We start from the raw sequence: 72,089 nt of genomic DNA on the forward strand, positions 1-72,089 counted from the left end.
TGGCCTTTGATGAAATAATGGGTAACCTTGCAAATGGAAAACGCTGGCGATTAAAAGCATAGTATGTCTCAAACACTGGAAGAGGAAGATCTACCACAGAGGTGGTCAACTGCCAGTCCTCAAGGGCCATCAACAGGGCAGGTTTTCAGGATATCCCTGCTTCAGTACAGGTGGCTCAATCAGTAGCGCAGTCGAAGACTAAGGCTCCTTAGGTGTCTGCCATCAAAAGAGACTCAGAAGTCCTCCTATGACAAGGTATCTAAGGACCAATATTGTCTCAATCCCATTCATTTCCTATTAGACTTAAGGGCCATATTTACTAAGCAGTGCTACTCCATTAGACGCCTTTCTACACAGGCACAGCTTTGTAAATATAGCCCTAGTGCAGGGGTGCATAAACTTCCTGCGCTGCGCCCCCCTGCCTGCTCTCCCCCTCTGTCGCGCCCCCCCCCTGCAGCGTCAAATGACGCCACAGGGTCATGTGACGTCACGCCACGTGACCCACAGAGTCATTTGACGCCACGTTGCCATGGAGACGAGTGGACACGGAAGCCGGGTAAGTGAGCCGCAAACCACCAAAAAAGTCTCGCGCCCCCCAGTTTGCGCACTGCTGCCCTAGTGAATAGGCTGTACAGTGTCTTCCAGTAATGGCCCTTCGTGCTATGAACAGCAAAGGATGATTGGGCAGAAGAAGAACCCTTTTACAGATCAAATTAGTTGTCAAGTCAGTGGGATTGCCTGGGAAGCTGGGAACATGTATACTGTACGTATTAAAATATATATATATCTTTCATGTACCCGAGGTAATAAAGAATGTAAGCTCCCTGGGTCAGAAATGCATGGTCCTTACATTGTGCTGCTAACAGGGCAGCGTACTCTAGGAAGGATGTCTGAGAATTGACTAATATTGTAGCAAGAAATACTTATTGATAGATAATATCATTCACATGTAAGTAGTACTGCAGGGGATGAGCGTCAATGTGAGCGCGTGGACCTGCAATGCATTTATCATCGTACAACAGGGGTGGCCACCTCCAGTCCTCAAAGGCCACCAACAGGCCAGGTTTTCAGGATATCCCTGCTTCAGCACAAGTGGCTCAATCAGTCGTTAAATAAGGGCTTGGAAAGGTTTAGAATGCATTGCCCATTGCTTTGGAAGATCCGCTAACATTGGTTAAATTAAAGTCTAGAAACAAAACTCACATTGTGTGTGTGTGTGTGTGTGTGTCTGTGTGTGTGTATTAGTGTCAGTGTGTGTGTGTATGTGTGTGTGTCACTGTGTGTGTGTCACGGTGTGTGTGTGTGTGTGTGTCACTGTGTGTGTGTGTGTGTATTAGTGTCAGTATGTGTCACTGTGTGTGTGTGTGTGTCACTGTGTGTGTGTGTGTCACTGTGTGTGTGTATTAGTGTCAGTGTGTGTCACTGTGTGTGTGTGTGTCACTGTGTGTGTGTGTGTCACTGTGTGTGTCACTATGTGTGTGTGTCACTGTGTGTGTGTGCGTGTGTGTATTAGTGTCAGTGTGTGTCACTGTGTGTGTGTGTCACTGTGTGTGTGTGTGTCACTGTGTGTGTGTGTCACTGTGTGTGTGTGTGTCACTGTGTGTGTGTGTGTGTATTAGTGTCAGTGTGTGTCACTGTGTGTGTGTGTGTCACTGTGTGTGTGTGTGTGTGTCACTGTGTGTGTGTGTGTGTCACTGTGTGTGTCACTGTGTGTGTTGCAGTGTACACACTCAAACCACCCTTGAGATCCTGTTTTCACGGAATGGGACATTTGGCCGCGGCCAAATCACTGCCGGCGTTCGGCCGCAGACGGACCTTCCCCCGCTGGAAACCCGGCCGCCGGCCGCTTCTAAGGTGAGTTTTATTCCGGTTTAGGATAGGGGGTTAATTGAAGGGTTTTAGTGGTTAGGGTAGGGGTTTAAGGGCAAGGGCTTACGGTAGGGTTTTTTAGGGTAAGGGCTTAGAGTAGAAGGTCTTACGGTAAGTGCTTAGTGTAGGGGTTTTTAGGAGAAGGGCTTAGGGTACGGGGTTTTAGGAGAAGGGCTTAGTGTAGGGGTTTTTAGGAGAAGGGCTTAGGGTAGGGGTTTTTAGGAGAAGGGCTTAGGGTAGGGGGTTTTAGGAGAAGGGCTTAGGGTAGGGGGTTTTAGGAGAAGGGCTTAGTGTAGGGGTTTTAGGAGAAGGGCTTAGGGTACGGGGTTTTAGGAGAAGGGCTTAGGGTACGGGGTTTTAGGAGAAGTTCTTAGGGTACGGGGTTTTAGGGCAAGGGCTTACGGTAGGGTTTTTTAGGGTAAGGGCTTAGAGTAGAAGGTCTTACAATAAGTGCTTAGTGTAGGGATTTTTAGGAGAAGGGTTTAGGGTACGGGGTTTTAGGAGAAGGGCTAAGTGTAGGGGTTTTTAGGAGAAGGGCTTAGGGTAGGGGTTTTTAGGAGAAGGGCTTAGGGTAGGGGGTTTTAGGAGAAGGGCTTAGGGTAGGGGTTTTTAGGAGAAGGGCTTAGGGTAGGGGGTTTTAGGAGAAGGGCTTAGGGTAGGGGGTTTTAGGAGAAGGGCTTAGGGTAGGAGGTTTTAGGAGAAGGGCTTAGGGTACGGGGTTTTAGGAGAAGGGCTTAGGGTACGGGGTTTTAGGAGAAGGGCTTAGGGTACGGGGTTTTAGGGCAAGGACTTAGAGTAAGGGCTTAGTAAGGGCTTAGAGTAGAAGGTCTTACAATAAGTGCTTAGTGTAGGGGTTTTTAGGAGAAGGGCTTAGGGTAGGGTGTTTTAGGAGAAGGGCTTAGGGTAGGGGTTTTTAGGAGAAGGGCTTAGGGTAGGGGTTTTTAGGAGAAGGGCTTAGGGTAGGGGTTTTTAGGAGAAGGGCTTAGGGTAGGGGTTTTAGGAGAAGGGCTTAAGGTAGGGGTTTTAAGAGAAGGGCTTAGGGTACAGGGTTTTAGGGTATGGGCTTAGGGTACAGGGTTTTAGGAAAAGGGCTTAGGGTAGGGGTTTTAGGATAAGGGCTTACGGTAGGGGTTTTTTAGGAAAAGGGCTTAGGTTAGGGGTTTTTAGGAGAAGGGCTTAGGGTAGGGGGTTTTAGGGTAGGGGTTTTTAGGGTATGGGGTTTTTAGGGTTAGGGCTTAGGGTAGGGGGTTTAGGGTAGGGGGTTTAGGGTTAGGGCTTAGGGTAGGGGGTTTAGGGCTTAGGGTAGGGGGTTTAGGGCTTAGGGTAGGGGGTTTAGGGTTAGGGCTTAGGGTAGAGGGTTTAAGGGTAGGGGGTTTAGGCACGTACCTTAGCAGTGAAGTGGCCGGCTGCGGCAAGTTCCAGCTCTGGGATGAGACGTGGCAAAGTGCCGGCTATCATTTGGTGGCGGTGAAATGGCCACAGCCAATTGTCTTCGGTCGCTGTTTTCATGGACGGCAATTTAAAGCCAAAGGTATCACTGCTAGAACAGCAATGTTTTCTCGTGAATCAGCATAAATCACACAGCCCCGCACTCATCTAATGAGCAGCGGTGAGAAAAACATCAAGTGCATTCTCTGTCCATCTCCCTCTGTCCATCTCCCTCTGTCATCCAGGCAGACATTATAATAGAAGCAGAATGATTCAATGACTGGAGATTTTATTCAAGACCAATTCAAACTATAATTTACAAAAAAAAAAAACTGAAAGGACAGAAAAATTATCTAATCAAAACAATGTAAGACTGTGATTCATACCGCACGGACAAAAAAAAAAGGCAGATTATAGCCTCATTAATGTTCAAACTAGAAAAGAAAATCACAGGCTTTAATTCAGGGTAGGTTTGTACCAGGGCAAATCTCCTGACCACCTTTTAGAAGAGGAGTGTTCTCGTGTGCATTTCCTAGGACAGGGGTGGGATAACTCCAGACGTCAAGGGCCACCAACAGGTCAGGTTTTCTGGATAACCCGGCTTCAGCACAGGTAGCACAGGTGGCTCAATCAGTGGCTCAGTCGAAGAACTGAGCCACTGATTGAGCCACCTGTGCGGAAGCAGGGACTGATTGCGCCTCCTGTGCTGAAGCAGGGATTGATTGAGCCACCTGTGCTGAAGCAGGGGTATCCTGAAAACCTGACCTGTTGGTGGCTTTTGAGGACTGGAGTTGGCCACCCATGTCCTAGGGCTAATGGAAGAATCAGTGTGAACAATAATGCACAATGGACACTTTATTACGATCTCCCGGGAGCATTTCTGAGTCAAATAAAGCAGTGATTCAGATGGGGGCATCGCATTGCTGGTAAGTATACTGCAGGCTGGATCTGCGTTGACCTTCTTATGCCCTTGAGAAAGTAACCTACACTTCTTCTTGTCCGGCATAAATCTATACAAACGATTCATTTGCTCACTACAAAGCGTAGAAGGCATAGCAAAAACATAAGTTAAAGACCCCTCCCATAGCAAGGGGGGGGTTAACAAAGCGCCTATTTATCATTGAGAGGTATTATCTTCAAGGATCTTTATCTTGGAGTAAAGAGTGTAAATTGTTACTTGTAGTATTTATTGCCCGACATAAGAAATTGCACTTTAAATGATGTTGATTTCAGTTTGGACTTCCAAGATCAGGAGATAAAAGTGGGAGAAAATATTTGTCTGTGCGAACTGTTTTCATTAAGCGTTTTATATATACGGGTGTTACAGCTTTGCTACTTTTTTACGTTTTATATTCTTGGGGGTGCAGTACCCCGTAGGATCCAACTGAACAGATGAAAGTGATACGCTTAATCCAGGGGTTCTCAACTCCAGTCCCCAAAACACCCCCAATAGGTCAGGTTTTAAGGATAAATCTGCTTCAGCACAGGTGGCTCAATCAGACTGAGCCACTGATTGAGCCAAGGGATATCTTAAAAACCGAACCTGTTGGAGGGGATGGAGGGGACTTGAGAACTCCTGGCTTAATCAATTCACTGCCCGCGCAGCGCATTAAAAAGCCCAACTGGCCGGGCGGTGAAGGGGTTAAAACGAGGCAAGGGATGTCTTTACGAAATCAGACATATTTGAAAATGATTTTGAGTGTTTTTTTTCTCTCTCCCTAGAAATGTTTGTAAACACTGTGAAAACTCTCCTTTGTCTGCTCGGGGAGTAGACATGAAGACAGCTTAAGTGTGGAGCATTCAAAGGGACAATCAGTCTGTTTTCTGGTGTGGCACTTGATGTAACATACTTACGACTGGATAATGTTAGTGGATAAAGTGCCACGTTTCTTAGAGCGGCAATTTCACATAGCAGGCAAAAAAAGGGGTTGATTTAGCATCTTATCGATGTAATGAGCATTCTGCAAAACATTTAATCACCCTGAAACGTACGTATTTGCTTATATGCTACTTGCGTAAAAAAATCAGCATTTCTATCTTCTTGGGTGCATTCAATCTAATCCTATCTAGCTATTATTGTTCTCCTCTGTATCTCTTGAAACCCCTTATGCTGCCATCATCATTAGCCAAATAAAATACCAAAAGGGGACAGGCTATTTTCCGGCAACAGATTCCTTTGCTTTCATAAATCTGGTGCTATTAAAGTATTTGCACCCGTTTTGCAGTGGGGATACTTTGATAAACAATGTCGTCCAGGAAAAAAATTGCAATTAGAGGTGAAAGGCACTGTGGTCTCCAGTAGTCTCCCCTCCAGCATTTCAAAAGGTCACAAACAACAGATATAGGAGAACCAACACTCAATCAAAAAAGCAAAGCATATATACTTCCATGAATATTTTGAGCTTATTCAGGCTGACAGCCTTCTAAGAAAAAATACCGCCAACGCGTTTCTGGGCTGTAAAGTTAGTCCCAAAACGCGTTGCCAGGGCATTTTTTCTGACAAAGCTGTCAGCCTGAATAAACTATTCTTTTTTGGGGTGCTCCTTCCCATAGCATTGTAGCATAGGGCTCCCCTGTCTTTTGTTGTATAACTCTTTTACTTGCTCTGTGAAAGAATAAATTCAACAGGTTTAGCAATACTGTGCTAGAAATGCATGGATGAAGAGAAGATTAATAAGTAGAGTGTGCAATATTTTCACCCGATCATGAGAAATTGGCCTGTTTTTTTTAATCAAACAATTTAGCAAAAATGTTTTTGTTTCCCCAAAATGACTCATAACTGAGCAATCCAGGCCCTAAAATAGGACTTTTTAGGGAGTGAGATAATGTAAATATACAGATAAGTTTATTTCACAGGCATCTCTCCACTTATCGGTGACACTATTGGAAGGTATGCAAGTCAATAGGTACTCAATTAAATAAGACTCTCCCACCCACCCATCTTTCTCCCAACTCCTACCAAGCCCTATAACCAGGGCCAGCTTGATGGCAGAGTGCTGGGGGAGAGCGCGGCACCTCTGTAAGTGCCTCTTACCTTCTCTCCGGAGCTGTAAGCTTCTCCTCCTGCTCCCCCATCTCTGGCATCTTCTCCTTGTGACGACGCGTCGCCACGGCGACGTGACATCCAATGACATCACGACGCAGCTGGTGGAGATGCCGGAGATGAGGAGCAGGGAGGAGATGCCGGAGAAGGTAAGAGGTCCCCATGCTCTCCCCCGGCACTGAGTGCGGCCCAACACCCAGCCGGCTGTGCCTATATCAGTTTGGATTTCTGAGTCTGGCAAAATTCCACCAATTCCTGCAGCGTGTCAGGCTGAATGTGCACATTTTTTACCCCTGTGCTACTTGGCAAAACATTTTGCAAAAATGTCAAAAGAAACAATTGCGGAAACCGTTGTCAACACATTTGGGACCGTGTTGCACATCTCTAGTAATGGAACACAAATGGGGTTATTTTATTTTGTGTTTAGAGATCTTTTTTTTTGTCTATTTTTTTTTTTTTAAGTGTTTAAATGGTTACATTTTTAATTCTCTATTTTAACTAAATTAATCAGATCCGTGTCTGCTTTACTGTCAGAATTAGGTTAAAATGTTGAATGGATTCAGCACTGGTGATTATAAATTTATCTCCCCGCTGACTTCAGCGCCCCCGGGGTAAACGAGAAGAGGGCTTATGCATCTAAAAATATTTCATTTTTCGATGGCTTGACGAAAACTGGTGTAGGTGCGCTTGGCATTTGGCTTAGGAGGTCAGGTCATTTATTTTCTTCAAGTCATGCTGTTTGGCAGCTTTTCCTTTTTATCTTGCCATACATCTTTGCCAAAACTTGAATTTACTTCCGTCAGATTAACTGTCTCTAACAACAAACTGGCATTTCTTCTAAGGAGTCTGACTGGAAGGATAAGCTTGAATGACACCCTCCCTAAATTGCTGGAACTTCTTCTCGGTAGCTTGGCAGTTCAGAACAGCTAAGTTTGCACAGATGGCATCACATACTCAGTCATCGGTCTTTAATATGTTTAATTAGACAATAAACCAGCTTCAATTTTGCTTCTTAATTTGGGATTTATCATTGGCAGATTAGCTGTAAATCTGACTTAAAGGGAATTGTTTACAAATGTTAAAGTGGGATGAATGCTGAAAATATTCTTGCTGTGGCTGGCGGTTTTGCTGAAGGTTTTTCCGTCATGTTTTGTAAAGCTTTTTGGGGGTCACAGTCTCACAGCTGATAAATAAAATACTGACGTATCGCAGTGAAAAACCCGATTGCTTTCAAAGGGATTTTTTTTTTACCTTGATCAATTTGGTGCAGATTTTTAACTCAGTTTAGCAAATACTGTAGCTTAGTTTGTCCTTTTCTGTTTTATGTACAGAGATTGTAGCCCTGGCAAGTTTAACACATTAAGGCAAATCTTGCAGTGTTGTGAGACACCCTGAGATACAGTACTAACCCACCACTTTACATCATAACCTCACCTCTGACATCACAGACCCTCCCATGTAATAAAAAATAAATATTATTTCATAAAGCACTTTTCTCCCAAAGGACTTCACAATTACAGTATAGTAATAGAAATTAAGCACAGGAATTTTTACAGACACAGTACCTGCCCAGATGAGCTTACAATCTATGTTTTTGGTGCCTGAGGCACAGGGACTTGCCCAAGGTCACAAGGAGCCGACACCAGGAACTGAGCCAGGTTCCAATGATTCAAACTTGGTGTAATTGTTTACAAAGTCAGTGTGTTTACTCACTGAGCCACATCCTCTCTCTATATATCATAACACCACCCTTAACATCATATACTCTTCCCACATAACCTAAGACCCTGTCCTTAACGTTACAGGCCTGGTCCGATGTCACCGACCCCGCACTCGGCAGCCCCTCCCCTCCCTCTATAGTCACGGACACACTGTCCAACATGAAAATAGGTACAGTACACTTTATTTTCTATGTCAATTGCGTGATTGAGGAGCTTCCAAGCAACTGACCCCTTCTAAGCAGGCTCCGTAACACAAGTAATTTACTATATGCAAACATCATATTACCAATTGTGTATTTGTACATTTTTTATGTATATATATATATATATATATATATATATATATATATATTTATAATCAAAAAATAAATAGATGATACCGTTCTGTGGCTAACGAAATGCTTTTATTTGTGCCAGCTTTCGAGATACACTGATCTCTTCTGCCGGCGATGTTACAATGAATGAAGCAAGCAAAAGGTATACTTAAAAACAGTGTCTCTTGGAAAGTGACTTTCTTCCCACCTGTCACTTGAAAACCCCTTACATACCTTCGCTACATTGATGACATCCTCCTGACTTGGACCTCTGGCGAACAGGACCTCCTACAGTTCTATGACAACTTCAATACGTTCCACCCGACCATCAACCTCAAACTCACCCATTCCCCGGATGAAGTACATTTCCTAGACACCACCATTACTATAAAGAACAACCAACTACAGACTTCTGTATACCGCAAACCTACAGACAGAGCCAGCTATTTTAGGGACAACAGCTTCCACCCGACACACACCAAACATGCAACCATCTACAGTCAAGCCATACGATACAACCGGATATGCTCCGACACAGCAGACAGAGACCAGCAGATTAAAGCCTTGAGATCAGATTTTATAAACCGTGGATATAACCACAGAATTGTAGACCAGCAAATTCACAAAGCCACCAGAATACCAAGAAGTGATCTCCTTGAATACAAACAGAAGGAGACAAGCCACAGGGTACCTTTGGTGGTCACATATAACCCACACCTAGGAGCCCTACGCAAGATCACCAGAAAACTACAACCCATCCTCCAGGAAGATACAAGACTGCAACAGGTCTTCCCTGAAGCACCCTTATTATCATACAGACAACCCCATAATCTCAAGAATATTATGGTGAGGAGTAAAGTATTCAGCAGTACAACTAAATGCGGGACGAAACCATGCCAGGACCCAAGATGCAAAACCTGCGCAATGCTCTACACAGAGGACACAATACAAATACCACACAGGAATCGGGAATACAAAATCAGAGGAAGATTCACCTGTTCCTCCAGCAATGTCATGTACCTCATCATGTGAATGAAATGCCCAGGGGGCTGCTACTACATAGGTGAGACAGGGCAAGGGCTAAACAAGAGAATGAACCTGCATCGCCACAGCATCACGCGCGGAACAAGAGACAGTCCTGTCGGCGAACATTTATCTGACTCTGGCCATAAGATGAACGATCTGAGGGTTGCCATACTCAAAGGTAATCTTAAAACACCGAAAGAGAGATGGTTGCATGAATACAAATTTATGCAACTGTTCGGGACACTTAGCGGTGGCCTAAACAGAGATCGAAATTTTATGAGTCATTACTGACACAAGTGAACTCTCTTCCCATGAGCGCTAAAGGCCATGTCTGTACATACTGTGCTATATGTATGCACACACAGCTGTCTCTTACACATACTAATACTCCTTGTTTTTCCATCCCTATACACCAATAGGGACCATATAGTATCCACACACACTTTTAGTTGTGCTACAATCTCTCACATTTCTACACCTACCCACACCATTTATATCCACTCCCACTCCACACACACATTTTGTAAAGCACTGAATGTACTGTGTGCTCTCCATTCATTTATATTCACACAGATACACACACACACTCTTACATCACTTGCTTTCAGGAACCTCTAGCCATAAAACACATCCACACCGGGGGAAGGAACAGCACAGATAACATTCCAAGAGACACTGTTTTTAAGTATACCTTTTGCTTGCTTCATTCATTGTGTCACTGAAATAGTATCAATGGCGCTAAACACAATCTGCAAATGGCAGCAGATTCAAAAGTGCTGTGGGTCACAGAACTGCACGGCTGGGCTGGCAATGGAAAACGGCAGCTGACGGCAACGGGGGGATAACGGGGACCACCCAACGCGTTTCGGAAGCAACTGCTTCCTTCCTCAGGGGTTAAACCCTGAAACCCAGTTGCTTCCGAAACGCGTTGGGTGGTCCCCGTTATCCCCCCGTTGCCGTCAGCTGCCGTTTTCCATTGCCAGCCCAGCCGTGCAGTTCTGTGGGCGCCACGGGGGGGGGGGGGCGAGCCGCGAGTCACAGGGAATGGGGGGGGCGAGTCACAGGGAACGGGGGGGCGAGCCGCAAATCACAGGGAACAGGGGGGCGAGCCGCGAGTCACAGGGAACGGGGGGGGGAGTCACAGGGAGGGGGGGCGAGTCACGGGGGGGCACCAGCCGAACCAGCAGGGGGATGGACGCACGGAGGGGAGCGGGGGACATGCACATACATAAATTATGACAATACATATGCCCACTGCTCTCTACCCCCCCCACTCCCCTTTCCCCCCCACTCCCCTTTCCCCCCCACTCCCCTTTCCCCCCCCACTCCCTTTCCCCCCCCACTCCCCTTTCCCCCCCCACTCCCCTTTCCCCCCCACTCCCCTTTCTCCTTTCCCCCCCGCTCCCCTTTCCCCCCCCGCTCCCCTTTCCCCCCCCGCTCCCCTTTCTCCCCCCCGCTCCCCTTTCTCCCCCCCGCTCCCTTTTCTCCCCCCCACTCCCCTTTCTCCCCCCCGCTCCCCTTTCTCCCCCCCTGCTCCCCTTTCTCCCCCCCCACTCCCCTTTCTCCCCCCCGCTCCCCTTTCTCCGCTCCCCTTTCTCCCCCCCGCTCCCCTTTCTCCCCCCCCGCTCCCCTTTCTCCCCCCCCCCGCTCCCCTTTCTCCCCCCCGCTCCCCTTTCTCCCCCCCGCTCACCTTTCTCCCCCCCCGCTCCCCTTTCTCCCCCCCGCTCCCCTTTCTCCCCCCGCTCCCCTTTCTCCCCCCCGCTCCCCTTTCTCCCCCCTCGCTCCCCTTTCTCCCCCGCTCCCCTTTCTCCTCCCCCCTCCCCTTTCTCCCCCCCCACTCCCCTTTCTCCCCCCCACTCCCCTTTCTCCCCCCCCCGCTCCCCTTTCTGCCCCCCCGCTCCCCTTTCTCCCCCCGCTCCCATTTCTCCCCCCCCCGCTCCCATTTCTCCCCCCCGCTCCCCTTTCTCCCCCCCCACTCCCCTTTCTCCCCCCCACACCCCTTTCTCCCCCCCACACCCCTTTCTCCCCCCCGCACCCCTTTCTCCACCCGCACCCCTTTCTCCCCCCCCCCACGCTCCCCTTTCTCCCCCCCCGCTCCCCTTTCTCCCCCCCCGCTCCCCTTTCTCCCCTCCCCACTCCTCCCTTCTCCGATCCCCCCTCCTCCCCTCCCCCCTCCTCTCTTCTCCCCTCCTCCTCCTCCCCTTTCCTTCCCCGTCCCCTTTCCCTCCCCCTCCTCCCCTTTCCCTTCCCCTCCTCCCCTTTCCCTCCCCCCTACTCCCCTTTCCCTCCCCCCTCCTCCCCTTTCCCTCCCCCCTCCTCCCCTTTCCCTCCTCCTAAAACATTCGATCTGCAATTGACAACATCACTGCCAAATTAAAAACAAGTCCAAAGGAAAATAAAAACATCATCAGAGAATTCAGCAAGCACCTATCCAAAGCATTAAAGAGTAAATTGCTATAAAACTTACAATTAAACAATGTGTACATGAAGCAAATAATATTTCCATCATGTACACAATTGCAATCAATGGTCCAAAACAAATACACGATTGAAAGTAAACATTCTATATAAACAAAGCAAGTCGACAATAATACATTACCAACACACAATTAATGCCATCCGAAAAACATTACAAGCAAATCTAAACAAAAAACACTATTCAAGATTGCTATGCAAACACAAAACCATTGCAAAAACAAATTTATTTCTAACTAACACGATCGTACACAATCTAAATGCACCAAATAAGCCACATTAAACCATTAAGGCAGGGTCCCAACATATACCCATGCAATCATCATCATGTTAAATGAGAAAAGTAAATCTACATAACATTTCACACACACAATAGTAAGCAAACAGGGAATAGAGTTGTATAATTCATGACCAAATGCAATAAACATTTGAAAAACAACCCGTTAATAAACATGTATGTATATAGCTCCAGAGGGATATATATACATACATGGCCATGAATGGAACATTAAAAAAAATCATCTGACTTTTGAGAAAAAACACAAACAAAAAAACCCCCCATTTCGCCGCTCAGCACCAGCTTCTTGCCAACTTTTGTTGGCAGAGCGATTTGGAGAAAATCTCTCCATTTTATAGCCCCGATCAGCGCCGAGATGCTGATCGGGGCTACTAGAATACGGCGGATTTTAAAACTGGAGAAATATTGCTTCTCGCCACCCATCTGGCGAGTTTTTTTTAAAGAATCCAAAAATCGGCGGATTTTAATCATATGGCCAGTTTCTCGCCATTTCAGGATTTGCTATGGGCATATCTGGCAAATACATGGCGAGATAGAGCTTCTCGCAGCTCTCTGCGTAGGCCCCACAGTGTTTAAATAAAACTCACCACACTTGGTTTTTTAAGTAGCAGGTCTTTTCATGTACCTGTGCAGGACAGGTCTATAGAGACCATTCTCCCTCCAGCAGAGGTAAATGAGAATTTTCACAGGTAGTGTTAGGACCTGTATACTGGTCATGCCGTGACGTGGCTGCAGGCTTATAATGCTTTGGCCAAAGGGTTTAACTAAATAACCCTTACTCATGAGAATACTAACATTGAAGTATTTAACTATGTATTTTGTCACATTGGATGTAGCATTGGGTATTTTTGTCTCTTGTTGTATACATTTGGCCACGCTCAGCCTTTTGATACAAATATATATGTAGCGCATTTTCCCCCACCCCCCCGAGAGATATGGCTGCAAGTGTGTATATGCTGATTTACCTGCGGCTCACAGGAGGCCTGAGCCTCCGTTGCTGGGAGCCTGGGGTGTACCTGAATCGTCTCCTGGTAGCGCCTCCACCTATACGGGATCCTACTGTGCGGGATAACCCCGTTACTGGACCCCATGCAATAAAACACACACCGGTAAATGTAACAGTTTACTGCATGCATAGATCAACAATAGTACCAGTCTCACCCACTAGACCACACATGGCCCTCCCCTCCAACACACTGTCCACATCTGATACACAGTCCCCAAACTACTTAGGTGCCCTTGGGCACCCAAACACCCTGGTGTCCACAAAGAGCAACCCAATGTGTGAGACAGCGCTGCCACCCACTAATGTGTATACCGTTGGTGCACATGATGAGGTGAGGTACCTGCCGGGTGATCCCACATCCGGTAACGCCACAGCAGAAGACAGGATCCACTGATCCGTCGACGGTTGTGGTCAGCGACGAGTCTGCCTCCGCCTTGGGTGGTATCCAGTTGGAGGGTCCCACACTGAAGAGAGTCTCTGATAGTAGCAGATGTTCTAGTCCTAGACCACGGTAGACCAGGATGCAGCCGCGTCCTGGCTGTGTCCCTCACACTGGTACTACAGGTCAGTGTCCCTAACTCATGGGCCTGTCCCTGCAGCAACCACAAGTGAGGTGAGTCGGGGCCTAGCTGGGGCCTAAGGGGTCCCTAGCATAGTGCAGGGGCCCCTGACACCCCGCATATGCACAACCTACCCTTCTGGTGTCCCAGAAGTGACGTCACATCCTTTTGAACTAATGTGACCTATCACATGGTACAGCAACCAATGGGATTGTCTTCAATCCCATAGGCTGTAATACCATGTGATATAGCCATGTGGTTTTAAGGATCTGATGTACCTCCCTTGGAAATTAAGTCACAGCCTTAAAAAAAAAAGAGACAGGAACATGATATAGCGTCCAATCCGATTGGAGCTGTACCATCAGACCATAAAATGGGAAGTCACAGGCCATATATAAGGTCATTTTACCTCATGAAGCCGATGAGACAACATCCGTTGTGGATTTACCATGAGGCTTTGGATTGACAGATAAAGAAAGAAGATAGAAGATTAAAGAAAAGCTAAAAATAATTACAGATGAAGATAGAAGACGGTGATAGAAGATAGAAGAAGGAAGACTTTTTTTAACTGATGCTGGTCTTCAAGGTGGATAGCGTTAGATTACGGGTGATGACGAGAGTTTGCAGATACGCCGGGGTGCGGAGGGTGAAGACTTCTAAAGGTAAGTAAAATATTGAATGTATGAAATTGTTCTTTTTTCAGGTTTTTTATTGTATTTATTTTTATGTATTTGCTTGCCCATTGACTGATAATGTATTAATCTGTGCCCCTTTAAGGTACAGATAAATACAGTGACAGCCAATGCATTTTTTGGAAAATGCTTGTTTTCTATTGAACTTATTGCTTTGATAAATATATTGCAGTTTTTTTCTCCAATTTTGCCCTAGTTTTGCAGCCAGAAGACTGTTAAATAGGCCTTATACTGTACACAGTACCATTATCATGTGGGTGGGGAAATTGGGCCTGAGAATTGGATTATGGTATGCGGTCTTTGAGACTCATTATGGTATACTAAGTATACTAAGACTGCTGTGGTGACAAAGGGGTTCACCAGTACAGGTATGAGGAGGATGGGGAAAAGGAGATAGTGGGGCCGACTGGACTGTTCACCTCAAGAGCAGGGTCATATGCCACTAACAAGATTAGACAGTTGATTTCGTAGAAAATAGTAGGTGAAAAAGCAGAAATTGTTTCACTTGGCACAATATTTGATCATATTCCTTATATTGGCATTATATTAGTTTAGCTGTATAACAATTGCGTAATTATATCAGGTGGTTTAGATATATGCAAGATGTTTAGTGTTTTTAGGGTTAGACCAGGGGTGCACACACTTTTGCTTCTGAGCCCCCCTGCCTCTTGTTCCCCGGTTCTCGCCCCCCCACCCCCTTCGCCCAGTGCGGCATCAAATGAAACACGGGGTTATGTGATGTCATGTAACATTTGGCCATTTGACGCCGCATTGCTATGGCAACGCGTGTGTGAGTTCATGACGCATGACCCCGCGGCATCATTTGAGGCTGTGTTGCCTGGGAGAAGCTTCCTGACGCTGGCTGCAGCAAGCTAAGTTGAGGTTCCAGAGACCTCACACGATCCACTGGCATTTAATTTTAATGCCTTGGGAAAGAGCGCGGGGCCTCTGCAAACACCCGCACAACCCCAGAAAAATCTTGCGCCCCCCAGTTTGCGCATCCCTGCGTTAGAAAAAGCCTGTGAGATATTATCATTTTGGTCTGCTTGCAATTGCCCATAATAAAGAAATGATTACTTATTTTATTCTACTCATTTTTGGACAATCAGTTTTTCATTCTTACTACCACAATCACTACTACTAATAAAAATAATCTATGCCTTTCTGTATCTGTCTGTGAATGTTTGTCCTTATTCGCCTGCACCTGTTTATGGGCATGGGTAGCTGGGTTGGGCATGGATAGCTGGTTGGGCATGGGTAGCTGGGTTGGGTGTGGATTGCTGGGTTGGCCATGGGTAGCTGAGTTGGTCATGTATAGCTGGGTTGGGTGTGCGTTGCTGGGTTGGGCGTGGGTAGCTGGGTTGGGCGTAGGTAGCTGGTTTTGATGTACGTTGCTGGGTTGGGCATGGGTTGCTGGGTTGGGCGTGGGTAGCTGGGTTGGGCGTAGGTAGCTGGTTTTGATGTACGTTGCTGGGTTGGGCATGGGTTGATGGGTTGGGCTTGGGTAGCTGGGTGGGGGGTAGGTTGCTGAGTTGGATGTAGGTAGCTAACTGGGCTCCTCCCCACTCCATTGTGATGTCATCTGGCTACACGGCTAAGTCTTGGATGATGAAACTGCTGCAGCAGTGAAACAAACAATAGTCCATAACTACCCCCCCATCCATTACTACCTCCAAGACCCATATCTGCTTCTCTCCCCCCAGGGACCCTTTCTTCTTTTTGTGTATGCAATAATATACCTTTTGTTGACTTATCTGATGTGTTATGTCTTCTTTTCCTTTCCTTTGGATCTGGGTGAAGTATATTTTCGACTCTTACCTTATTATCTGCCTATTTTGGAATAAAATATGGTGTGCAGTCTCAAATATATATATAAAAACATACAAAAGATACCACAATCACACCGTATAATTGAAGGTACCCAAAAACCAGCCGTAAAACTGCAATGTATAGCTGCTGGTGGTGCTCCAGGGACAAGAGATTATGGGACCAGAGGAGAAAAAGAATCCCTCCACTCGGGTTACTGGAAAATGAAAACACCATTTATTGAGAACAAAACAAAATGGTAAAAAAAACATGAACCCTAAAGAACCTCAATCACAAACTAAATAGGCTGTAAGGACTAAAGTGTCAAGTGTGACGTTACAAAACATGCAGATGACACAAAAGAAAATGCTTCTGTATCATGTAGAACCGGGGGGCGAGATAATTTTTTTTGGATTGCGAGGTGATTACTGAGGTCCCGGGCTCTTCCCCAAAGCATTTAAATGAAATGCCGGGGAGTGCGCGAGGCCTCTGTAACTCACTTACCTGCTCTCCGACGGCTTCGGGCGCCGGGTCGCCATGGCAACATGGCGTCAAGTGACGCAGTGGGATCACGTGGCATTACATCATATGACCCTGCAGCATCATTTGACACCGGGCACGAGCACAGGGGCTGAGCAGGTAGTGGGGCGCAGGGCCAAAAGTTTGCGCACATCCCTGATCTAGAACATTGTATATAAACAGGTCTGTAAGACACATAGATGGAACAAAAGCCTCAAGCTGCAGGTAGAAGAAGTCAATGTCTAGAGTACTAATAATACTAATAAAAGTACTAATAATCTCTCAGCTAATAACGTACATCATGCAGGTAAGTGCCACACACAAAAAGGATAGAGAGCAACAGATGTACATCACATAGGAATCTCTAAATAGTATCGTGACAACGCTAAAATAGCTTCGTTCCAAAATATATGGAGTGAGCCGACCATAAGCAAAGCTGATATCATGAAAAGGGTCTCCAGAGTTTTCTGGATTGTATGGTGTGTGTATATGATGCATGTATAGTGTGTGCGTGTATGTATATAATGCATGCATGGTATGTGTGGGGCTGCAAGCTGCATGTATAATGCGTGTAATAGCGACACATGTAGTCTGCATGCGTGTGTGATATGTGTGCCTGATTTGGATACATGTGTACATGATGTATGTATCTGGTACAGTATGCGTGTGTATTGTGCATGTGGATGGTGTATGGAGCTAGCGTAATGTGTGGTGTGGGCAGGGCCAGCTGGGAATCATTGGGTAGGGATTTTGCGGGGCCTTTTACTTTGTCTGGCGCGGCATCTGCTCTTCTAACGACGTGGCATCAGGGCTTTACATTGTCATGGCAATGCAGCGTCATGTTGGCATGACAACGTGATGCCATGTGACATTGTGGCGCCATAACAACAAGATGCCACAGGAGGAGATGCCACCCGACCTGGTAAGAGGCGCTTACAGAGGCCTCCCGCTCTCCCCCGGGAATCAGTTTAATTGCTGTGGGGAAGAGCGCAGGGCCTATGTAACTGCCGGGCTCGTGCAGGGGCACCGATGGAACCGCCATAAAGTTGGCCCTAGTTGTGGGCATACATGTGCGTATGGTGCGTGTACCTGGCGTTTGTCTGTGTATGGTTTGTGAGCAGCCTGATTCTTGGGTCAAGTGCTCAGTCTTTCCCCCCGGGTACTGTATATTAAAGTGTGTGTCATAATCTGACCTATTTGCACAGGATTAAGACTTTCAACCTCCATTGATATGTGGCAATAAACTGAGAATATGATCTCTGCCTAGGCACACATACAGGGTATCGTTCTGGTGCATAAGCCATGCAATGTGTTTTATTCTTCACTGGGACTATATTGAACTCTTTAGTGTTGGATGGTCTTACAACCTTAGTTGCAATGAGGTTACTCACCTCGGCACTTTGAAGAGTCCGTCCAATTGTGGGTTCCAAATATTAGTCTCTGTGAATTGTAGCTGAGAATGAAATGTGTGACAGATACAGATCCTCATCACCTATACCCTCTGTGGTGCATTTTACAGGAGCTTAGAATAAGATTGTCAATATACCTGAATAGTACAAACAAGGTAGAGACAGGAAAACGGAAAAGAGACAACCGCAGTGTTTCCCAACTCCCAGTCCTCGGGGAACCCCAACAGGTCAGGTCTTAAGGATACCCCTGCTCCAGCACAGGTGGGTCAATCAGCGGCTCAGTCATTTTGACTGAGCCACCTGTGCTGGAGCAGGGCTATCATTAAGACCTGACCTGTTGGGTTCCCTGTGGACTGGAGTTGGGAAACACTGGACTAGAGAATGACTATGTTTAAGGTGTGATAGACAAATGGGTGAGTTCATCATGTTTAAAAGAGTAGTGGATGCATGGAAAGGCCCTTAAGAAACTTCCAAATTAGGAACTATTAACTCCAAAAGCAATGAGTATAGAAACAAAGTGAACTTGGTTGACTAGATCTTAAGTATCATTTTGTTTTTAAAGGGTTACCTATCTGTTCACTTCGCTAAAAATGAGTAGCTGTGAAAATAATTGCAATATAATAACAATAATACTAATATTTGTCAGGTTGAAAGACACTTGAGATGCATATCTTTTTTATAAGTACGTACAAAATTAAGAGAGGCAAACCTTGCAAATGAATAGATAATAAACTGGTATGAACAATACGGTGTAAATAAGTGCTTTCCCAGACATGATTGAAGCTATAATTTAACACAATGTTTCCTAATAGAGATACACACAACAACCTCTTTTCAATACGCTTCCCAAAGGGCACCTTTCAAAGTCTGATTATCAAACTTTTGTTAATTGAGTTTTTTTTTAAGAGGAGTATGATTCATAAGAGAAACCCGACATTACTGATGCTTTGTCTGTGATAAAATAAATAATTTGTTTCCATGGTACCACTTGTACAACATCTGGGTTTAATACAATACTGAATTACATACTAGATACAGACTTCCAGACCTTCAAGGCCATGCAAGCCTATTCCTATATTCTGCATTGTGTGTCGGATGAGTTATTATAATGGGGGCATTGTTATTCTGATTTTTTAATTTGAAAAATCATCTTAATATTGTGCCAAATGTAATACAAACATGGGCATTATGCAAAGTAAAAAAGAATGCAGCAGTCCTAAAAACGAGCAAGTTTGTAGAGAATGAGTCAGTATCTTTCCCAAACATATAAGACATTCCGTACAGGAATTGTCACATAATGCTTGTGTGGACCTGACAAATGCACTCTAAACAGTTCCCTACCCTTTTAGTCCTCCAAAACAGTGATGCTCAACTCCAGTCCTCAAGAGTCCCCCCCAACAGTTCAGGTTTTAAGGATATCCCAGCTTCAGCACAGGTGGCTCAATCAGTCCCTGCTTCAGTACAGGTAGCTTAATCAGTCCCTGGTTCAGCACAGGTGGCACAATCAGTGGCTCACTGTGCCACTGTTTGAGCCACCTGTGCTGAAGCTGCTCTAGAACACTCATACACTTCAAACATAGTTCAGTGGCTACAGATTGATTGCTGACCAGTTATAACCGGAACATCCAATACCAGAAACATCTCCCTAATTCATTTTCCAAGTCAAGCGTTTTGTACAGCGGTTGCTGTACCTGCCAACTTAGCCAAGACGTGTCAATGATATGTCTAAAGCGCTGATTCCCACGGTGTGCTATATTATTATGTCACGTGTGTTACTGCTGTGCTATGTACTTTGATGGCGCTATATAAATACAGATATACATACATACAATAAAATAATATTTGAGTGGGTAAACACTGTCCCAAATCTTAACCTTGATAGGGCCGCGGGGATGGCCCATGCTGGACATGCTGGACATTTGGTGAGAATTCAAGGTGTGCCATGTTATGGTGCTGGAAACATTTTCAGCGTGATAATGGTGCACGAAGAAACATTTGAATGAACCTAATAATATTAAACTTACAATATCCACAGACACTAAGGATCAGCATTTTGAGGAGTCCAGCATCCTTCAACATGTGTAATGGGGGTGCAGATGGAAATGCTCATACACACAGACCCTCTGACACTTTTTTGATGAGACTGCAAGCGATTTTATTGCGATTTTTTTTTAAACATAGGATTGAAGCAGGGGGTCTCCAGAGAACCCCGTTAATTTCAGCTCCGGAGACCCCCTGCTTCCGGAGATACTTACCTCTCCACAGTGGGTGCCGGTAGCCACTCTGGCTTGGCTATCAGGGGTCACGTAATGGCCGCTTTTCAAAGTTCTCGCACCCTGTGCACCAATAGGAAGCCGTGATGTCATCCGGTGCAGCTTCCTGTTGGCTCATGTGACTTGGGATCGTTAAACTTGCAGGAGATACTAGCACCCCCTTTGGAGGTATCTCGGTAAGCAGGTGGTCCCCGGAGCTGCAATCCTATGTTCAAAAAAACAACCATTTAAAAAAAAAAAAAACATCCCGCTTGGATTGCTCCTTTAACACAAAAAGGTATATTTTGATTATTAATTGGTCTAATAGAATTGATAAAACATTAGTCTTATCAGTAAGAGGGTTCTTCCATGCATACTAACTAACTCATGAAAGAAAACAGAATCCTACGATGTGACTGTATCCCACACTATAATAATATGTATATAATACACGGGTACAGGCTGGAATTGAATCCACACTGGTTTGTCCGTTGAAGACCTTTACCATTTACACCACGTCTCCTTCCTATAATTATTAATTATGCTTTGCTGAAGTGCGTTTTCTCAGTGAATTGTTCTAGACCTTGATGAAGATAAAGAAGCTGCCAGCACCATACCTGGCTCCCAGATAATTAGATATTTCTAGCTACATGCCAGCATCAGTCCCTTAAACCTTTTGTGCCAGTATAAATATTCATTGAAATTAAAAGAAAAATCATAGGGTGTAAACATTAAACAAACTTTTATATGTGCGAACATAGACTGTGGAGTCTAATTATAATTTATAATTACATCTTCTAATGCTGTAATGAATAATTGGTAAAACTACAAGTAATTATGGTGTATCAGTAACTAATTTGTGCAATAATAATTATTTTTGGTGGATTTGGCTGTGATCACAAAATCTTTGTTTGAAGGCTGAAGTATTGAAAATGGCTCATATCCAAGCACATTTCTGTCCTTCCAAATTAATGCCACATCACAAATTGTTGTGTAACAAATGATATCATTCTTACAAATATTGTACAACCTTTATTTTGATATCTTAGGTTACGTTGCTAGCTTCTGAATGTGCTACTAGTGCAAAATGGGTGTGTATTACTTATTAATAAATAGTCCCAGCAGCATTCTTAGCTATAAAATAATGTGTTTTTTTTTTAGTATTCACAATGCGCTTCTCACGTCCCATATCTCAGTGATCCCCAACAAGGGGTTTAAAAACGGCTTGGGTGTTTATATATGATGTATGTATGAGGTGGGTGGGTGTATATATGATGGATGGATTCATGTATGGGAGGGGGGGGTGTGAGAGTGTGTGAGTGTGTGTGTGTGTGTGTGTGTATATATATATATATGTAGCAGGGATCCCCCTTCTTAACTCCTAGGGGGAGAACAGCTCTGTAGGGCAGGAGAAACTGCAGCATTGCGTCGGCCATGTTATGGTTGGCATAGCCCTCCAGACACTAATTTGAAATGCGGCGGCCATCTTGGGGCTGGCATGACCGGGAGGAAGGGGCCGAGAGAGACAGGATTTCCTCCGCGGTACATAGGTGACCTTGGCAGAGCATCCGGAGCCAGGCAAGAGGAAGGTAGTGTCCTGGGAGCCTGCCATGCTCCCGGACAAGGCCCAAGCCTGCCCCCTAGGCCCCAGATAGTTTCCCCTCACTGCAGAGAAGTGTGCAGGGCTGGCCCTATGGTTAGGTAGGTCCTGTTAGTGAGCGACGGAGCGCAGATGGAGGCTTCCCCCAGGGCCTGAGTACCAGGGGCTTGTTGATGGAGACCCCGCAGCGTGGGACCCTACTGCAATTCTTGATTTGCTAGCAAGTGTGGCTTGTCTGGACCTTAAGCCAGGAAGGTATTATGCACCAACGCAAGGTAGAGGGTAGCGCTGCCCTCACACACACTGGGAGGGGTTTCTTGCTGGACTGGGTTACAGGTGCCCGAGCACCCTAAGTACTATTGGGGCTGGCTACCCCAGGACTATATTACTGCAAATACTGTTATCCTTGTATTTGTGTACAGTATTGTGTTGTAAGTGTTATTGGAGGCTTTCTGTGGGACCACAGTAAAGGAGTTATATTATACCTGATTGTAAGTGTGTTATTGGGGTATACCGTAAGGTATACGAGTTCCTATGAGGAGTCATATTATTACCCAGGATCCTCATAGGTGGAGGCGCTGCACCATAGAGATATAGAGAACACACAGCCACCCCAGGCTCACTATGAGCGGAGGCCCAGGCCTTCTGTGTGCCTAAGGCTGCGGCCCCGCTAGCGCTGAGCGTGCTGGCGCGCAAAGCATGCGTGGCGGGTGTCCTGCGTCTGCTCGCGTGGGGGGCGGCATTGCCGAATATTGAGCGAGCGGGAAAGTATAATTTTTTATTTACCTAAGCGCTGAGCGTGTGTACACTTGCATACCCGCGTGCGCATCGCGTGAGCGGGGACATGTATGTGTGTGTATGTATGTATATGTATGTATATATATATATATATATATGCGCAAGTCACCTCGCCAAGCACCACGCTCAGCGCTAACGGGGCCGCAGCCTTACAGGTAGCACCAGTACCAAAATTGGTACCTCAAACTCAATTTCCGCTGCACCTTTTCACATAGTATGCTCAAACTTCAACATCTGTGTCAAAAGGATTGTTTTTCCATTTGTTTTTGGCGCACAGAAATGGGCCGCGCTTGGCGTACAGATGTAAATGTGTATACTAAAAAATAAAATTTATGTCACCTCAAAATCAATTAAAAGTAATTCAAAATTGTCAGCAAAGTTCACCTTGGCGAGAACCCTAAAAGATTCTTAATAGTGCCAGCGCAGAATCAAGTTGCAATCAAGCAACAATGTATTCTATGCAACACAGATGTTTCATTATATACATGAGGTTAACAGAATGTATTTTTTTTTCACAGTACAGCTCATATAACTGTATAACTGATATTTACTAGCACTAGTTATAAATATAAATATATGCATCATTCTGTTTTAAGTTAGATTGTATCCAGCAGGTATTCAACAAGTCATTTCAAGCAACACATTGTGTTGTGTGTGGAGTCTGATTTCTGCTACTTTTTAGCACTGAAACTTTTGATGTGAAAAATAAAATCTTAGGCCCCCATAATATTTGGGCCCTGGGATGTATAAAGGGCTATCTATCACACCTTTATTAGCTTATGTTGCTGACTGAAACCATTAAAATACCAACATCACATTTATTACAGCTTGTTTCACTAGAAACGTCCTTTTTTTTTTGCTTTTATAAATCTTTTCAAAACTGACATACCCGTTATCTCTAATTGCCAGCAATTTGAACTTTAAGTAAGCCAATCTTTATCAACTACTGTTTTAATAGTTGATTAATTAGGGCTATATGTATCCAGTCAAGGGCTTTATCTGAAGAGCAGTTCAACCATTAGCAAAAGAAACTTCCTTGTGCACTTCTAGCTCAGATAACAGTGTTAGATAATGGATCACAATCCTTTTTAGGCTAGTGTAAATAGAGTTACTCCCTCTTATCCCAACACGCTACGAGCCAAGCAGAAATCCCTGTCACATGCCATTATTCCTCTGATTATGACTTTATTACAGAACTCTATAGAACTTGTATACTTCTAATATTTCTAAAGTTTTGCCGCACGTGTAGGTTTGAGTTTGCTACTCCCCCCCCCCCCCTCCCGCATCAGATGTGATGTTGCTCTTAGAATACATAATATGCATGACATATTTATGTGCTAAGCCCGGGCCAACAGCCCAGGTATTCAAACACATTTACCAAGTGACAAATAAATCAATAGCGTGAGCAGTCCTGTATACATGTTGAACTTGTTTCAGAAAGACCTGGCAGGATTTTTTTTAATTTTTTGCTTCAAATAAGGCAGGTGAATTCATTCAACAGCAGAATGAGCACATTGACCCTTTCCCTGCCAGCGCAGCAAAACATTCCTCGCTTCCCAGGTAGCAGTTAATGGTGGTTAAAATGAGTAGAAAAGTTGGGAATATCAATTGGCATTCCTAAATTATAAGCTCTTTGGGGCAGAGACTCCTTTTCCTAATGGCTAGTTTTCTGTATGAAGCGCTTATTCCTATGATGTAGCATTACGGCTGTAAAGCGCTATGTACATGGATGGCGCTGTATAAATAAAGATATACAGATGCAGCCACGAGTATCCGAACACTTGCATTCTGGGGCAATCTCCCAGTAATTCTGTGACATTTCTGCAGACAGACTAATGGCCCATCGGATTAACACGGCGTGGGTCTCTGGCAGTCCCATTCAAACTGAACCTATTTGTCCACTTATTGTCTTGCATTCTTTGCATGTTTGCATAATTCCCAGAGCGTTTGGCCTGCTTGATGTAACCATTTCATTTTATTTAAATTGAATGGAACTGCCAGGGACCCCTGCTGTGTTAATCCGATGGGCCATTAGTCTGTCTGCAGAAATGTCACAGCATTACTGTGAGATTGCCCCAGATTTTCCAAGGCAAGTGTTCGGATACTCGTGGCTGCATGTGTACAGTATATACTTAAAAAAGAAATGCAAATAAAAACTTGTGCGTGTCGTTTCATTGATAGCATAGGAGTTGCACAAGTTAGAAAATGACAACACTAAAACAGCAATCCCCCCCCCGAAAACCTTGATGAGTTTAACTCATATCCCGTTTGTACCCTGTCCCCTGAACACTTCCTGCTATCTCTCTATGGTTTTCTAAAATCATGATTTCGTTAATATCTAGCTTCTGAGGTTTTAATGGTAATCTTTAGACTGCGCAGTTCTCTGGGGAGAGCTTCATTTTAATCTCCCGGACACTTAATATTTCAAACGCTTCTACCGCCTGATGGGAGCATCAAATTTAAAAAAAAAAAAACGAGCTGGAAATGGCGAGAAGAGATACCTTAAATTATTTCAAAAGTAAAGTGCAAGATATGGCAATCAGTGCAGACTGCTGCTTTAAAAGCAACAGTCAGGGATAGAAGTGGCTTAAAAATAGTGGTACTGTGACCAATAAAAAAAATTATGATAATCTGCCTTTTATTAAACATTGGACAAAGATCTTTGAAATGTTTTAAGAAAGACTTATAGAAATATTTATACCACAGATATTATTAGTAATTCTAGATTACAAAATGGGGACAAAACCCAGCTGTGGTTGTGTCTATGATCTTTAAAAATCACCCTGAGGGGTGTGTAGGCGTGGGATGATTGAACCTAACATCCCTCTTAGATCCTCTGGCTACACCCATTCATTTCTATCACATTCTTATCCATGCAGCATTCAATGCAAAGGTTTTGTATTTCCTTTTCATCTCCAGCAAGATACACAAATCTAGTAAGCACACCTGTGCAAGCGAGTTGACTATCTAAATATTGTTTTTTTTTTCCCCCCTCTCTCTCTCTCCCCTATGCAGGAAAGTAACCATACCTTTCTCTTCCCATGTAAGAACAAACAAAACAAACAAAAAAAAAACAGTTGTGTGGTTTCCTTGAGTGACTGACTAATTTACGGCAGAAGGCAACGGAATACGACTGGATTTAAGTCATCCCTAAAAATGTGAACCCTTTCTGAACTCCCTGGCTTAAAACCGAACTGAACGCCAATGTTCTGATGTGTAGAAGTTGGATCCTGCCAATGTAGGAAATGTATAGGAGAGAGGCAGCCTGTGTTATCTAATAATAAAGCTCATTGAAGGTACGTTCTCTCAAAAATGTAACTCTTTGGGCGTACATTGACGTAGACACTAGAGAGGGGCGAATTCACCCAAATCCATTTCCCCGATTTTTGCTGATATAACCCCCAAAATCCATTTTGCTGTGTAAAATCCAAAAACGGATTTGGTCGGTTTTAAGCCACGCGGATTCATCAAAATCCGCCATTGGATACAATCCGTGGATGGATTTGTAGCGTCCAATCCATGGATTCAGCGATCCATTGGGGATTCGGAAAAACTCGTAAAAGATTGCTGAGTTCATGGATTGGATTCTACAAATCCGTCCACGGGCTGCGGAATCCGCGGAGTGTATTGGTAATAATGAAAAAAAACCACAAAATGTGAATTGCCCTTTTTCAGATTGATCCACGGACCAAAGGACCGGTCGATCCGCCCAAAAAAATCTCCCATCTCTAGAAGCCATGTCTTGGGGTCTGGCACTCCAGGCAGTGGCTACATCAGTGATGCCCAATTCCAGTCCTCAAGCGCCACCAACAGGTCAGGTTTTCTGGATATCCCTGCTTCAGTACAGGTCATAATGACTGAACCACTGATTAAGCCACCTGTACTGAAGCAGGGATATCCTGAAAACCTGAACCGTTGGTGGCCCTTGAGGACTGGAGTTGGCCACTCCTGGGCTACGTCATGGACTCACTGTCCAGGGGAGAACGCGTTTGATGCTTCTGCGGAGCGCTGAGCACAAAGAGGAATACACCTGCTCTTCCAGTCACCTCATCACTGATGTCATGACCATGTGATCACTCCGAGGAGCAGTCACATGATCGTGGTGTGCCGCATGGGCTGTGGGCCATCACTGCTCCTGCCTTTACATGTCTGTGTATATAAATGCTCATGAAGCATAAGAGGGAAGATGTGTATGTGAATCAGATTTGTGGTTGCCTTATAGATTATTACTAATTAAGGTAACCATGTTACCTGCATTTTAAGGGGGGACAAAGAGAGTGATGATAAAATAAGAAAAAAAAGCATAGGGTCTTTTTTTTCAGTATATGTTTGTACCATGAAGCTACCTTGGTGATATTATACTATAACCCCCCCCCCCCCCCGTGTCCCAGAAAACATACTACCAGTTTGTTATAAAAGTGATCCAATGCTGAGCAAGTGGACAATAATTGTGTCCATGGTGAAATTGCCCTGTCATTGTAGGAATATTAGTCTAGGGCAGTGATGTCCAACCTTTTTTTTTTGTTAAGGAAGCCCAACCCTCTCTAATAGCGTGTCTGAGATCAGATGCATTATAAATTCTTCTGTATTTGGTACAGTTTTCAAATTACCTGAGAATTACAGGGAACCCTTTAGGGAAACCTGGAGAGCCCTTGTTAAAAACACTGGTCTAGTGTATATGGTACCACTCGCAGCATTCTGCCATGAACTTGCACCTTATGCAATATAGTAAAAGATTGCTTTGACATACCCTTATCTGGTTGTTATCATGATAAGGGTATTTAAATTATAAGTCTTTGTGCTCTTCTGCTGCTGATTTTTTCTTGGAATATAAAACATTTTTATGAATACTATTACTGATAAAGAATGTTCACATGCAACTAAACTTCCGGGAAAAGGTCTCAAAATAACTAACTTCTAAGTAATATATTTACAAATAATGGATCATAATATTTCTTGCAGTTTATTCTGTCACCGACTTGGGACTAAATGAGCGATAGAATGAGTCAAACAGAAATATTACAATATTTTTCCATGTCCTAGAAACAGCCAGAACGTGTCTATGTTCATCTAGTTCTAGTAGGAGCATTGTTTCCATTATTCTTGTTACAATATGTATTATATATTGACATGGATCAGTTAATATATATATATAATCGTTGCAGTGTAACTTAAGCAAATATAAATTAAACCTTTTACTACTATCACTCTTTATTTAGTTAAATGGGATTCCTGTTGTTCGACCAACTTCTCTAGTGCCTCGTTGTCATGCTGTTCTGGACACTGTCACGATCCGTGATGTTTGAGAAATTGGTGTTTTGTAACCTTTTGGCAGCTCTTTGTGTTCTTTGAAATGTCGCTTGTGTTTCTGTAGGTGGAACTCATAGGAGGGGGATAATTAAACAAACTGTGATAGTTCCAACGAAGGCACTATCGCATGGAAACGCCCATTAATGTCAATGGGAGTTTCAGTGTGAATTTACCCCGATTGGCACTATGCGAGTGGAAAGAATGACCCCCATAGCTATGATTTCTGATCTTGTGCAAGCTCTGCTATAGCACTATCGTTTATGTGGAGACGGGCAATTTAATGAACAACATCATTGTAGGAAATGATGTAGAAAATGGTTACAAAAGTGGTGCTTACACAACATTATGTACGAGGAGCTGAAGAGACACTTTATTTCAATATGCCTTCTTAAATCTCCAGCTGCATATGAAGTTTGGTATTTCTATATCAATCAATAAAGTAACTCAGTTACACGGGATGACTTTTATCAGCACTTCACAACTCTGGCTGTTCTGCTTTCATTGTGTACAAGTTACTTTAATGTGGCACTTAAACAGTGCTGTAATCTCAAGAATAAACAGATTGCTTGTCGCGTTCCCGTCACCTGTGTACCAGTAACAGTAACAGTAACATTTCCTAGTGTTAGTTGTGCTCTAGCATTCCTTTTAGCTATTGAAATGACAAAGTGGCATTTCATGCAACTTTATATTCAGAATCACAATAAACAATGTAATAATTCCCACACCGGAGTTTAACGTTAAAAATAAAAAAACATTGGGGAAAAAAAATCCAAAATATGTTTTCAAAATGACATTAAAAAAATATTCAAAGAAATCAGATGCAGCTAATATTCTGCAAGAAGATAATGTAACCATGTGGGTGCCAGAATGGGCAGAAAAGTTTTGCAGAGCAATACGTTTATTAGGAAATAAGGATGGCCAATGCCGTTTGTACAGTATCTGCAGACCATTGCACACGCATGCACACATACTCTTATACACACACATTAACACACGGAACCCTGCAGATACTGATACACAGTCACTGAAACAGTGCCAGATTTACACACGCACACATATGTACAAATAAACATACAGTCCCACTCATGCTTATATACTGTAGAAATGTTAAAGCTTTAACTTGCTTAAATAGGGGCGCCATGTCTCCGGTACTTAATCTGTCTTTTCCTTATATATACAAAAAAAAAAATTACCTTTCCAATCCCACATCTCATTGCTTGACAAGAATAGCAAAAGCCCCAGAGAATACAGCTGCAATTGATCTGTTTATAGGAGGGCTTATTAATTATTCTCATGGAAGAGCTTTATATTCTTAATAAGGTACAGTCAGTAATACTAAAACGATTTTAATTTTATATTCCATACTGGTCGGGATAAATGATAATGAGGCATTTTGTGAAACCCACTTGCCTCTGATTTCCATCAGGAATTGAGTGACATATCACTTATGACTCTGTAAGCCACAAAGAGAGACGTTTTTATTATACCGTAATAACATGCTTGCAGCATTCCAACAGCTATAATGACATGTGATAAGTACGACAGCAAAGACCTCCTCCTCGGGAGTTCTCTAAATCAGTGTATGAATGGCATACTTCGTTAAATGTGTCATATATCACTGCCGAATTCAAACTTCCTTAACATTGCTACATGGTTATTCTTTAACCCTTCGTGTCTGCGTTAGACGTGCTCAGCACAGAGGCCTAGATTCGCTAAAAGTCGCAGAAGCTGCGTGAAAACTAGCGTCGTAAAAAATTCCGATTTGCTGCAACTTTTCCCCGGGAACTCCGCTGTGCTTACTAAGGCACGGGTTGCGATATTCAATCTCATTTAACTACACGCAAAAAAGCGTTTACTTGGTGAGAAATAACGCCGGCGCGGCAAATAGGTGTTAACGCACGGAAATATGCATTAGTCAGCATTAGCAGTGTGTGTGTGTCTGGAGATATCACCCTTTTCTACCATAGGGTTCTGCAATAGACCTTTTTATAAAACCCGATGGCAGCAAATTATTTAACCTCTTTGATGCCTAAGGCTACCGATGCATAGCAAACAAATGTATTTAGGCAACCAAAGAGGTTCATATACAGCGTAAACACACCACAAATAATGTAAGTCATGGGTTGATTATTATTAGTTGGCCTCTTGGACTTCTAAGGGGTCAACATATTAATAAATTCAGCATTGTTAATACTATGCATATTTATCATTCATTCTAGGTTGGCTAATCGTATCTTACCTGTGTCTATAGGGGCCATAATACACATAGGCAGGATAGGCCTAACACCAGCCTGGAGTAGGTAATAAAAACGTGCTTTGTTTTTTGGCGTGATCCCCTGATGAAGCTTCTTTTGACGTGAAACGCGTAGAGGTTGTGTCACCATGCAGCAACGTCAGACGCCGTGACGATGGACGCCCTGATGCTGGCATCCCTCCCACGAGCCAAATCCGACTGCCTAAACAACTCTCTGGTTGGACTCTTACCTTTCCATCAAGGACTTTGTTTTGGGCCTGGGTTTCCAGGATCCGACCCCCATGCTTGTGCCTACTGGGATGTGTGGGATGGAAGGATCCATATGATCCTATTTTATATGCAAGTGTCTTATTTCTTCTTTTTTTTATACATTTTATTGAATTGAAATTTACTGTGTTTTCCTTTTTATTGCAACATTTGTAGATAAACTAACATTGTTTGCCATTGCTTTATCTGCAAAAAGAAATGATCCCCGTGCCAGTTTGTTTCATGATATTCGGTATATGTAGTATTTGTGCTAAAGAAAAAAACAAACTGAAATGGACTTGCTGGCTTTTGTATTATAAGCCTCTTACTGTACTGGGAGGGTGGAGAGTTCAGAGATGCAGGAAGTCAGATTGTCAAATGCGGCTCTGAGGGTCTGTGAATGTCCCAAAGAAATGTCACACATGAAATGGCTGACCTGCTCTCCTACACTGCAGGTCAACTCACATTCTGTAGCTGGAGGCCTTCACCGTACCCGCACAAGCCGTTAAATGATTCTTTTTAGTAAGATCCTACAGCAGAAGGAAAACGCTCTGTTTTTGGAAAACTTCACTTAGGATGGGCAGAAAAGCAATACGTGTACAGGCGGTCCTCGGTTAGCACACGGAATCCGTTCTGGAAGTAGCGTTGGATAGTGAAACCGCTGTAAAGTGAGCCCCATGTTAATCCGTGGCGGTGAGCGTTGGATAACGCATTCATGTGTCGGAAAACAGCCCATAGGGTTGCATTGTAAAGCGTTGGATATGCCATTCATTGTAAAGTGAAACGTTGGCTAGCGAGGACTACCTGTATATGTCTATTTACATTAACATTATGAGCCCCTAATGAAGTGTGCCGTAATGTATGAAACATTAAGTGAATACGTTTGAGGTGAATACGTTTGCGTTACGTGCAGTATGTGTCGCTACTCCTGGGGAACCTGGCATTCTGTGCCCCGTGCTATATTCCATCTGCGGACAGCGCGTCGCTCCACCACTGTATTCCCTTGTGAGCCTATCGATATGTTTCTACGTGTTAGGCCTCGGCGATGACGCACATGATGTCACACGCGCCTGTCCTAGAAGTGATCCGTGTTCTGTAGGATTGCGTGATTGGGGTGTGGCGAGAGCGTGCCCGTGACGTCACGTGAGCTGTTCGCCCTCATTGGCTGAGCCGCGCATGTGACCCTGCCGTCGCGTGGCAAAATCAAAAAAAAATTGTCTCACAAAGTATCTGCCGCCCTGTCGCTCTTGTGCACGCGCGCTCTATGGCTGTGCGCATTGCCTTACAGCCTTTTGTTTTGGCATGCGCAACATCGCTCATACTATGGACGCGGCCTCAGTTCTGTATACTTACTTTTTTTGAAGGATTTTTTTAAACTTCTGATGTGCGCCTCTTCTGAGTCTTTCACATTTACATTATTGTGTTTATTGTCGGAGACATGATTTGATGCAGGCCAGGATACCTTTAACCCTCGCGTGAACTACGTGATTGAGGCGTCACTGTGATGACGCGAACAGAAGAGGGAGTCACCTGACTGCCAGATCTGAACATGTTCTCCCCTAGAAAAACGAGCAACACAGACGATATCGTACAAGTAGTTGTTATGTTACAAGCCGAGCTTCTCAAGGGCCTTCATCGGGCAACCAACATGGCTACCCACCCTTCTTTCCTTTTGTACCCTTAAGCAGGAGACTATACAAGCGTAATGCTTCAGTGAGAGAGAAGGCAGCAGACAAGTTGTATCCCATATCTCCATGAAAAATGGTGTCAATGGTTGAATTGAAATTGAAATCATTTAAAGAAATCATTTTGCCAGGTTGATTATATACTAATTTGTGACAGGCCTTCACATGGCCGATGTGTAACAATGGCATGCAGCAAACCTCAAATTGTTTCGTTCCATTGTGGGTAGCTTCAGTGCTAGGGGGAGGGGGCTAGTAATTAACTGCAAAGCAGACCCACCAACCTCAAGCATCGACAAGGTCAAGAAGAAGAGATATAGGAGCAAATATTTGTTATTTTATCAGGAAATCCCCAATATGAAAGATGTACATTTCAAAGCATGGCAAAGAGCAAATCAATTCTATCCACTCCATAGCACTGGTTCCTGGCAGAGAGATATACTCTGTTATCACGATTCCTGTGTTTCTGTGTGTTGTGTAAATAGTGTGGAGGCGAATTCATTTCTTGCTATTTACAATCAAACACGACACTGGGGGTGTTGTGCTCTGGCACTGCAGTAATAATAAGTAATTTCAACGGTATCTTCCTATATACACACACACACTTTTTGTTAATATCTGCTGTACTCTACTAAGCCGTCATATGCCTGGAGAATTGCAGAATCTACAGGTCTTTATACCTCTTAACATACCAACATGAAGAGACTTGAGAGCTGATGTGTACAGTACATCTGTAATATTAGGTGATTTTAAGAGAGGAGACAAGAATTGGATACGTTCTGAGCACCTTAACCCAAGAACCCTGTTAAAAAATATTTTACCTTCCGATCCAACTCTCGAAACTAGGTTGATACCTAGATACCAATAAAAGATATTCGTTGACTTTTGCACATAATTTGCTGTACCATGGGTAAGTACTATATCCAATTTGAATAGGCTACAGAGGGAACAGGCTTAAACAGTCTTGTTCATAGTGAAAAGAAGACACAACAGGACTTAGCTAGAACATCATACCACCTATATATGTACTACAGGTAAATAATATTAACTTTATTTCATATAGCGCTTCTCTCCCAACCAGTACACAGCACTGTCCTTAAGATTTTTTTTATAGACAAAGCCCGTGCCTAGATGAGCTTACAATCTATGTTTTTGGTGCCTGAGGCACAGGGAGATAAAGTGACTTGGCCAAGATCACAAGGTGCTGACACCGGGAATTGTACCAGGTTCCTCTGATTCAAACTCGGTGTCATCGTTTACAGTCGGTGTCTTTACTCAGCCCGTGTGTGGATTATGGAATACTATATCCAATTTGAACGCACTAATTAGGGAGCCGCCTTAAACAGTTATCATAGAGGAAATGGGTTGTACTCTTAAAAGACAAAACGGGACTTAGATAGGATACCATGCCGCCCATATTAATATTGTGTTAGATATGCAATGCGATGTGTATCCTTATTTATAATGGATACTCTGTATAAATAATAACTATCTCTTTATGACATAGTTAGGAGATCTCCGCCACACAGTTGTATTGTTTTATCTTATATGGGGTCTCACATTTACCTCACACACACTGACAGACACTAGTGTGTTTATTAGCCACTGCTTCCTTTGTACTTTCAGCATCCTGATGGACTACTTGGTATCATGTACAAAGAAGTATTACGTTCACAACTTTTTGTTGTGTGTTACATTATTTGGTATAAGAATATTGCACTTTAATATTGTTTTATTCACAAGGTTTTTCACACGGGCTTACACATATATATCAAATTCATTGAATACTTATTTACCACAGAGAGCTCAAATTTGATACATGGTATCCTTTTGGTAGTGCTGGTTTCTCCAAATATGTAAAAAGACGGAAAACGGAACGTTGCTAAGAAACATGCTTTATTTACCTAGGACGTATACTGCTGTATGATGTCACAAATATATTAATGACCAAGTGCATGTCGTGAATATATTATGTTCGGCATCCATCTTAGAAAGGGAGGGGCTTCACTGATGGGTTTGTTTGGGTATTTAATGGAGTTTGGGTCACTCCTATTGCTGCTTTTTAAACCTGACAAAGGGTTTTCCTGAAATGGAGGGGGTCTGTCACAGTAGCCATCACTCCGCATCAAATGAATCTATGTGTGATTGAGCCAAGCTGCGTATAGTGGAATTTATCTGAAGTGCGACAGAACTTGTTGCTTTTCTTCGGGTATCTTGGTGTGGCCACGGATCTTCTCACCTTTACCTGCACCAGATCCTTTATCCCTGCATCACAAACTTGGTAGTGACCGCTGCCGCCATTTTCTACTGCGCCTAAACCCAAGACCCCAGAAGTTGTAATTCAACATTTTTGTGGAAATTTCTTTTAGCAGATTTGAAAATGTTTGCTTTGTGCCACAAGGCCAATGTGTTTACTAAACGACAGAGTTTGCGTGAATCCTATCCGTGTAATGATAGAAATAGTTTTTCTCAGTATGCAACAACGTACCTCCGTGTGAGCAACACGGCAACAATGAATGTCTTCCGTGGTAAAACCAAAACACTTAGCTAAACACACGTCATTTTAACTGCCTCTGCAGGATAATGGTCTACAGCCCTCTTTTTTGGAGTTGGATCATGTGCTACCACCATGGTCCTTCGAAAAACAGAGCAAGCAAATGTATTTATTAAATCTCCCAAATGAGGATAAAACGTCGACGTTTATGGTATTTCAAGTTAAACCTCTTCTTCAGTGATGGAGTTGCCAGTAAGGTATTGCATGGCAATACATTCCACTGCTCATTGGAAAATGGCAGGGTTTAAAGTTACTCATCCGCATAGAAGTAGTTTACATATCTACAAAATGCTTGGGTCAATTCTTTACGGTGATGCATGCATCCATTACATGTCAGATACATCAGGAGATATCCAGGAGGTTCACCTAATGGTCAGCCTCTGTCCATCAGGTGAAATCCATTCTAAGTGGCATGGCCGTGACTACAGGAAATGTCGGAGCGCTTTTAATTGATAGGGCATTGTTACTTCCACGAGAGTCTTGTTTTTAAATCTGGGAAATTGCCATGTCAGTACTAGGCATGAATTGTAAATCAAGCACCTGCCGTGCAATGGATTTGCACTTAGACTGAATGTTTGGGGTCTCAACAGGTCAAAGATAATGTTGATTTCTTTAATGTATGCAATGTGTCAGAAAAACGGATCTCGACTTTGCAAGTAATACAATTTATATCTAATTTCTTTATTTTTATTACATTTAAAGATGGAATCCACGCCGGTGATATTTTTGAGAATTTTCTTTTTTTACATAGGATTGAAGCAGGGGGTCTCAGGAGCGGAATCCCATTCATTTCGGCCTTGGCGAACCCCGTGCTTCCGGAGATATTTACCTCCGTAGGCGGTGCCTGTAGCTGCTCCGCTCGGCTAGCAGGGTTCATGTAATGGCGGAGTTTCAAAGCTCCCGTGCCCTGCGGACCAATAGGAAGCCGTGATGTCATCAGGTGTGGCTTCCTATTGGCCCATGTAACATGAGAACTTTAAATTTTGCTGAGATACAGGCACCCTCTTCGGAGATGTGTATCTAGGCAAGCAGGGGGTCCCCGGAGCTGAAATCTGTGGGGTTCAGCTCTGGAGATCCCCTACTTCAATCCTATGTTATAAAAAACAATAAAAAAACATCTTTTACCCAACACTACCTCAGGTGTCATGGAGCATAATATTTGTTTTCAGAGATTTTATCTCATTTGGACTTTTCCCTCAGTTGATACCGCATCAGAAGGAATCTAACTTTGTTAAGGCTTAAATGCCTCATTGTATTTTTGTAAGTCTTGATAGATTATAATTTTTTTCCAATTAATATTAATATATTATTACTTCAACGTTAAAGATTTAGACTTTGCATTATATTAACTTCCTTTACGTCCACACCATATTTACTTCCGAGAGCCGTCTGACTTGGGATGTGTTGGTTGCGTCTGGTCTGACTCGTGGGGGCTGATGTATAATCGCAAATTTGGAGCAAAATTCACACACACTACATCATTTTCACGTTGAGTCTCTTTGTGTTAATGTATCAAGGTCTTTGCTCCAAGTTTTGCGCCATTTGCGTCACGGTGAGATGTGGGGAGTGACAATAGGAAGTTAGGGAGGAGTGATATGACGCACGGAATATAATGGCATGTAACAAATTCTGTGTCTCCCTACATCCATTTTGTATTTGTGTCCAAAAAATTCCAACAGGTCTGATATGGCGTAAACTTTTCTGGGCAACAATTTGCGTCAATAAGAAACGCTTTTAAAAAATTTACGTAAATGTGAGCAGAAAATGAAGTCGTGCGTCAAAACAAACTTGTGTTTGGACTTTCTTTGCGTTGATACATCTCCTCTTTGGGATTGTGGAGAAAGGGAAAATACCTCGTGCAGCATAATTTACAGTGAGCCAATGAATAGGGGAAACATCCAGGATCACGTTTGGTCCCGAAAATGCCAGGGTCAAGGGAGTTAAATAGATCATAAACCGTGAACAAAACCAGAACATTTATTCCCCAGAGCAGGGAAGGGAGAGTTGGGGGCAACTCGAGAGCTACTGTACCACACCAGGTCAGGTTTTAAGAATATCCCCACTTCAGTACAGGTGCCTCATTAGAAAAGGATATTCCTGAAGCAGGAATATCCTGAACACCTGACCTGTTGGTAGCTCTTGAGGACTGGAGTTGCACACTCCTGCTCCAGAGGATCCCAAATTCAGATAAGCTGAAAAAGAAATGATTACATTACAAATGGTGTAAAAATGTCCATTTATTGTCTTAGTTGTTAAATGTGCAGAATTCAAAATGGCGGTTATATTGCTTGAGATACACAAGACAATGAAACCCTGTTGACATTAATCAGTTATCATTTCAATAATATAATCCTCTGCGTTAATTTATTTTCAAATTCATGGGCACGGTTGCCAAGTTATTAAAAGACTCATGCCAAAAACATTGGCAAAATAAAAGGGCGTGTGATCACTTTCTAATCCCTATAGACAGACGTGTTTCCAGACCATGCTACAAGTGATGAATAATGTGTTGTGAGTGTGCAGTAATGTTACACTCTTAATTACTACTATAAGGAGTCATAATATATTTCTGTGCACAGTGTAATGTACCAGAGGTTACTGAGCATCACTTTATTTTTTTTTATTATTGACTAACCTACGCATCTTAAGGACCAATGTATGTGTAACACATTGTGAAAGCCCCTCAGCTGGAGAGGACGTAATCATGCATCAGTTAAAGATCCACTGAAGTCTGAACAATACATGATTATTTATTACCTCCATCTCTATTGTGAAGCCTCGGCAAAAGTGTGGGATCAAAGGGTGAACCATCTGCCTTCAGAAAAGCAAAACGCTGTGGAAACATTTTCTTTGTTTAATATCTTTTTTTTTTTTTTTTTACAGCATTTCCACGTGATAAAGTATGTTGGATAAATGTTTAAAACTGAATGTACTATTTCTCTTCTCCAGACATATAGATTCATATTCACACACTCCTCTCCCGCGCTTCTTACCTCTGCTTCTAACTTCCTAAAATCTCTCTGCTGGCTTTCTATACATTTACGTATAAACGACAACATTTTAAGGCTCTACACTCCTCTCCACCTCCATATCTACTCTGATCGCTCTTTGCGCCCCTATTCGCCCCTTACACGCGACCCAAGGCTGTCTCTTCTCTTCTCTGCACCTTCTATCTCTACAGCCCTCTAACATCTAAAGCCGTTTTCACTCATCTCTCCCTACCTATGGAACCCTCTCCCACTGAATATTCGTCAAACACTTTCTCTCGCCATTTTTAAATCCCCACTGCAAATTCACCTGTTAATAGAAGCATCCCATTAAATGATTAACGCCTACACAACTCACTCCAAATGCATTCACCTCACTGCACTTTAATAAATGCACTTTTACTACTACTATGTTTGCAAGCCTCTCAATATGCCACTTAGATTGTAAGCTCTGTGGGACAGGATCATTTACTTGCTGCTCTTAATCCCATTGTACTTTATTTTCCTTGTATTGTTAATTTGGAAAGTGTTGCGTACACTGTTGCTGCTACATAAATAAAATTACACATACCTACACGTACTAAAAAAATACTCTTGAAAAGTCCTTATTATTTCTCCTTAAAATACCCCTGGGTAGTTAGTGTCCCAAGTGTGGTAGGTCTCATTAAAAAAAAGTCACCTTTTTTCATCTTTAAACAAGGAATGGGTTATAAAAAAAAAGATCATCCCCTTTGTGCACGGATTACAGGATTTTACTATCCTGCAATCAAACATGGGGCCATTACTTTATTGTGACACTTAACCCCCTGTGGACTGTTAAGGTTTCATAAAAGTGGTATAAACTGCACTTTAAGGGACATCACAGGAGAGGGACAGTTACAAAAATCCCAATGGATTAATCAAATGATGTACATTGTATAGTAAAGAGCGAATTCCTTTTTATCAATAACTTAACAGATCATGCTAAGTGTGTACTGTGCTGTACCTAGATTTTGCCGGTGCCATGTATTTCTAGCCCCAAACATTTGAATCCAAGTTGAGGTGGGGTTGAAGGCAGTGTTGGGTCTCATTCCTACTATTCGCGGCTGCGCGCTTTTTATGGTGTTCGCGTCGCGAACAAGATCCATCCTGCTATGGGGGCAGGCCCATTAGTTACCCGTGCGCGCCTGCTGAAAGCGAGTTGCGCAGCCGCATTTTGAAAAGACGAGGATTTTGTCTTTTCATGCGGCGAACGGCATCACGTGGTTTCCTATAAACCAATCAGAGCGCAGAAGAGGATGTGACGGAGGAGGTGCTGTGCTGAGGAAGAGAATCTGACGTCACGGCCGCGCCCCCTTGTCTCGCGTCCCATCGCAGAAGTCGGTGGGTAGGCGAGCCCACGGATCCGAGCTTTCACACGCGCCGGGCGCACACGCAGCAGCTAACACTGCGGCCGTAGCCTTAGATGAAGTGACCTTTTGTGATTAATAGACTTGGTCTGATTATCTCTGATAAGATTATCTTGCTTCGAAAGACCATTGTATTTACTATGTGGCTCTTTCACATACATAACCTACACAGGAGCGAAACGCGTCAGAGGACTTTTTCCCCTGGATATGTGTTGTCAAAGAGCAGAGTAAATAGTTATCTCAATACTTACGTCCAGCCTCTTTTTACCTTGCTGTGCACTGCCATTCTTTGGCTATCACTTGCTACTTTAACCTGAACAATTGTTATTTTCTTCATTGGGAATTATCATTTGGGACAATGTCCTTGAACTTTACTGTAAGTATCTACATATTGGGATCCATGAAGTTATGCCAAAGTTGGACTATTTCTTTGCATTGGTGTATCATGGTACTATGCGCCCCTTGCCCATAGTGAGTGGTTAAATTGAGCAATAGTAGAAATTAAATGCTTGGTGCACATAATATATTATAAGGGTAAAAGGGGACGATAGACAGCACTCTGATAGTGTTAAATTTATGCAATTGCAGGGTGCACGGAACAAAAGGGGACCCTTATTCCCCTGTATAGTAATATAGTAATATATTATGTATCATTTTCTGTCTAAGAGTTACGTCTAGAGATGTGCAAAACTTTCCAAAATGTGTTCCTGAAATTTTAAGTATTTTTTCTCCAAATTTGATTCCATGCGAAACAGTTTGCCAGGCCGCAGAGAGCCGAAAACGCGGCCAAATTAGTCATCTTTCCGCGAAATATTTAAACCTGTGCATGTATGCCTTCTTTACAGTCTAAGCCAGGGATGGCCAACTCCAGTCCTCAAGAGCCACCAACAGGTCAGGTTTTAAGGATATCACTGCTTCAGCCCAAGTGGCTCAATCAGTGGCTCACTCGATGACTAAGCCACCTGTGCTGCAGCAAGGATATCCTTAAAACGTGACCTGTTTGAAACAACATAAGCCCAACCCTGTCGTAAATCAGCTAGATTGATGGCTCTACGACAGAGAGAAAAAACTTCTACCAAACAACGTTTAAGTTTTGCCTCGGTGTATAAACGCACTCATAACTTCCCTCCTCATACTTAGACACACGGGAGTCTCATCAATAGATTCAGGCGTTGATCCTAAATAGGAGTGACAAATAAATATCTGTCCTCGGCACCCCTTACCCATGCAGGGTGTGGTCTCATTGCATGTGACTCCCTGCCACGGGTAACTCTTAGTATGTACAGCAGGTGACGTCACAGGATATTCTCATTTTTAATAAAGTCCTCCAACGAAAGCATTAAAAACAAACAAAACCTGTCCTGTTTGCTACCCTTGAGGACTGGAGTTGGCCGCCTCTGCTGTACATAACCAATTCCAGTACAAACTATACAACATGTTCCTGCCCTATCACTGATGTAACACTTCAGGGAAAACAATGATCTATAAATATTCCAGGTGTTTAAGATGAATGAGGTTGCGTGTGCATAACCTTTCTGAGGATCCGTGTGTGCTTTTTGTATTTAATACTGGATTTAGCTGGCGCCTGTGGAGGTTCTACAATATTAGAAGGCTCACCTTCTGAGAATGAGCTTTCTAGTAGAATGAAGATATATCATTGATGTTGGGCAACAAAGTTATTCTCTGTAATCCTTTTGATGTTGTAAATGAAACAGAGAATGGCGCGGGCATCATCTGAACCTTGGGCAAACCGTTCGCTCAAAAGCGCCATCAAAGCGCCAAACCCTGGCAGAACCCAACGCATACACAAAATGAAATTGGTGCAAATTAACTCTATTGTGTTAGGAGACTGATACAAAAAAAAACACACCGCAGTCTATAAAAGGAGGTCATAGGAATCTGGGATTGAAGTTGTAGCTTCACAGTGGCCATCTTTTAAACGTTCCTTTCTTCAATGCTTTCAACTAAAAAAAAAAAAAAGCGAATTAAAAAAAAAAAAACCTATTGTTTCGCCTCTATTCATCCCTCATTCAAAGTCATTCACTTTGCATTAATTACCACTTTCTTCAATGCACCGGGAAGCTTCCAAAACTTGTCCCTGTTTTCAAAGAGGCACACTTCCATGCCTGAGCTTTTTATATGCACGGCCGGTTGAAATTTGAGTTTGCCCACTTTGAGATCCCCCTAATTTTCGCATACTGTAATTGTTAATAAAAAGAAAGACTAAGGCTGATTTCATGCCTCCGTAACACTTGTTTGCATTCCTTTCATTTGTTCCGTCTCCAGCTGAGGCTGTCAGCAGAAGGTCCCTGTAGCAGGTGTCCTGCCAGCAGTGCGGTCATTTTAAACTTTCCTTCTCTTTCTTTTATGACCCGTCCTGTGTGTGCAGAAGGGCCCTCCCGTGCCCTATACCAGGGGTGGTCGACTCCAGTATTCAAGGGCCTCCAACAGGTCAGGTATTAAGGATATCCCTGCTTCAGCACAGGTGGCTCAGTCATTGACGGAGCCACCTGTACAGGGATATTGTGAATACCTGACCTGTTGGAGGCCCTTGAGGACTAGAGTTGGCCACCTACATTATGGAATAAAACTCTAGGGTTTTCCTTCATTATTTATTGTGTGTGTGTGTGTGTGTGTGTGTGTGTGTGTGTGTGTGTGTGTGTGTGTGTGTGTGTGTGTGTGTGTGTGTGTGTGTGTGTGTGTGTGTGTGTGTGTGTGTGTGTGTGTGTTAGTTAATGCATTGAACAAGCACATAATAATTCTCGACCTTTCATCTGTAAGCAATTACATTCTTATTATCAATTTCAAGACCACTTTTAAAATGGCTTCTGCTTCCTCGTGTACATTTGGGGAGGAATGTGGGCAGTGACATATTTGTAATAACAACTGAAGATGGGAGCACATCTCTCTGTACATTTTTTGTTATTTTGTATGTTTCCCAAAAATATCTTTTTTTAGAGATAACCGACTCTAACAGGCTTACAATAAATACTTTCTATGTATCATTGAGGATCAACTCTTTCCTACAAATCCCTCCCAATGTAAAAGTGAAACTGCGTATTTGTAGGTTTGATCCATTTGGATCCCATGTGGAAAATGATTTGGGTCTTACGTACTAAAACGGAAGCTTCCAACGGCTTTGCTTCAAATATTCAGTGAGTCTGTCACTGAGCTGAACAATCGATATGCTTCCACTTACTGTTTGTTTCTCAACGAATACATTCATAATTAAATAATTACGGCAAGGTAGCAAAGCAGAAGTCTAGTGAAGGAACCTTTGCTATCAGTTTACTTTACAGATTAAAAAAACTTCTTAAACTTAAAAATAAGATTCTTAAACTTTACCACATTAAGTGGAGCACAGCCCTGCACAAGTGAAAGATGGCATGGCCTACGGAGAATTTTATTTGACTAATCTACCCATTTGTCTCATTGGTGTAAAACCCAATTCCAGTCCTCAAAAGCTACCAACAGATCAGGTTTTCAGAATATCCCTGCTTCAGCACAGGTGGCTCAATCAGTGACTCAGACAGAGCCACATGTACTGAAGCATTGATATCCTGAAAACCTGACAGGTCAGGTTTTCAAGATAGCACAGGTGGCCCAGTCAGTCCCTGCTTCAGCACAGGTGGCTCAATGGGTAGCTCAGTACCAGTACTGAAACAGGGATATCATGAAAACATGAGCTGTTGGTGGCCATTGAGGACTGAAGTTGGCTACCCCTGGTGTAAAGTCTAAGGCCCTTATTTAATATGCTATGAATCCACTTCCCAGTGCCAGGCAAGAGTTCAACATCGTTCAAATGAATGGGACTAAACTCTTCTCCGTATTGGGGAAAACAAATATTGACGTCCCAGAGATTGTAATCAACTAGAATATTATCGGCCACCGTTATCTGCCACGAGGCTATGTCTGCTCATATACTTTGTAGGCAATTAAAACAATGGAGTAAAATGATTAAGGACGTTTTGCGTCAATTCTGCTTCAGCATTGCAAGGAATAACGTAGAGAAAAAAATCCTCCATATAGTTTCTGTGCCAATTGCACGCACTCCTATCACGACTGCGTGACATAATACACTGACCTCAACACTTCGCCATGTTAATTACAGGAAAATAATGACGGTTATTATTTATAACAGAATACTACATATCTGCCATTTCAGAGGAAGGTAAAAAGGGGAATAAAACCCCCATGATAAATATGTATAACATGTATAAAATGTTGCAAAGTGTGACAATGACGGATATCTAAAAGTTGCATACAAGCTAGAGGAACATAGTCACTGCAATGTAAACAGAAAAAAAGCTTCTATTTCAAAAGCAAACCCGCTGAGCCTAATTTTCCCTATTCTTTGCCAATGGGTATAATCTTTCTTAGCGTGGCCCGCTGTGCCTCCGGTATTTTTGGTTTCATAGCATTTTACGAGCACAATAAAACACCCCCCTGAGCCTGATGGTTGTTCTTAAAACTATACTTCCTGGGTGGTGAAAAGGCAAGAATCAGAGATTTACATCTCTCTTATAATGTGTTTATGAATCCCACCTGCGCTGTGCAATATACGGCAGATCCCTTCCGTGTACGTTAAAACCACTATTCACATCTTAACAATTCCTAATTTGCCCGTGTGTTGTTTATGCATTCCTGCTTTGTCATGTAGAATTACTGTGCTATGTACATTAAGCTCCACTTGATACAAAGACCCCAAACTGTCACCTTGCGTTAATGTATTAAGCTGCTATACATGGCATATTTTTTTGTTTGTTATAGCTCCATTTGGATTACCGAGCATTGTAGGGTACGGACTATGGTCTAGGACATTTGGTCGGCAACCACACGGCATCGGCGCTTACGTACTAAGGCAAGTCCCTAACCTTAACCCTTACCCTAAAACTCCCTAATGTTAACCCCTTATTCTAGGGCTACCCCCTACCCTAATAACCTTAACCCGTTGGCCTAAAACCCATTACCCTAACCACTAAAACCCCTAAGGTTACCCCCTACCATAACCACTAAAATCCCTAAAGTTAACCCCTACTCATAGCTCTGAAAACACACCTTCTCACAGAAGCGGCCGGCAGCAGCGGTCCCAGCGGGGGGGGGGGGGGGCTGTGGCGGAGGGTCCGTCTGTGGCCAAACGCCGCCGGGTAACTTGGTTGCAGTGACACAGCCGCGACAAAATGTCCCATTCCATATGGGCTATGCCAGGAGTGGCCAACTTCAGTCCTCAAGGGCCACCAACAGGTCAAGTTTTTGGGATATCCCTGCTTCAGCACAAGTGGCTCAGTCAAGCAGGGATATCCTTAAAACCTGACCTGTTGGTGGCCTTTGAGGACTGGAGTTGACCACCCCTGGGGTATACAGTGCATTATTCCAAACCTGTTTTACCTTTTATATCAATTTTAATGGGCACTTTGAACATGAGTTATTTAGCATCAGCATCAACCTATCAAGCTTTGTTTGTCCAGCTGGTACCAGCGTTCTATTTCTATTATGAAGGTGTTGCATAAGAGAACAAATTATTAGAGAATGGGCCAAGTTTTCTTGTTGGGGACATAATTTTTTTCTCTTTTTTTTCCCCTGCTTCATTCGTATAATAAATCTGCCAGTGCTGAGATGGCGCAAACTTCTATGGTAAATATATCTGCATCAAATGTCGGCTGGATTCACACGTCTTACATGTGACCAAAACGCAGGTAGAAAGAAATATGTAACTGTGACGGCAGATACAATAGATCACATTAAAAAAAAGGTTGGACAGGTTTTTTAGAAAGGAAAGGTATGCAGGGATATACCAAAGAAGTATACATGGGAAGATGTTGATCCAGGGATTAATCTGATTGCCAATTCTTGGGGTCAAGAAGGAATTTATTTTCCCCCTTATGAGATATCATTGGATGATATGTCACTGGGGTCTTTTGTTTGCCTTCCTCTGGATCAATATACTGTAAGTACGGATATGATAAAGTATCGGTCGTTTAAATTTAGCATAGGTTGAACTTGATGGACGTATGTCTTTTTTCAACCTCATCTACTATGTAACTATGTATCTGTGAGGCTCTGATACTGCCCATAGTATACCCTGTTCATTTATGTAACTGTATTTGTAACCATATATTATTTGTCTTAACTCTACGCCCAGGACATACTTGAAAACAAGAGGTAACTCTCAATGTATTACTTCCTGGTAAAACATTTTTATAAATAAATAAAAAATGACACTATTGCAGTTTTATACATAACCTGCTAAAATCCTAAAAAGACACTGCATGTTATATGGAAGAGTCTTGTATGACTTTATTGAATATTGAGTTATGTACATGGGAATGCATTGTGTGTACGTGAGCAATATCCATTTGGCTTTGGCAAAACAACATCAAAACATCTACTTTTCCCATCATGTGCCAGTGATCAATTACTCTTCTTAACACCAGAGACAATAGCAGTCAACCTGTAACCTTTTAACCTTCCTCCCTTCACATTCTCACACAGCATTGAAATGGTTAATCTGGGCTGGGTGGGGGGGGGGGGGGGGAGTGCTTCTTCCTCCTTGGTCCTGGTGTTTATTTTGCAGGGACTATGCAGTTGTTCTAAAAGCAGAGAGTGTACATATAAAACAAAGAGCCTGAAACCATTTTAATTAGTACAGACAAAATCAGTTTGTATAAGTGTATGGGGTGTGCCTGCCGAGGTACAATCAGCAGTACAATGCTAGTCAATGAATCCCATTATCAGGCCTTCCAACATATTGTGGGAATAAAGTAGGTACCACTGTTGTTCCTCTACTCGTACAAGACGGAAGTGCGTCCAAGCAATCACTATGGAAGTTTCATAACCCCGGGGTTCTCAACTCCAGAACTCAAGACCCCCCAACAGGTTGGGTTCTAGGGGGGAGAGGGGCGCGAGCCTGGGAGCAGAGCGGGCAGGGGGAAAACCTTCCACACCCCTGCGCTAGATTGTTCTATTGCAACTTAGTGAAAAAGGCCCAATGGCTTAATGTAACTATTTTTCAAAGTACCAAAGATGCCTGGTATCTCAATAAGTGAGGTCTTGAATAGCTTGTATTAAACAATCTCTTGGAAGCAATATTCGATTGTACGGCACCACAAACTGAAATGTTGTGTGCAAGAACATCTAGGAAGAATTGTTTTTATGTCCAGTAAAATAAGAATCCCAGTCAGACAAGTCTTTTCTCAGAGACTGTAAAAACAAACTCACACGACTTTTATCAGCGCTTTGGGTAGAACAAGACCCACTTATTTCTCATATCCCTTGTCTGCTTTGTTGAAAACTTCTCAGTGTTGTCTCTGCCAACATCTGCTATCCTATTTCTAAACTGGGATCTCTCCTTAACTCATGTTTTCCAGGATCCTTGCACATTTTCATCCCAGCTGTCAGCAGTTTCAAGTCATACGTGCCATGTTCCTCACTACTTATTCAGCTTGTTATTTGTTGGGTTATCAGGGTGGCTCGCTGAAAAGCTTCAAGAGAAGACAACAGGGAACATCCTGCTATAAGAACAAGTTAGTCCAGGGGTGCTCAACTCCAGTTCTTAAGCCCCTTCTCCCCCCATTAGGTCAGGTTTTCAGGATATCCCAGCTTTAGCACAAGTGGCTCAATCAGAGGCTAAGTCAAAGAGAGCCTCTGCTTGAGCCACCTGTGCTGAAGCAGGCCCTGTGACTGCGTAATGCTAAAGACCCCAACAGTAGGATAAATGAATGAATGAATGAATGAATAACCAGATACTTGTAGGGGGGACCCCTAAACATAAACTTGATAGAAGACAGGTACTGGGTTGCAGTCCCGGATGGTAAGCTCACTAATAAGTGACGCTGTTGTTAACAATAACACCAGGAAGATTGAGCATAATAACACCCTATAACGTACCAATTGTCTAAATAAAGTCCTGACCAGGAAAACATGTAGCAAGCGATTGACTCACTCTGAGTGCTGCACAGTCCATGCGATCCAAAGGTGAGGGGTCCCCAGGTGTGCTTCCATTCCAGGGGTAGTCTAGTAGAGAAGGAGAAAAACTGGAAGAGCACTATTGTAGGTATCAAAAAAGTGGAAAGGAGGGTGCGTATCCCATAAAAAGATTATTTATTGGTCATGGAAAAACAGGGCAATGGAGAGCCCTACCAACGTTTCACGCTTCACAGAGCGCTTTCTCAAGGTATGAGAAAGCGCTCTGTGAAGCGTGAAACGTTGGTAGGGCTCTCTATTGCCCTGTTTTTCCATGACCAATAAATAATCTTTTTATGGGATACGCACCCTACTTTCTACTTTTTTGATACCTACAGTAGTGCTCTTCCAGTTTTTCTCCTTCTGTGCTGAAGCAGGGACTGATTGAGACACCTGAGCTGAAGCAGGGATATCCTGAAAACCTGACCTGGTGGGGGGGCTTGAGGAGTGAAGTTGAGCATCCCCTCAGTTAATCAACCACCTTGTTCCCCAGATTTCCGCTGAAGGATGGTTGGAGCTTACACTTTCCGTATCTCGCATTTATTTAGGAACGAAGACAAAGTGTGGAGACTTCAAAAGGAAATCAGCGGTTCCTAAGCAGGTATCAATGCTCGGTTCTGGGATTATCAGGGATAGCATAAATGGGGACAGCATGCATCACAGATTTGTTTTTGACACTTTTGCACCATAACAAAATAGCAACACTTGCAATTAGAAAATCCCCACAGACAGGAATGAATAACCACAACAGGTGAATGTAGGAAAAATCTTAACATTTAAATGGTTAAATGCAGATTTAGTAAATGACTAAGAGACTATAAACTTTTGAATATATCAAATTATTAAGATGCAAATAAAACAGTTAAAGTTTGATCATATGCCCTTATGCACTCTTCAGGAACTTGATATATAGAGCCATGTCCCTATGTACCTTGGACACGTACTTCAATCACATTTTTGAAGTCTTCAACACTGGATTTCCCAAAACAAACTGTTTTAAATACAGACAAAACTGTAACTATGGTATTTGGGACGAAGGATACACTTCCAACGACAGAGCTACAATTCAGAACCAACTCTAACACCTTCTAGCCCCTGTCACTAGTTTTAACTATCTGAGAATAAGGCTACGCTTATTGTATTGTATTGTATGTCTTTATTTATATAGCGCCATTAATGTACATAGCGCGTCACAGCAGTAATACACGTGGTAATCAAATAAATAACAGATAATATAAATAACAGGTCATGGGAATAAGTGCTTCAGACATAAAAGTAACATTAAGGAAGAGGAGTCCCTGCCCCGAGGAGCTTACAGTCTAATTGGTAGGTAGGGAGAACGTACAGAGACAGTAGGAGGGAGTTCTGGTAAGTGCGTTCTGCAGGGGGCCAAGCTTTATAGTGCCGGCGACGCAACGGCAATGGTGACGTCAGGCTGCGGTCGCTGGAAAAATCAAATTGAGATGACTTCCAGCGATCGCGACCAAACCGTCGTTCCATCGCGCCAGCACGTCGCGCTTACTATAAGTGCACGCGACGGCGGCAATGCATTTGTTTTGACGTGATGTTGCGTCGCTGTTGCCGGCACTATAAGCGCAGCCTTAGGCTTGTCTCCCATTTAACATTTGGGTTGCATATTGATACTCTGACATCCAAAACCTATGCCATATTGCAGTAGGTGTACTTTATAAGAACAAATCCTCCCTAAGCCCGCTGGTCAGAAAGCGCATCGCCCAGCAGATGCTAATGCCAATTATGGACTACAGCGACATAGTATATGGCTCAGCACCCCAAATCTTGGCAAACTAGATAACTTCTAAAACTCAATCTGCCGCTTTGTACTGCAATGTAATTACAACACACATCACTGCGAAATGCTTCAAGAACTAGATCGGTTATCCCTTGAGTCCAGGCGCAAAGTACATTGTTCCTGTTTTGCCTTCAAATACTTTGTGGGCAAGATACCTGCCTAACAGGCTCCTCACCCCTACCACACGCAGCTCTTATCCTCGGAGATCTGACTCCAGAAGACTGTTCTCGGCCCCAAGGTTCAACAAGGAATCCGGTCGTTCCTCCTTCTCTTACCGTGCACCTCACACCTGGAACATTCCACCGGAGACTCTCACAGCCGCCACCAGTATAAGGCCACGATTATAGTGGCACGTGCGCCTGTCACCCGAGCGCTGGGGTGATGGGGAGGCGTGGCGGACGCATCACCAGGCTGGTTCGTAATCATTGGCTGTACCGCTCACATGACGCGGCCGTTGCGCGGAAAAAACAAATTCATTTGTTTTGTTTTTTCAAAAATCGCCCGCACAGTCGCTCTGCAGCGCTTGGGCGCACTATGGGCGGCCTCATGGAGAAGAGGTCTGTTGATTGCACTGCGTGCTCTGTTGCGCCCACTATAATTGTGGCCTTAGTTATTTCAAGACTTCAGCTATCTCACTTAATAATCTTGTCTGTAACTGTTACATACGCCCATAACCATATTATCTCTAACTGTCCATGAAATGTCTGTAAATTTAACATATAACCGCAGATAATTTAATGTAACTTTGTATTGCCATCATAACTCTGTGCCCAGACCACACTTGAAAACGAGAAGTAACTCTCAATGTGTTACTTCCTGGTAAAACATTTGATAAATACATAATATACAACCTCTTGACAAGCCCATATAAATGTTTCCTCAGTGGAAAACAATACAATAGTATACCAGATCAACCAAAGTCCCATTAAAACAGTTTAGTTTTTTTTCCACCAGAGTTAATTAAAAAACATCTGACACTACATTCACCCACTTGGTGTTTGGTCAACACATTTTCTCCCGGTAGCCCTTCCTCCGGCATCATTTCACCAAATCCTACTCAACTTCCAATTATATTCCCATTACAATGGGCTTTGTATAACTCACTGCAATTGCCTCGTTCACTTTTCCCCTTTAAAGCTCAGATAAGGCAGCAGATAAAACCTGAAAGTGAGCCAAGCTCACCTGGCTCGCCGGCTCCAATAAGTTTACATTACCAGAAGAACAAGGTAGGGTTGACAAGGCTGCCGAGAAAATACTTAACACAGATATGAATGCATGCTGACAAGCAACTCAAGGAGAAAAGAAGTATAATTGTTGTGGACACATTCCTTTATTTGCAATGCATGTATACAATATCATAGCCACAGAATATTGTGTAAAAGAGTCAAAAGGAACACAGCCTGTCATTCTGGGTCAGAGACTGGTGATAAGATGTTTATATTGTCAGATCACTTGAGAAGCTTTTTACATGAACAATAAGGTAAGAGCATTGGTGGTTACATTAGTGTCAGAAAATAAAGTAGCAGTTTGAGTGAACACAGTAACATGAAATGGGTACACACACACACACACACACACACACACACACACACACACACACACACACGCATCCCATAACATACAATGGTACACACACACACACACACACGCATCCCATAACGTACAATGGGTACGCAGACGCACACACACACAAACACACACGCATCCCATAACATACAATAGTACACACACATATACACACGCATCCCATAACGTACAATGGGTACACACACACACACGCATCCCATAACGTACAATGGGTCAACCACCCCCATCCCATAGATTAAAATGAGTACACAAATACCGCCCCCCCCGCATCCCACAACATAAAATGGGCACACACCCGCATCCCATAGCATAAAATGGGCACACACACACGTCCACATCCACTAACATAAAATGGGCACACACACCCGCATCCCTTAGCATAAAATGGGCACACACACGACCACATCCACTAACATAAAATGGGCACACACACCCGCATCCCTTAGCATAAAATGGGTACACACACACCTGCATCCAATAACATAAAATGGGCACACACCCACATCCCATAGCATAAAATGGGCACACACACGTCCACATCCACTAACATAAAATGGGCACACACACCTGCATCCAATAACATAAAATGGGTACACACACCCGCATCCTATAGCATAAAATGGGTACACACACAAACAATGTATCCCTATTGCTTTCTCAGGTCGAAAGCATTATATTAAAGGTCACACACTATCATATATCAATGTATGTAAAATAAATGCTTTCTGCTCACATTGGGATAATTCGGTTGAAGCAGCAAAACATGTGACGTATATGTTTTTCTTAATAAATCAGTTTGTAGTATTAGATAATAGGGACTGTTTTTTTTTTTAAATTCAACTTTTAATGCCATTTTAATCCGTTTTAACGCATCCTTTGATTTCTATAGCAGATTTTAGCCCACCTCCCCAGCAGTGCAAGATCTTTGCGACACTTTGCTGTTTGTAATAATTTGTTGCCAATGTTCCCAGCAGCTTGAGCTGCAAACTCTAACAATAGGCAATGTTACCTTGGTAATATAAGGATACATTGTAGCTGCTGAGTCACACTGATTGAAAGATTGATTGAAACTGCAAGGCGGCCATTATGTTAGGCACACCATCAGGATGTTTACAGATTTATAACAGTAGCACCAAACAGTTGCCAGCTTAGGTAAGAATGTAGAATTATAATACATCGTCACACCCTTTACATATAAAAATAAGAAGGGAAAAAAGGGGGGAATGTAGTATTACTGCTTTAATAAATATATTTATAGTCTAATTAGAATAGATTCTCTTTACATGGGCTTACCTTTGTGGAGTTGGGATAAATTATGTCACCACAAAGGAATGACGCACTTTAATGTATTCTTCAGAGAAGACTGGTGTTGTTGGAAAGAGGATCTGATATTCCCACACCAAATGTATTGTCTATATGTCTATAATCTTGGACATGCGCAAGAATATACACATTTATTCACATTTCAAAATCGTTTTGAATCTACGTTATTATTTTTGCGAATAATAATTATTACATTCTAATTGTTTTATAAAACATGTAAAACATTTTTTTTAGATTATCACAATAATGCTATAAAAATTTCCACGTGGTCTATGAAAAAAAGTCCAGGAACTGTGAAATAAAGTGTTACATGGGTAAGTGCTTTTTGTTACTGTAACAACTGTTGAACTTCGCTGCACTATCAAAGTTCAGATTCTGTTTGCTTATTCCACTGAATTATTTTTCCGCATGACCTTTTAATTTTCATTTTCCCCATGCACCTCTTAACACAGGGGTGGCCAACTCCAGTCCTCAAGGGCCACCAACAGGTCAGGTTTTCAGAATATCCCTGCTTCAGCACAGGTGGCTCAACCAGTCCCTGCTTCAGCACAGGTGGCTCAATCAGAGGCTGAGTCCAAGACTGAGCCCCTGATTAAGCCACCTGTGCTGAGGCAGGTATATCTTGAAAACCTGACCTGTTGGTGGCCCTTGTGGACTGGAGTTGCTCCCCCTGTAAGACTTAATCCCTCCAGTGCCAGGGGAACTGGAAGCATGTTGCAGGTGCCCAGGAAATAAAAGGGTAACATTTACAGATTACAGATTTTCTGTCATCTATTATGACTTTTAAAAACACAAAGATGTTCTGTCTAGTGGATCAAGTGTACTAACCAGCAGGTGGCGCCCTTAACAGATACAGAACACACTGAATGCAAATCAATTTGACACTTGAATTCAGTGTGTTATGGTGTGTGTGTGTGTGTGTGTACTGTATATACAAATATATACTGTTATTTTGTAATCTACGAAGTTGTGGCCAAAATATCACTACTGGTGAGTTGATAATATTAGAGACCTGTATTTTCCTCACCTCTTTATCAGTAGAAGCACAGACATGAAACAATTCCTCTATGGGTTGGCAGTCTACTTTGTTATAAACATGCAGTTTAAACCATTAAGGGGCAGGGCAGTCCTACCTTGGGCCAAAATGAATTTATAGGAGGGATGAATGAAAACAATTTTTTAAAGCTGGAAGGTTTTCATTTTTACAGTACGGTGAGGATTCTGAGGTAGAGCCATTATTATTTTATACTGCTTACTCCACCTCAATAATAATGAAATACAATTTATGCACACACCCTCCATGTCAGAAAGCAAAGGAAGAAATGGCAGGATAATTAAAGGCAAAAAAGCAGAAGATAAAAGTACTAAATCAACATTACACACATTTCAGAGGCAACTTTCTAAACATTATTTGACTATTATTATTATGCTTCCTTTTACCGCAGATACAGAAGCATAAACTTTACTCAGGGCCACCAGTTATCTTCCTTCTAGTCTGTCTAATACATTGAATCACTTGTAGTGGACAACGTATTAGTCTCGCCTCTGAAGAAGGTCCATTATTTTACTGCAGGGCAAACTTTGGAGTCTACAGGGTTAATGTTAGAGTCCGAAGCTGCCATTCTGGACATTTTTGGCCAAAGATCACCATAGACCTCAATGGTCATTTTTGTCCGAAAATGTCAGAAAGGCCACTTTGGCATATATACAATGCATCCCTAAGAGCCCCCTGGCAACATGCCCTCTTGTAATTATAATTCTGTTTGTATTTGTCCTGTATATACACAGTGTTCAGGAGAAAAGAGACCCCTTTCATTTTTCATGCTATCTTATATATTTCTCGCCCAATCCCCATGAACATTTGCTCAGCTGTGGGGTCTGTTATGTAGAGTAACACTATGTAAGAGGCACAATGTAGACAATCAACTGATGATAACTAAATTGATGTCACTGTATTATGTCAACAACTAACCAGATACACTGCGGGAGGTGCGTGTACATTAAACGAGAAATATGTTTTTCCTTCGTAGCTCGTAAACGTGTTAAACTGTTGTAATCTAATCTGAAACACGAAGGTTACTATAAAGTTTGAGTTCGAAGCATGGTTCAAAGTGTGTGTGTTTTCAAAATGTCCTCCTGCTGCAACGCGCGCCCGAAGACGAGAACGCCACTGCATCATCGATAACGCGGTGACCCAGCTGCTTCCCACTCCTGAACGATACGTTGTCGCAGCTAATCAACATCTCGGATCTTCCTCCAGTAGATTCGTTCTTGCATGATGCCCCAGATTTTGTAGTCGACAGGATTCAAATCTGGCTGTTGCAAGGTCAAAGGGTCGGGGGAATGAAGTAAAACTTGTCCACTGTGCAAACAGTGCGCAGAAGACGGCTACCCAGACGACGCGTGAAACTACCCCTGGCATCAGTTATACAAATGAGTTTTTTCTGTCCTAGCGACCGTCCTTTATCAGGACACATTAAATGTCAGAGTTTTGGACCCTAACTCTTGCTCTGTCCAGCACTTTGTAACGTGCTTTTATTCTTCGCTACACACCCTTTTGTAACTATGCACTTGATGAGGTCATCACGCCGTCACCATATTCCAAATAATATTTATTAGATTATCAAATAATTAATAAATGGGATCATCTACTGTGACTGACCTATAATTGCTCACATTTTCATGAAAATTTAGTGATTTTTTCTGCAAGATATGACAAAAAATAAAAGGGGGCCTGTTTTTTCTGAACACAGTGTACTGAATTTAAATATCCTACGTCTGGGGCAGCTGACTTTAAAAAAAAATAAACATCGCTAAAAGCGGCACCGATTCCTGTTAATCCTCATAGTTTAACCTCTTCATTGCCCTGCCAATAGAAGTGCCGCCCAGAGGCTGTTGTTGCCCCTTGATCATTTTTTAGAGGCTCAGTTGGAGCGGGTGGGAAGCCGCCCAATATAAAAAGCATTACGTGATTGCGCCGATGAGTGGTCATGTGATGCGGGCGTGCCGGATGGTCCGTTGCCACGGAGATGGCATGACCCTCTGGCACGGAAAGTGTCAACGTCATGAGTAAAAGGCTTGAAAAATGAAAAACATCTTATTAAGAAATGGTAGTGCCTGGATAAACGCCAAGGTTACATGCGAATATACAGTGAGCAATACATCCCTGCCGCTAGAAAGGGGCAATCCGCATGGGCTGCTGCTTTAAGATCTTATGCAGTATACGGAGAAGCAGCTTCCCTTGGCTGGAGAAGATTTTTATCCCATTCATCTGAAGGGAGCAGATCTCTCCAGCATGGGGATGCAGCTTTAGAGCTTATAGAGCAGAGCTCACACTAGTCAGAAAGTCAGGGCATTCACTGTTTGTAGAGATATCAAGTTTACTTATTTATAATACATATAGGGGCCTATGCTATAAGCGTTCATAAATCACTTATCGAGCACTAATCGGCCAAAATGCCTACTGCGATTCTGTAAGCCTCGATAAGTGGGCGATAAAGGCATGAATCGACACATTTTTCAGCCGTCAGAAAAAGATCGCCGGGTGAGCGGCGATAAGCCACTTATCAGCAGGTTCTGAAGCTCGTGTAATTCTAGTAGCAGCGATTAGCTTATTGAGGCGAATCGCGGCTCTAGAATGGCGAGTTTTTCTCAAAATCCTCATGCGAGGAAAAGTTGGAGTGAGGCTGGTGAGAAGCTGTCGATAAGGTGGCGAGACAGGAGTTAGGGAAAAAAATGCATTTTTTCTGCATCGGATTAATGCCGGGAGTCTCCGGAGCTGATACCCATCAATATCGGCACCGGAGACCCCAGGCATGAATCCCATGCAAAAAAAAATGCATTTACAGGCAACTTCATTACCTTAGCGGCTAACCACTAAGGCAATGAAGGGGTTAACCACTCCCGCTACCCACCAAAGGTCAAATACCCCCTTCACCCACCCCGCTACCCACAATAAACACCAATACCCACCTCCTCTACGCCACATGATTGATACCAGAGGCTGCGGGTGTCCTCAGGTGGTCTCCGCAAGTCCCCGTGGGCCTGCGGTACCAATCCTGTGGCAAAAAAAAATGTGCAATACATTGAAATAAATATACCCCACTCCCCCATACAGTAATGGGCACAAAAACTATTATCCAGATATGGATAATAGCTCATTTGCCCATTATAAAATAAAACATTAGCCAGCATAAATAAAGTGAATAAAAGTAAAGTAAATAAACCTTTCTACTTACCCCTACCATCATGAAGGGCGTCCTCATCAGCATACTCCAGGTCCATGTCCTCCGTTGCCAGAAAGAATACAATCTAATGGCCCCTAACTCCTTAATAACCGCTATAATAATTAAGGGGTTAACCCACCCTCCCCCACTACCCACCCGGGAGGCCTAACCACCCACCCCAGGACCACTATACCCACCCTCTACCCATTAATTGGCATAGTGGTACATCATACCCATATAATATGATCTTCATGCTTTTTTATAAGGGTGACCATTGACCGCTATAGTGGCTTATCATGCCCATAGAGGGTGGGCATAGTGGTCTCAGGGTGGGTGATTCGGCCTCCCGGGTGGGTAGCGGGGGAGGGTGGGTTAACCCCTTAATTAATATATTGGGTATTAACCCGGTGATTAAGAGGTTAGGGGCCATTAGATTGTATTTTTTTTGTATTCTTTCTGGCAACCGAGGACATGGACCTGGAGTATGCTGATGAGGATGCCCTTCATGATGGCAGGGGTAAGTAGAAAGTTTATTTACTTTATTTATGCTGGCTAATATTTTATTTTATAATGGGCAAATTAGCTATTATCCTTATCTGGATAATAGTTATTGTGCCCATTACTGTACTGTTTGTGTTGGGGGGGGGGGGTATTTATTTTTTTGCCACAGTATTGGTACCGCAGGCTAGCGGGGACCACCCCAGGGTCCCCGGACACCTGCAGGGACAACCTGAGGACTCCCGGACACCTGCGGCCTCTGGTATCAATCATGTGGGGATAGAGGAGGTGGGAATTGGTGTTGTTGTGTTTTTGATGTTTATTGTGGGTAGCAGCTGTTTTAATATAAAATGTAATACTAGTGTAGAGGAGCAGCAGGTCTCCGGAGCAAAACCGCGTTGATTTCAGGTCCGGGGACCCCTGCTTCCCGAGATACAGGTCCCGTTATGGGGTGCAGGTATCTGCTATGCATTTAAATGTCCCGCGTCACGTGACCATGGGAATAAAATGCATAGGACCGGCACCCCATAATGGGGCCTGTATCTCGGGAAGCAGGGGGTCCCTGGACCTGAAATCAATGCGGTTCTGCTCGGGAGACCCCCAGCTGATCTACACTAGTATTACATTTTATATTAAACAATTTTAATTGCTGGTGTCTCTCTCTGAGCAGTTCTCCCCGCAGCTGAAAGAAATCGCCGGATGTGGCCTTTTCAGAGAGGCGATCATCACGCCGCCGGTTACTCGCCGTTTTGGGAATTTTGCTATCACAGGTAATCGAGGCTTTCTGAATACCATGATAGCGACGCTCAAAAAACAGGCAAATGAAATGGCCCAGCGATTGTTTTTATGAACGCTTATAGCATAGGCCCCATATTGTTTAATTTTCTTGTGTTGCAACATGCTGGGGAAACAGTAAAAATTAAGAAGTAATATAAATTAACATATTCGAGACACAATAAAACTCTGCAAAACTCCAATTTAGTAGCCATAGTCCCAGCATGCTCAACTTCAGCTAATGTAGATATGTCACGTCAACTGATTTTCAATTTCTTAATATTAAGGGTACCGAAGTACAGTTTACAAAGTGCTGTAGAACAGACACAGCTAAGTATAGCGAGTGCCAAAACATGCCATTGCGCACTGCAGTTATACCCACGATCCTTATCTCTTTGTCCTTTCACAATGTTTTTACAAATCTGATTAAATATTCAGATCCTTTCCTGCAACTTTTAACTGAGATGTTTCCATTCCTGTAACACATTTTAGAAAACGCAAATAGAGAACACACATTTTCAATGACTGGATTAGTGTAGGGGTGGCCAAATTCCAGTCTTCAAGGGCCACCAGCAGCCTGGGTATTAGGGATATCCCTGATTCAGAGCAAGTGGCTCAATCAGTGGCTCAGTCATGACTGAGCCACTGATTGAGCCACCTGTGCTGAAGAAGGGGTATCCTAAAAACCTGGCCTGTTGGTGGCCCTTGAGGACGTAAGAGAAATGTGCAAAAAACATTTTTCACTGTGTATTTGAAGACATGTTTGGTGATATTTAGCGTAGGGACATTTAGCGTAGGGACATTTAGCGTAGGGACCTGCTATAGAGACTTACCTTGACGTGGTTAGCAGACTTGGCATTATTTGATCAAAGGATGTAACCAAAAGTCTCCTTTATCTTATAGATTTTCACACTATATATATATAAATATATACATATATATAAATATATACATATATATATATATATATATATATATATATATATATATATATATATACACACATTTATCCCCATTTATCCCCATTTATTGCTATCCCAAAGGGAGAAGCGCAGGGATTCACTGTCTGTATGTTTGGTGATATAGCTCTTTGTTGACTTTACTCCATTAATAATGATTTGTTTTCCGTGCCCTGATATCACATCCCAAATTTCAGACTTGCACATCAAGATACTTTAGTGCAAAATGTAATGGCCTATTCTAAAAAAGAAATGTATTGGGCTCTCAAAACATACCACAGAAAAAACAGCATGGCAGACCTTCTCAAGATATATGGGCAGCTGCGCTGGCTGATATTCTATGTCAGATACACTGACCTTGGCCCCTGCAGACGCACTTACCAGAACACCCTCCTATTGTCACTTCGATTCTAAGCTATTCTATTGTTTTATGTCTGAAGCGCTTATTCCCATTACGTGTTATACTATTATGTAATGTGTATTACTGCTGTAAAGTGCTACGTACCTGGATGGCACTATATGAATAAAGATATACATACATACAGTACTTATATACAAGGAACATTTGGAAGGGAACACGCCAAACTAAATTAAAGCCGCAGTGCAAGCTGCTAGTTCTTTTTTGTTTGGAAGGGTATTATTTTTTGTATCGCTTGAACCAGGGGTTCCCTAGGATCTGTAGGGCCCCAACCAACGCGAACTGCCTGGTTTTCCGAGATACAGGCAGATTCTCCACTGGGTAGGCATACGTCCCTGGGGAGACGCAATATGGCTAGATCATCCCGTTAGGCCAATAGAAAGCTTCCATTTTTTGTCTCACCCTGGCACAAAACCCCCACAAATACCTCATGAATCCGGGAGGTCTTTGGAGGTTGAGGGACCTCCAAGTTCCGGTACATCCGCTTTCCCCCTTCCGCCCCACCCCCCCCCAAAAAAAACCTTTAAACGGGACCTCTGCTCTCATTACACAAAGTCTGTCATTTAACCAAGTTCACTAAATGGATTTGATTAACTTTCTACGTACCAATTATTTGTTACCTACTTTATCAAGCATATGTCCTTTTCCATTTGCTTTTCCATCCATAGAGTCTAATTAGAGACAAAAATGAAGGTGGTGGTGGTGGGGGGGAGGGGTTGGGGGGGGGGGACTGGTAGTTGTATTGCCAAATATACACACAAGGCTACCATTTACTTTTTGGAAATCTTCTAGCCTTATACATATTCATGTATCAGTTGGCCTGTTACAAAAACGAAGACGACGCCTTGGTCATTGGGATTGGCACTGTTGGGATAGTACAGTATGTAACCACTGGGATTTAAATATGAAAAGCAACTCATTTAGAGAAAATGCTGTGCCTTCATTTACATGACAGGGCGTCTTCGCTTAGAATGTGCATGTTTAATGCAAGACATGCCACTGGTATCACAGAAATCTAGTGCATGCAGCAGGATTTATTTTGTTTTGTTTTTAGCAAAGGGCGATGACAGCAAATACAGTGGGGCCAAAAATAGCACTTTTATCAAATAACAAAAATCCCATTGGAAGCAGTGGGGATAGTGTTCATTAATAAATCTGCTGCTATTTTCAAAATCCTTCATTAGGGCCGGGACACATTTGATAAGTGACCCGTCTGTGTGCTTTCATTTCAGCTGTTTCTGATGTTGGGATACTGCATTTTCTGCTTTTTTCATTTCTGTTTTTCTTTTTTATGTAATTACAAGCTATTCTTTAAAAAAAAAGTATAAAAAAAAGTCTTACAAAATGAAATTATAATGACATTAAACAGAATTTTGAATGCTGCTAAACTTCTCACATGGCCCTTCAGATTAAAATAAAGCTTCATGAATATAAAATAAAAATGACAATTCTATCCAGCATTATCCAAGGATTCCTTTTTCTCTTTCTGACAAAGATTCGGGACATACAGCTGCTTAAATAACATATCTTTGTTCTGACCTGCACATGTATTTATGGAATGGTTTGCCCAAGGGATTGGTGGAAGGGATTAACTATAGGTCAGGTATCTTTTAATTTATGAGTTCTAATTTCAAACCCCCTCATGTTGTTTGCCAAGCCAAGCTAATCTGGACACCTTCATCAAATACTGTGCTATATAACTTTAATTCCCAGCCTAAAGACTGCTGTGCATATTTAGCATTGAAGATGATAGTATTAGGATATTGACCTATCTTGTTAAAGAGGCAATCCATGCTGGGTTTTAATTTTTTTTAAATACAGGATTGAAGCAGCGGGTCTCCGGAGCTGAACCCCAATAATTTTAGCTCTGGGGACTCCTAGTTCCGGAGTTACTTACCTCCGTAGTGGGTGCCGTTCGCCGCTCCAGGGTTCACTATATGGCGTATTTTTCAAAGCTCCTGCAGGCCAATAGGAAGCCGTGACGTCACTCGGAGCGACTTCCTGTTTGCCCATGTGACGCGGGAGCTTTAAACTACAGAAATCTGCAGAAAGAGAGGGGCACCCCCTTTGCAGGTAAGTATCTCTGGAAGCAGAGGGTCCCCAGAGCTGAAATTAACGGGGTTCAGCTCTGGAGACCCCCTACTTATCCTGTATTTTAAAAAAAAAACAGCTTGGATTGCACCTTTCAGCTGAATTGATGATTTACCTAAATGAGGTTAACATGTAGGAACACAAGTATTAAATATCACACAATGCAGCATTGCTCCAAACGTAAAGCAAATGGCATTCATTTAATTGTATGACTTCGGTATCAAGGTACCTTTTTGTTAACGCTTCTCCATTAATACCAGTGATTTGTAAACTGGTTAAATGAGCATTTAAAGGAGGAGACAGCTCAATATTATATTCAGCTGTACAGCAAATAAAAATACCATTTGTGAGCACATTCACAAGTCTCAGACAGATCTGCAACCCCCTGCCTTTCCCCATTATCTCTTAGCATACCATGCTTCCACGGCAGCAAGGGATTCTGGGTAATGACATGCAAATGGTCACTCACAAAGACATGTGATGTACTCACACGTGGTATTGTTATTTACTGTACGGTGGATGGTTTGTGTCACTTTTTTACTCGCCAGAACTTATTTTGTGTCTGATTGAGATGTTTCAAACTGTGTGTCCAAACCTGTTGTGTTGTGCGCTTCCTGTGCACAAGGAGAGGGACTGCAAACTTTACTCAGAGGGTAAGACCCTAATTATTATCCCTGATAGATTGAGGTCATACTGTAGGTGAGAGAGTGCCAATGTAAGAGAGAGAGAGAGTGCCAATGTAAGAGAGAGAGAGAGAGTGCCAATGTAAGAGAGAGAGAGTGCCAATGTAAGAGAGAGAGAGAGAGTGCCAATGTAAGAGAGAGACAGTGCCAATGTAAGAGAGAGAGAGTGCCAATGTAAGAGAGAGAGAGTGCCAATGTAAGAGAGAGAGAGTGCCAATGTAAGAGAGAGAGAGAGAGAGAGAGAGAGTGCCAATGTAAGAGAGAGAGAGAGAGAGTGCCAATGTAAGAGAGAGAGAGAGTGCCAATGTAAGAGAGAGAGAGTGCCAATGTAAGAGAGAGAGAGAGTGCCAATGTAAGAGAGAGAGAGAGTGCCAATGTAAGAGAGAGAGAGAGTGCCAATGTAAGAGAGAGAGAGAGTGCCAATGTAAGAGAGAGAGAGTGCCAATGTAAGAGAGAGAGAGAGTGCCAATGTAAGAGAGAGAGAGAGTGCCAATGTAAGAGAGAGAGAGAGTGCCAATGTAAGAGAGAGAGAGAGAGTGCCAATGTAAGAGAGAGAGAGAGAGTGCCAATGTAAGAGAGAGAGAGAGAGTGCCAATGTAAGAGAGAGAGAGAGTGCCAATGTAAGAGAGAGAGAGAGTGCCAATGTAAGAGAGAGAGAGAGTGCCAATGTAAGAGAGAGAGAGAGTGCCAATGTAAGAGAGAGAGAGAGTGCCAGAGAAGGAGGAGGAGGATTTGCCAATTGGGTACTTGTAAGGAAGGTCAGTGGGAGGTTGCGAGGACTCCGGGGAGGGGCTATCCTCACCCTCACTACTGCCGGCTTCAAACCTGAAAGTTATGCATTCGTTTTAACATCTGTGACAAGTAATAATATGGTAACATTGGATGTCATAGCAATGGGCCCGTGCAGCAGAGACATCACCCTGCATCTTTTAAAATAACTATATTTATGTCAACAAACACCATTTGCTTGTATCCATATGTCTTTGTCCGGCACATCATTGTTTAAAGAATGTTTTATGAATTATTCACGGAGTGAATTTTCTACAACATATCATCTGCCAAAAACAAGCACCCGAGGCTACTTTACATTAAGAAATTATGTGTTACTTTAGTTAAAACAAATATAGGGATATGTACAAGTATACCACGTGCGATGACTCGGAACGTCCAAGAAGCCATATTGTCTACGCCTTTCGTTTAAGACAGACCACATATTATTCTATAGCTAACTCAATAATTATATTGTACTACCAGCAACAATTCAATATTTTTCTCGCCTGAGGGTTACAACACATTTGCACAATAGGGAAGCTTTTTCTCTTTACATCTCAAAACTGTACCACAAACTCTTCCTTTATTCATAACAGCTAGATCTCCAGCTGCGATAGGCACTTTGCTCTTGCTCCAGATGACAGTTTTCTGTGTTCATTCCAAGCACAGGGGGTTTAATAAACATATCTTGCAATCTTTTGATAGCTGGAGGGCCTTGGATGACACTGTGTGCAAACATTATGTTCTCACTGTTAGGGAAACAAGTTTATTCAATTATTCAATTAATAGATTAAAGTCAAGATGCATGCTATCCTACAATGCAAAATAGAAAAGAATTTCATGAATCAGAAGTACAGGTTTAGTTTTTTTTTTTTTTTTTTTTTTTACCTTTGCTGGAGAGGAATTTTAAGAAGCTTTATATTGAGACAGATTAGAACGCTCTTCACATATAGCAATAGAAGCCAGCATGACACTCAATAGCCCCTCATTACAGGATGTGGAACACCCTTAACTTAAAGACATCTCCAGGTTGCCCACATAGAGTATAAGCTATCACTCAGGCATATGGTACTGAAATACCTGCCTGCCTCAGCTCATCATTTGTCCATCACAAGCATTATAGATTAATAGTGACATTCATGGTAACCATATGTTCCTCAAACTGTACGTGACTATGTTTAGTAATAGGTGTTAATATAAATAATAGAATATGCTGCACACCACCATAAGAAAATAAATACATACAGTCCACCGGTGCTGCTGGTTGACACTTGAGAAAGACCTATCTAGGTCGAAACGTTGTGTGGCACAAATAAATTAGCTTTAAATACAAAATCCGTAGAGCGTTGGATCCCTTTTTTCCTTAGTAATAGGTGCTGGCATTGGCGATCCCATGTTTTCCACATGCATTTTCATAGAAACGTAGTTCTATGTGGTGTCACTTTGAATTAGATTTCAAAAACCGACAACTCAACTGTTATTTTGACAAAACTGGATTAGAAAGTTACATAGTTACACAGTTACATAGTTACATAGTAGATGAGGTTGAAAAAATACATACATTTCCATCAATTTCAACCTATGTTAAATTTAGACAACAGATACTTTATCCTATATTTGTACTTCCAGTATATTATATATCATTAAAAGTATATAGTATATATATCATTAAAAGTAATGATACATATTAATGTAAGGCATTTTTAAAGATCTACATTGTTTATGAACTTTGAAGAACTCAGGAGCACCGGATTCTTCATCATATTTCAGTAATATGAAAGTTCAGGGAAGTAAATACAGCTCAACCCTGTTATAGCGCGAACCGTTACAACGCGAACCCCGCTTATAACGCGATGCAAGCGTGGCTCCCAATTTTCGTATTTATGAATACTTTACAACACGATTATTGGTATCTTAAATACTTTATTGTACAATGCATACAATTGTACATTATTTCTAACGCGATCCGCTTATAACGCGATGTGATTCTTTGGACCCCAAGCACAGCGTTATAAGGGGGTTGAACTGTACAAACTAAAAGGAATTGAACTAATTTAAGGAACTGTGATGTGAAATACAAAAGAGAAAAGAACTGAGAGTGTTTTGGCCTTGAGTGACAGATGTTATCAGACAGGATTTAATCTTCCTTCAGCCTGTTGAATGCAGTCGTGAAATTGTATAACTGATGGGTTACTACAGTAACTCAATTGTAGAAAGAAGAATCGCTTGAATGCAATGATTGGCGTTTGATGCTCATCGATGGAATGGAGTAACTGCAACTTTGTGTCTTTTATACATTGTTCTTATCATACGAGCACCAAGATATATTGTTGGTATATGCATTTCAGACAAAACAAAAAAGAAAATGCTACGGTATTAACGATAAAGAAATTCACTTAGTAGCACACCACCAAATATTATTAAATAATAATAATAATAAATAACTTTATTAGTAAATGGGTTACATAAAACATAGATCACTGTACAAGAAGAGCAGTGAATAAAATACACAGTATATAGGCGTAGCTCCCACCGATGTATCTTACAGTAACTGGTGGAAAAAATACCAGTGTAAGGACAGAATGATTGTGCACTAAAGTTGGTAAATGTCACAATCACATAGTAAATGTTGTTATAGCAATATTGCTGTTGATAAACGGGTCACATAACTCCCTAAATGCGACCCAGTGAAGTCAGTGAAGGGAGACTATGCATAGGGATTAGTATTGCGCATAAGCAAAGACAAATATAGCCGTGTTATAAACAACACGACACTGAACTGGTATACAGCTGGATGTTGTGGATCAGTCGGCCTAAATATAGATCATACATGCCAATTATCAATTGCCACTATAAATAGATAGCGTTTTGCCTATGATTAGCAAGTTGCCAATGCACCGATAAACAGCAAGTAGATGGTTAATGATCAGTCACCAGTGGATATATCACACGAAAGTAACTACCCCACTAACGGGGATAGACCACGTAGATGGTAATGCATCTCCTGAAATCAATCAGGCGGTTAGATGGATAATAGTGTAGGTAGAGGCTGCATTTCATCAATCTAAATGCCTAGATTAGCGGTGGATAGAGAACACCCAATATTATAAAAACAGACCCATAATGGCGACTGATGTTCTTACACGGTGGGAGCTGCGCCTATACGCGGAGCATTTTATTCACTGCTCTTCTTGTTAAGTGATATATGTTTTATGTAACCCGTTTACTAATAAAGTTATTTATTATTATTTAATATTATTTGGTGGTGTGCTACTAAGTGAATTTCTTTATAGTTAATACCTTCGTATTTTCTATTTTGTTTTGTCTGTACCCCCTGTTCACGTTTGCACCTCGCAATTATACTTATTTACACATTTTGGTCCAATTAGCTGGTAATTTTAGTTGATCAATAGTCTCCCCTACTTATTTTGACTATATGAATTTCAGAATCATTTTATTTAAATACCCCATTAAAAAAATCATAATTGATACAGTATATATATATATATATATATATATATATATATATATATATATATATATATATATATACAGTGTTCGACAAACCTTTAAATTTGCTAGCACCGAGTGAGTGGATTTAACATCGTGGCGAGCTCCTATTGGCCCCAGCAGCACACGTTTGGTACTAGGTGGCGAGTAGATTTTTTGGTGATTTGTCGACCACTGTGTATATATATATATATATATATATATATATATATATATATATATATATATAATGACGCGCATAGTTAACATTTCAGTCTTACACTTTGAGCCTCTAAAGGATGGGGCACGAAGATGTTGATGATACTAGTGATTTTATATTAAAAATATATTTTTTGTTCTAAAAAAAAAATGTCCGTGTTTTGTTTTTGACAGAACTCGATTGGTTTTGGCTTTCCTTTATTTTGCTAGAGAATGTCAGGTGCAATGAATTATGCCCTAAGAGATTACAATCATACTAATTGTGCCCCTTCCTATGAGAAGTGATTAATACAATGTTACAAAGAACTGGAATTCAAACCAGGCTCTCTCGCTTCAAAAACAGTGCCATTTTCACTACTACACAAGGCCAGTCCTGTGCGATTTGACATTTCCCATCCTTTTTAACGACAGTGCTTGCTGTAGCTGCACCTGTGAGACTTTTAATCTTCAGATAAGCTGTCTGTGATCAGGTTTACTGGCTCTGCACTTCTTTAACCCAGGCTGTGCTGGACATGCTGTGCAATACAGCAGGTGTAAGTTTATAGGGTGTCCATCTTGAAATGGACAAGAAGCAACAAGTGACATACACTGCTTGTCTGCATGTCATTACCCAGAATCCCAGGCGGCAGTGGAAGCACTAAGAGATAATGGGGAAAAGCAGGGTTGCAGATTTGTGCGAGGCGTGAATATGCTCACGAGTGGAATTTTTATTTGGGATAATCTTCGCAAAGAAATAAGATTAGGTGTCTTCTAGGGACGTAGGCATTGATAAAAGTACTTAATATTGCATTATTAGTTTGCCCATAAAAATTGATGTTACTGCAGAAAACTGCTACTTACAATCATTATGCAGCAAACTACTTCTTCCCAAGATGAAAAACTTACAAAACATTCAAGCAAACATCTACAGCATGATACGACATACATAATAAGAAAGTTGAGTAGTTTATTGCCTGCTAATGTGTTACAAAACATGGAATCATGACTTTAAACAGAGCATGCGCATCATTTTAAATAATATTTATTATTTTTTTAGGTGGTTAATATAGTTTATTTTGCAGTCAGCGCCCCCTAAAACATCATGGCCTACCCCCTTTCCCTAAAATGAAAATGGTATACACATGTTTTCTGGTTTTTTTTTTTTAATACATATTCATCCTCATAATTTGACAGATGGGAGGAATATTGCAGTCATTTCAGCGGGCGGACTAAAGGCCGTCGGTCCTGCTCCACACGATGATATGTAAGGACAGAATATCACAGGCTTTCCATTGATGATTACATAGGTCTATCCATCTGTCTGCCACTGGAGGTTGTGAGAGTGAGATACAGCTCACACCATCTTCATAAACAAAAGCAGACTGTGCTGTCACTAGTCAGACACGCCAACTAATTGGACCTGTCGACAGACAATATTCTGTGTCAACAGCGCCAGTAACTGTTTGAAACAGCAATGATATGTTGGGTGATGGTGAGGATGACACATATGTCTCTAATAGCATGCTGGAAATCTGACATAACTAGAAAAGAATCATTAAAACGTGGTTCCAGGTCCTCGCGTTCGCTAGTATGACTAAGAATCATCTTTTTTTTTGTGTGTTGTAACACATCTTCCACTGTATCATTACACAGGCTGACAGCTTAATTTGATACTTATAATGCCCAACTTTAAAATTAATCTCACTAACGATTTGCTTCAACAAGGCACACAAGTTCCAGAAAATGAACGGAAAACGAAATAGCTTTATTTCGCTGGCGCACGGCCAAACAGTGTCCGTTGGCTGTTAACGTGTCAGCATCTTTAGATAAGAATACAAAAATGGAACAGTCAACATTTTCCCTGAAAATCACATTCAAGACACGGATCCGAGCCATTTTCTAAATAAATAAATACAAATCGGTTATAATTGTTGTTTATTTGGCTTTAGCTTAAGCTGTCTTCTAGCTTTAGTCTGTGTTTTTCTTCCAATATGGTGATATGCAGTGCTTTATATTCAAGACAAAGACCAATAAATAACATCCAATAAAAAGGCATCTGTGACAAATTTTAGGAAGAATGTTATGCAAATTAAATAATTGTACCAAAGAGTGCTGTATAAGAAAATATGAACTATAAATTAATATTATCTGTTCACGGGTGGTTTGTGTTGGAATCAAAGTTGGTGGCTTTCCAAAGCTTTATAAAGAGTTACCAGAAATTGGGATGCTGAATCATGTGAAATGTAAGGAAAAGTTTGTTACAAAGACCATGGAATGGATTCACTAAGATCTGTTCCCCTATTTAACGTGATATTAACCTACGTTAACTCTCATTATTCAAAACGCAATATTCACTACAGCAAATAAGGCGAAAGTCGCCAGGATTTACTTCCGTGAAGAGCAATGCGCTATTTGTACCCAAATGTTATTGCTCATTACAGCCTAAATGATATTCATCCCATAGTCACTAAGCTCTGTTAAGGTTAACGCCGGGATATAACACTACGTTAGTTGAGTCATACCTAGCTCTGGCGTTACTCCCGTCCAGACCTTTAGAAAAAGGATTTTTTTTATTACCCATGGAGACTGTGATGGCAGATACAATAGGATCGATCAACAAAAAAAGGTTGGACATCTTTTTTTTTTTAGAAAGGAAAGGTATACAGGAATATACATGTACATATGGAAAGGATGTTGATGCAGGGAGTAATCTGATTGCCTATATTTGGAGTCAGGAAGGAATTTATTTTTACCCTTATTAAATATCATTGTATAACGTGTCACTGGGGTTTTGTGTTTGCCTTCCTCTGGGTCAATATACTGTAAGTACGGATATAGGATAAAGTATCTGTCATCTAAATGTAGCATCGGTTGAACTTGATGGACGTATGTTTCTTTCAACCTCATCTACTATGTAACTATGTAACTATGTAACTATGTAACAATCTCTCTCAAAGGTCATGGTTGGGGCGTCGGTACGTGCGCGCGCATGTTCGGGACTCTTCTATGCTACCTTATTGAAGGTAGCATAGTACTGGCGGCGACGTAGCGTGTCGTCACTGCTGCAGTTTTTAGACACAAGTAAATTTGTCTTTCCATGGTGCAGTCACGTGACATCAGCATCACGTGAGCTGGTTCAGCCAATGAGGGTGAACCAGCTCCGTGACACGTCCGTGATGCGTTCGCCACGCCTCCGATCGCCTCCCCAATCTCCTGCAGCCAAGTGCACAGATTGCTTTGGCTGCAGGAGTGCGCGTGGGGGCGCGCTCGACAGTGCACACCCGCATCATCACCATGAGCGCGGCCTTAGCCTCAGTGCCACCAACACAATGGTGTCTGCTCCTCTTGTGTGTCGCACTACAACACGCTAGCGGGAGCAATAAAGGCTTCTACATCTGTATGTGGTTAAAAGCTATTTGCAACTCCTATTGGGAGCATATACTGTATATTCTGGCCTATATGCATAATATGCAGGGAGAGGGAGTGGCTCAGTGAGTAAAGACTGGCACTGAGAGTTTGAAGCAGGGGAACCTGGTTCAATTCCCGGTGTCGGCTCCTTGGGCAAGTCACTTTATCTCCCTGTGCCTCAGGCACCAAAAACATAGATTGTAAGCTCCACAGGGCAGGGACCTGTGCCTGCAAAAAATGTCTCTGTAAAGCGCAGCGTACAACTAGCAGCGCTATACAAGAACATGCTATACAAGAACATGCTATAATAATAATAATAATAATAATAATAATAATAATAATGTTTAGCACACACTGTACCTGTGCTTCATAATGAACATGTAACATTTGTAACACATGTACTATTCCAGGGGTGGGCAACCCCAGTCCTCAAGGAACCCCAGTCCTCAAGGGCCATCAACAGGTCAGGTTTTCTGAATATCACTGCTTTAGCACAGGTGGCTCAATCAGGGGATCAGTCGAAGATTGAGCCACCTGTGCTGAAGCAGAGACTGATTGGGTCCCTTGTGCCAAAGCAGGGATATCCACAAAACCTGTCGTGTTGGTGGCCCTTGAGGACCACCCCTGTTCGTCACCCCTGTACTATTCTAACATGTTTCTTGGCCAACATTGTTACCACAGATACCTGTATCCATTCAACCTGCTGGAGAAACACTGCTATGCTCCACTGGAGTAATGCTGTTATGCTTCACTCAGTATGTTAAAGCGACGTTGCTACGCTCAATTCATTTGGTTAAAGTAACATCACTTAGAGCATCAGAACAATGTTTAAGGAATAGAAGGACTGACAATTCCTGGAGTTAGATGGTCAGCTCTTTGGGCAAGAAGAGCTTATTCTCTGTATGTTTACTTTTGATGTGCCCTTTTTTTTTATTATACCTTACTTAAACTTCTGAGTTGTTCTATTACCCCCGACCACCCGAGTCCCCCTCCAAGTGTTCTTGCCCCCTGGGGAAACCCCTTTCTCGCTCGGGAACTGATTCAGCTTTGAGGACTCCCTGGTTCCAAGCCTGTAAAAAAAAAAAATGGAGGTTAATTAGGGTTGATTGTTTCTTTTAAGCACAAATACAGGTTCCATTTTTTACATTTCTTTTTTATTACAGGATTGAAGCATTAATTTCAGCTCTGGGGGAACCCCCTGCTTCCAGAGATAGTTACCTTCATAGCGGAGCCGGTATCTCTGCAGTCAGGGAACTTTGTGCCTAACGAAATGTCAGCCTTTAAATGACCCCCATCCCACGGGCCAATAGGAAGCTGTGATGTCATCCGGTGCGGCTTCCTATTGGCCCACGTGAGCGGGACATTTAAAGTGAAAAAGATACCAGCAACCCCTCTGAAGATATCTCTGCAAGCAGGGGGTTCCCGACGATGAAATTAACCCAGCTCAGCTCCGGAGTCCCCCTGCTTCAATCCTATAATAAATAATAATAATAATAAAAAAACTAAATCAATATTGCTTCTTTAAACTTATGTTTCTAGATTACTTGTGACTTATCACAATAGATACATGCAATATTTCAACATTGTGTGACACGTGTTATTAACAACAAATGTTTTCACATTACCTGTGAAACGGAGTATTGAATATTCAATACTTAGTAAATGTTGCTTAATGCAGGGATTGTGCAAATGTTTTTTGTTGAAAACATACCATAACTGCTATTCCTTTACCATAGGGAACACCTCTATTCCAGAGAAACTGAGCAAGTCTCTGATGTCAATAAAATATTCCTGGTGGTAAGAATTAGTAGTTCTGCCTGTTCCAAGTTTACATATACTGTATATTGTTAGCTGCTTTCTTTTAATATTAATTCTAATGACCTGTTTTCTTGAGGTCAGATAATTTCCTAATGGCAGCCCTGCTTGTTATCCCAAACTGTTATCATGAGCTCTGATACTACAACACCAGACTATTCTCTATTTGTGAGGCTAAAAATCAATGAATTGATCAAATTACCAAATATATTTTCAATAGGTTTCTAGATCAACACTAAATCCATATGTATTGAAAGTAGAGAAAGTATCTGCGAAATCAGGACGTACCTGAACCGTACATTCCAAAACCAAACACAAAACCTCTAGGATGTTTAGACCCAAAACCAGTAGACAAAAATGATTTGCAAACAAAACCAAAACACAAGGCCAAGTGCTCAACTACACGTTTCTTTACATATCTTCATATATGGTTTATGTATTTTATTTTATTAATCATGTTTGTGATGCTATACTTATTTTACGCATGTTCATGCTTTATTAAATCAAACCCACGTCCAAAACCAAAACACGAAAAAATGTTTAGACCCGACACCCGAGGGAAAGTGCCCGCCCTTCATGGAAATGAAGTGAGATGCACCCCAACCATATACATGCCAAACTAAAAATTAATGGTAGTGCAATGGGGATATTCGTATTTTCCGGGAAAACCCAATTTCTTTTTCTAGTTGAAGCCGAAAAATCTGGCCCTTGAGGAGCATAATAATAGACTGCATTGTCTAATCCGGTGGTGGGCAACTCTTGCCCTCAAGTGCCACCAACCGATTGGGTTGTAAGGATATTCCTGCTTCAGGACTGATGGAGCCACCTATGCTGGAGCAG

At 42.4% G+C, this 72,089-nt stretch overlaps 1 long non-coding RNA gene across 1 annotated transcript; it reads left to right on the forward strand.

The window, feature by feature from the left end:
- The first annotated feature begins 21,931 nt into the window (after positions 1 to 21,931).
- On the forward strand, positions 21,932 to 30,887 carry LOC142465492 (uncharacterized). The gene is made up of 3 exons (XR_012787887.1): positions 21,932 to 22,273; positions 25,832 to 26,112; positions 30,378 to 30,887. It is a non-coding gene; the product is annotated as an uncharacterized LOC142465492 (long non-coding RNA).
- Positions 30,888 to 72,089: the final 41,202 nt, after the last annotated feature.

This window comes from Ascaphus truei, chromosome 14 (genome assembly GCF_040206685.1).
Source record: "Ascaphus truei isolate aAscTru1 chromosome 14, aAscTru1.hap1, whole genome shotgun sequence".
Taxonomy (NCBI): domain Eukaryota; kingdom Metazoa; phylum Chordata; class Amphibia; order Anura; family Ascaphidae; genus Ascaphus; species Ascaphus truei.